The sequence below is a fragment of a genome, unplaced genomic scaffold (assembly GCF_019419815.1).
Source record: "Pyrus x bretschneideri cultivar Hongxiangsu unplaced genomic scaffold, Pyrus_bretschneideri_v1 Contig40, whole genome shotgun sequence".
NCBI classification, from domain to species: Eukaryota; Viridiplantae; Streptophyta; class Magnoliopsida; order Rosales; family Rosaceae; genus Pyrus; species Pyrus x bretschneideri.
This window is the reverse complement of record NW_025999724.1, coordinates 657,896-718,843: the sequence shown is the minus strand read 5'-3', so window position 1 is coordinate 718,843 and position 60,948 is coordinate 657,896. Positions and strand designations below refer to the sequence as shown.

The window sequence follows — 60,948 nt, the reverse complement described above, 5'->3', positions numbered from 1 at the left end:
ATAAATAGCTTATGAGCTATCTGTTGTAACTAAGAATAATTCAATCATTCTAGAAAAGCACGTTCATTCTTCTTTATTTTGCTCTTCTATTTTTTCTTTCTAGTTCATCATCTTTGTCAATTCTTCATTGTTCTTTGATTTTTCTCAATATAGTTAATATGGTATTAGAGCTTAATTAATACTAACATATTCCAAACATACTACTGAACAACTTCAATCTATATTAACAACCCAATCCACCATATGATGTCACATGTAGCTGAATCAAACACATCACATAACGAGGCTGAGACATGTCACTTAGGCCTCGTTTGGCACCTCGGACTATATTGACTATTTCTGTCGGATAGGATAAATAGCCACCGGATAGTAATGACTAAATTAATCGGACGTTTGGTGCAATATTAGATTAATAACCGTATTATTTATATTATGTTTGATATTATACCGGATAAAAGGAATTCAAAATATTAATATTTTAACATAAAAATTGATACTTTTATGTTTATTTTTCTTTTTCTAGGGTGTGGTTTCTTCACTTTGCAGAAAAGAAGCACTTTGCTTCTCCCATTCCCGAAGCAAAATGAAAGGTACTCTACAAAGGCCATCAACACCGAAGCCTCTCAAATCTCCACCTCTCTGTCATTTGAAGCACTTTGCTTCTCCCATTCGAGTTTTGTCAGTCCATCGTGATTGTCCTCTTTCCTCCGCTTACGCCGTTCGCGGTGATCAGAGAAGGAGGAGGAGGAGAAGTTGTAGGAGGGTAGAATTGAGGAGGAGGAGGAGGAGAAGTTGCAGGAAGGTGGAACGGAGAAGTTGCAGGAGGGTGGAACAGAGGAGGAGGAGGAGGAGGAGAAGTTGTAGGAGGCAGGAGGGCGGAACAGAGGAGGAGGAGGAGGAGGATGAGGAGAAGTTGCAGGAGGGCGGAACAGAGAAAGAGGAGGAGGAGGAGAAGAGCCTAGGATTTAGATTAGAGAGCAAGCGATGTGGGATGGAGAGAGCGAGAGAGGAGTGTTTCCATCCGACTAAATAATACCAAGGTTTTGGGTGGTATAACTAAGCAGGTATCAGCTGGATAAAGGAGGTGGGGTCAGATTATTTAATCCAAACGGACACCAAATATCGTACTCCATATTATTAGTACTATTCAGTGTCTTATCCGGTGTGCCAAAAAGTGCCTTAATAGACAAGCATTGGTTTACTTAAGGAATTCCATAACCCAACAAAACATCATAATTGATGCAACTAAATTGACGCACTTCGACAAGGATATTCAAATGGACATCGAAATTGAAGTATGTTGTCCGATACCTAGAGGTTGATGAAGCCATAACATGGAAGTAGTGTGTAAAAAGTACGAATAAATTAAAACCAAAGTCTAGACTTCAATTAAACTAAAAGTGAGAATACGCAATACGGGATAACCCTTATTACAAAAGCATGCAGTGTCAGATCATTGACAGAAGTGCAGTAATAGTAAGAATATTTCCATCTTGGGTAGGATGGATATTACACGACTAGTAGGAATTAAGTTCATACTTTGTCAGAAGTGGAGGTCATAATCTGCTATAATCCCTCGCTCGCCACAGAATCCAATTACTAAGTCTTAGAGCTTCCGTGAGAATGGTGGTGGACAGAATCCAATTACTAAGTTTTAGAGCCCCCGTGAGAAAGGCGGTGGACGAAGAGAGCTTGGCACCTCGACCCGCTTTCGCGATGATGTCGAAAACGCCAAGCTCGATTGCTGATTGAATAGACATTGGCAGCACAGATGAACCTACCAGCTGTATGGCAGCGCAGAAGCTTTCTTCTTCTTGCTTTCTATTATTTTCATCATCGTTAACAACAACAATTCTACCATGGCTTTCTTCTAGATCTAGTTCTCTATCCACTGAAGACTCCATCACCTGATGATCTGAAATACGTACCCCCGTCTATTCTCTTTAGTTTTTACCAGCAAAGGTGCCCGCGCAATGCTGTGGGGCGTATAAAACTTGCAAAAAGTTCCAAATATATGTACTTACAATCCAATTTACAAAAGGAACGAAATAAGTGACCAGGGATTGGCTTTACAGCACTATTTGTACACACATATACATACATACACACACACACACACACACACTAATCAATAATTCTGAACTTCCTTATTTACAACTATATTTACAACCTTACATACGTATGTGTGCGTGTGTGTGTGTGTGTGTGTATTCAGCACTTCCGAACTTCTTTAATCAACACTTCCGAGCTTTTTTTCTTTTCTTTCTCCTTGTATGTATTGCTTGTTTGTTACAAATTGAGAATGAAAAGTTATTAATGTAAATAAATGACAGTTTTAATGAAGATGAGAAAATGAAACTAGAATTATTGAAGGGAGAGCGATTTTTCTAATTGTCAAAAAAAGTCGAGTACTTTTTTCAATCCATTCTCAAGTGCATTTAATAAGATACTTTAAAAACAAACATTTGCATATAGGTTGCTGAGTGAAAGATAAAGGAAAAAAAAAAAGAGTAGGAATGTAATCATTCACGGAGGCTGCTAATCTCCACTCACCAAATCATCGCCAAATCATCAAATCATCTTTTTTAATTATCCACGTACGCAATAGAAGAACCATGTAAAATAGAAGAGAAAGAAAAACATTAGTGTCATTGTTGTATCAAAGTATGTTGATTGGATTATATTAAGAGAACTTTAACGAAAAGCTCCCGGTACTGTTTACTTTAATGAAAAAACATATTTTTACATTCAAAAGTCAATCATGGTACTATTCATTTTACTCTTTATTTTGTCCTTATCGTTAAAACTCAAAGTTTTCAAACCATTTTTATTAATTTTTCTTTAAATATTAAAGATTAATATAATTAAGAAACAAATTTAATCATCATGACTGAATCTATTGCCTCAAATAAAGCTCACTTCTTAGACATTTCAATGTTGAATCATTTTCACAGAAAAGAGAACTTTGGATCTTACTCAAAAAAATCTTCATATATGAATGCAAGTTGCGCAAACAATGAAACTTAAACCTCAAAACTTTTAAGCCAAAAACAGATCCACTCTATTTCCAGGGACCCCAAAAAAGAAAAAAAAGAAAAGAAAGTGCAAGCACAAATCTTGTGACAGTATACAAAAAATCACTGAAACCTGAAATCCCCAATACATACACAAAAAATTTCACCAATTCTTTGACTTTACATACAAATCAAAGCAAAGAAAACAAACTCATTTGAAGAAATGACCAAAAAAAAAATCCCAGATTTTAAAAATTATAAAAATAATCAAATAATCAAAATCCAAGAGGCAGCATTAATCAAGGATAATAAAAAGGTAGATTATTTATTATATGGGATTTCCGGGGATTGACGTACCGGAAGTGCCATGTGGAGCCTGCGGTTGGTTTGCCGCCATGAATCTCAAGTAAAGGTCTTCAAATAGTGCTAAACCAATGCAAATAATAATCCAGAAATATAAGATAAAAACGATATTGCAAGGAGCTGAAAGATCATCATACCTCAGAGAAGCAAAGAATGCGTTTTGAACGAAAGATTTACAACTAAAAGAAAGGTTTCAAAGCAACAAAATTCAATAGAGACCTTAACCAGGATGCGGGGAAACAATTTAGGTGCTCATACGAACTGGCTCGAACTACGGAAAAAAGCTACAAAGTTCATTTTTGCAGTAAATTATAGAATCTAAAATCAATTGATAAAAAAATAATTTAGCTTTGCAGTAAATTACGAAATCTGAAAACACAAACCAATTTAATAGAGTTCAAAGTTTCAGTAAATCATAAAATATAAACGGAAAACCAACTAAAAAGGTTCAGCTTTGCAGTAAATTATGGATTCTAATACAAAAACCAAGAAAATTCAAGACCAATTAACCATTCATCTTACAGAAAACTATGGATTGCCGCGAACAAAACCCAATTAAAAAAAAATAAAATAAAATCACTTTTGCAGTACTCTTCGAATCAAACAAAACCCATTAGAAAAAAAAAAAAAATCACTTATGCATTGATTATTAATCAAATTCTAATTTAAGCAAAATTAAGCATTGCAATAAATGAATCATCTAAAACAAAAAACCAAAAAAAAAAAAAAAAAAAAAAAAAAACCTAATTGTCAAATTACCTGACAGAGGCAAAGAAGGCAGAGATTGGCATCGAGACTTTAGGTTTGGAAAAAAACCTAAAACAACCAAATCACCTAGTCATTCAATCGAAATTAATCAAATCCCAAGTGTCGGTTCCATCAATAAAGAGACAGAGATACAGATAATGATAGAACCATAATACCATATCATGACTCATTGTGTTAGGACTTAGGACCATATCATAGTATGGGCCCTGCTACTTTATATTTATTGGAAAATGATCATCGCTGTCGGATTTTTTTTTTGGGAATTCTAAAGATTTCGCAATTATGGTCGTTCACTATATATCATGCAATCAATTTTCGTTAGATACTATTTATATTTAATTTTAAAATTTAAAATAATTTCTAACCGCATGATTTACCATAAATAATTACGATCATGGAGTCTTTAGGATCTCCAAGAAAAAGATCCGACAAGGATCCTTTTTCATATTTATCATCCTTTATGATATTTGTAATGGTTGTTGGTTAGTGCCTCAGCACTTGCGCTCTTTTGCCTGTTTTTGGCTAATGGAGATATAAGTCTGCAGTGTATCTCATTTTGGGTTATGAAATGAATTAGAGTAAATTACAATTTATCCTCCTCAAGTTTGGAAGCAATTGCAACCTCATATAATTAGAGATGAGCAAAATTCCCGCGCTTATAGGTAACCACGGTTAACTGCTCATTTAAACTTCACGGTTACGATTATGGGTAACCGTTTAGATAAATAAACAATTACGGGTATAACCGTTTACTCGTGAAATTTAAATAGGTGATTATGGGTATTAATTGCGGTTGTAAACAGATAACCGTTCACCCGTTTATTTTATTTATGTAAAATTAACACAAACCATGTTCTCTATCGGACAAAATTTAGATCAATGCTATTGACTATAGTGCATGGTTTCTGTAGCTAATTATAATATAATGTAGCTCATTATATATATTATGTTAATACTTTATATTCTGGGTTAAATAACCCAAAAATATTGTCTTCTAAACAAGTTTCGTAACCCAAGAATACTTAACAAATATTATATTACCTTCATTGGTAATAGTTAAAAATATCTTCCGTAAACTATTATTTCAATTATTGGAATGGTATAAGGACTTAAAAAATTAAAATACGGAAATGTATGAAGAATGTACCTATACCGATGTTTAATTGTCAAAAAAAAAAATTATGACAATTTTTTTTAAAATTTTCAAGTTGTTAAAAAACATGTAGACTGGTGAAAAAGGGGGTAAATGGTAAAAAAAAAAAAAAAAAAAAGAAGATACAAGGTTTAAAAAAGGGTAAATGGGTAAATGAGTATTAAACGGTTACGATTAAATGAGTACATGGTTATGAGTATGGTTAATCATTTATAAACGGTTATGGGTATATGTATCATCATTTAGGCAATTACCCAACAGGTAAACGGTTATGTGGGTATGAGCATAAACAACTATGGGTAAATAACTGCGGTTACCTGCCTGCCATAATCGTTGCCTATTCCTATATACAACATTTGTAAAACATTTCAATCTTATACATTTATTTATCATTTGTTTAAATTTCATACATTTGTTATAAAATTTGTTAGTTTGACCGTTAAGTGATGATGTGTCAAATATGAAATTTTTAATGATGTGGCAAATAAAAAAAACTAATTATTAAAGAAAATTAATTTAAAAAGTAAAAAAGGGTTACCCTTCATCTCCGTGGACCTCCACCACGTCCCTCCGCTTCCTTCCTTTATCCGACTCAGCTGCAGGAATTGATTATACATCCAGCACCCCCATTTCTGTACATATCAACCCAGCAAATCAACTAAACAAATCCAATGAACATTCTTTCTTCAATTTCAAGTCAAAAACAAAAGCCGTAGTAATTGAAATCAAAAGCAAATCAAGATAGATTATACAATGTCATTGACCCTGATCTAGCACAATAGAAAAAAATTGCAGGGAGAGAGAGGGAGAGAGATGAGAGAGAAAGGAGGAGGGAGGGAGAGTTTGGGTCCTGGGTCGCGGAGGGCACGAGGCCCTTGATCTGGTCCTTCTCGGAAAACGAACCCACGGTGAAAAACGACAAAATCCACGGATTAGAACAATGGATAAACCACACTAAATAAGGAGAAGTATAAGAGATGAAGAACCGATAAACAAACAATAACAAACAAAAGCGGATTGAACCTAGAGGCATTGAACTCAATTTAATACCATGTTACAAAATGAAGGACGAGGAAAGAAGAAAACAGATTCCAAACTATAATTATTATTACAGTGACTAAAATAAAAAAGAAGACTACAAATTGCGAAATGATTACATCTTTCAAACTTAATTCTTTTACTAAGTTATAAGGTGTATTCATATAAAAACACCTAATTCCTATTGCATCAGATACATATGTACCACAATGTGTGACCCTCCCTACGCTTCCTCCACCACCGGTTCAGTCTCAAAACCGTGCAGGGAAGACCACTGCATATTGTGAGCCATTCATATATTATATCCCTAGTATTAGTTTGCATTATACTCAGTACTTTAGTAGTTATAAAGTACTAATATCTGTATCGGACCAATCCAGACAGTTGGTAATAAGGCGAAATCTTATTTGAGCACATGTGCATTTCAGACTGACAGTTTGGTAACATATACTAGAATCTGTAACAAGAACATTACTGTGTAGCTATATACTTAATAATTTTTATTTCAGGTAGTAAGATTGCGCGCAATGTCATGGCAATGGCGACAGGGGAAGCACCGGCATTAAAAATTACATGAAAGTTCAATCTTCATGTTTCGAATCACAGTGGCACAATATATCATGCAAACATATTCGAATCAGTCAGAAATCTCTCTTGCAAAAAATTAAGGTACGAGTCCATGACTAAAAACATTACAAAAAATTACACTAAAAATTACATGAAAGTTCAATCTTCATGTTTTAAGAAAAATATTTTGCCGATCATGCTCGCATGCATAGGTGTTTCGGAGATATGATTATGAGCTTGATTTATTTTTATCCCAACACACATCTAGACATAGTCCAACAAAATAATAATAAAGCATTGCACAATTCATAACATGAACATTGAATCACATTTCAAATAAAGTTCAATCTTCATGTTTCGAATCATAGTGGCACAATATATCATGCAAACATATTCGAAACAGTCAGAATTCTCTCTTGTCAAAAATTAAGGTGCGAGTCCAGGACTAAAAAAATTCATGTAGTCTCATCGCATATGATAGTCTTGAGGTAAAGATTAAGATGCATTGTCTCTTCGACCCAAATTAAAGGTTTTGACTGCTGAAACAATACATACAAAGTTTTCGCAGTTCATGGGGTTAAACCCCAAAGAAAACATATTCTGGCCACATTGAAGAGAGTAGAAGACTTTCGAATATTGAAGGGTGTGATGAGTGTAAAGACTTATCGTGTTTGCAGACAGAGGTTCCATTCAAGGTAAGTGTTTTTAGTTTATTATGAATTACATCAGTGCCTTTGTTATCGATGGGGCAAGAGGCCAGAATTACACTTCCATGAGGCAGTTGTTTACTTAAAGATCTCCATCACCCAAAAATTACAGACAAAACATTCATATTTAATGCCACTAAATCCTGCACCAGTTGCCAAAGCCATGAACTCTTCTCGGCTCCGCTCCTTTCCTCCCGGGTTTTGAGTCATCATAAGCACATCAATTTGGGAGGTGCTCTTCACGGCGGTGCTAGTCTCAGGCATCACTGGCAGAAGTGCTTCCACGATAATCACTTTCCCATCGTCTGGAATAGCATTGTAACAATTTTTCAACAGCTTTAGGCAATGTTGGTCACTCCAATCATGAAGTATCCACTACATATTTATCAAAAGATACATTATAACCATTGTTCGCATGACCTCAAACTGAAAAGGAAAAAAAAATAATGCTTGAGAAATTGAAAAATTACCTTCATAAAAATGGCATCCCCAGATGGAACACTTGCAAACATGTCTCCTCCAACATGTTTCACCCCTGCAAAATAAATTCACTCCTATTTTAAGTTGCACGGCTGGTATAAGATATAAAAAAAAACTAATTAAGAAGGAAAATGATTTTCGCACGCCTATTTTCTTCTTTTGTACACCGCTGTTTATTTAGAGTCTCTTGATTCTGTATGTTTTATTCAATATGAAGCCTAAACATAAGTGCATAGTGAGAGGCAAAGGGTCGGTGTGTAGAAATCACTTTCCAACTAAGTATTATGAATCAAATTAATTTACCAGGATATGAAGGAGCATGTTTTACGACATGAGGCAAGTCGTAATTGATACCCTTAATATGAGGATGTTTAGAAGTGATTAGACTAAGAGTGACTCCCAAACCACCACCAACGTCAACAAGTTGGGTAAGTTTCTCAAAACCCTTGTAGAGATGAAGAATCTTCTTCATGACAATAGTGGTGTGGTTAAACATTGCTGTGTTGAAAACTTGATTAAACCTGGCGTCTAAACCTGGATACTCAAAAGCATGCTTTCCATGGACCTTGTTAAATGGAATTCCTCCTTCAACAACTGCATCTTTCAGTTGGGACCTAGCAATGTCAATGTATACCACTCAAGTTAGAGTTAAAAAGATAAATTACTATTAATTAGGCTAATTAGAACAGAAAAAAGCTAGAGAGACACCAAAACTTTTTCACCAATGAGTCGTGACTGATGTGGAAATTTCTATAATTTGTTGTGAATAAATAAGTTACAAGTGATTTCAGATATGAAACAAACGAAAATTTGCCAAATGAGTTTAAACTACTCGATTTAACAAGAGTTGGATCATTAGCCGGCTAAAAATGAGTGATGGACTAGAAGAGAAGGCAAACCCCTGGATAGCTTGCCGGCATTATTTCTCGTATTTTTTTTTGCTGACAATTTATTTATTTATTATTACTTTGTATTAAGTAGTTAGATTTTTTTGTTACCCAATGTTGATGCACAAAATCGGCGAGGATTTTGGTACAACAGAAAGTGTCAAGTTTGTGACCTTCGCTAGATTGCTCTGGTCAGCAGTGTGGATAAGTATGTAAATGAATAGAGACAGGGAAGCAAATAACACAAGATGTACGTGGTTCACCCAGATTGGCTACGTCCACGGAGTAGAGAAGTTCTCATTAGTTGTGAAGGGTTTACACAAATACATAGGTTCAAGCTCTCTTTTAGTGAGTTCTAGTGAATGGTTTAGTACAAATGACATTAGAGATTATTGTGGGAGAATGATCCCCTTTTATAGAAGAGAGTTTCTAGCTTTGTTTTGACATTGACACGTGTCGTGTTGTGATTGGCCTCTGATATCGACACGTGTCGCGCTATGATTGGCCTCTGATACCGACATGTGTCGTGTTGTGATTGGCCTCCTGGTTGGAGGAAAAGTCTTGTGGATCCTTGACGTTATGCTGTTGACCGGTGCTTAGTAGTTTCTGGATTGGTCAAGTATGGTACAAACAGTGCTCCCCTAAGTTCCTGAGTGAGGGAAGCTCCTTGGTTGGGGACTTGCAAGATCCAAGCCATTGAGTAATCACGAAACTTCCAAGTGCCGAAGTGTGGTGTCGCCTTCACTTGCCTTCTCTGTCTTGTAAGTAGATGTGGCATCTTCTCTTGGAAGTACTTTTCCTTCATCCAGGAGTGGTATCTTTGGTTGGCATTGACGCACAAGGTAATGTATCATTTTCATTTGACGCTTACTTGTAGTTTCAGGTTTGGTCAAGTGTGATACAAACCATATAGTAGGAGTCCCCCAAGTCTCTAAGCGAGGAGATTTGCCGAATGAGGTGACAGACAAGGTAAGCAATCAAGGTTCCAAGCAATCAGTCTCAAATCGGTAGGTTGATCTTGGGTTCCAGCTGATTGTACTCATTCTCCCTGTCTCTTATTCAGCAATAAGGATAAAGAGAAGAAACATGGAGAAGAGATGATATGAGGTACTCTTGTTTTTGGAGAAGACGGAAAAATCAGCACGTGCTTTGTTGTACTTGACTTTCCACAGGTGTATTCTTGAACTAGGCTGGAGGGTTTTCTGGTTTCCTCCAAAGGAGTGAGCCGACTCCAGAATTTGAGGGTCAAAACAAGTCCGTCAGACCTGGATTATGTTCGATCCTGATGATATGGGATACTTTTGCTGTTTGACAAAGTAGTAGATGTGGTATGGTGAAGCTTTGTTCTTCGACGACGGTGCTAGCAAAAGGCTGTTGAGGCTTCTCGATCTCTTCAATTAGAGCAGTGATGCCGAGATTGGATTTGACTTAGACTTTTCCGTCTGGATTGTGCGGTTCCACAAGAAAGGGCGTCGTGCTGTAGTGATATGTTCTAGCTCGCCGTTGAACCTTCTGCTTCAATCTTTTGTATAGTATAAATGGTACGCAACCTTTGCATTTAAATGGTCATTCAGAGCACTACTTCTCAATGACTCATCAATGCTTGGCAGTTTCAGTGTAAAGAGCCAATATTGTACCAACTGTTCTGAGGTATTTGCCAAAGGAATTCATGACCTTGACAACAGTTGAGGATGAGTACTCGAGAACAATGTTAGGCAAGCGACCAGGCAAAGGTTCCGGGCAATCAGTTCTAGATCGGAAGTTTGATTTCAGATTCCGACTGATTGCATTATTTCTCCTTGTCCTGCAGGTAAGAGCAAGGGCAAAGGAAAAGACAGGGAAAAAGCATGATATGAGATACTCTTGCTTTCAACCCTGATGATATGAGATATTCTTGCTCTGATGTGGCTGGTTGGCATGTGTATTATCGAAGGAGAAGAAAACATAGTATTTCGAGAGGCTAGATTGGGAGTGCCATTTCGGATGTGAGGAAGGGTTGAGCATTTTTTTTTTTGTTTGGCAGGTCTGCGTGGCTGTGGAGGATGAAGGCCATAGCCAGAAAGGTCGACATATATAGGAATTGTCCCAACAGCGAGTGGTAATGCTGTTCCTTTACCCTTCTCGGTCAAAACAATGTAGTGGTCACTGCAAGGTTCACGTGTTTTAACTTTGTCAGAGCACTTTGAAAAAGTGGTCTGTGGTATCCAGAAAGTTGATGTTGTGTGTGAGAATTGTGGACAAATTTTATCCAATGAAATCCGACTTCTCGAATGTCGGGGAGCGGTGCCTCTTCGATTTCTGAGCAGGCAATCTTGTTGGGGATATGGTTCTCGAGATTCGGAGAGTGGTGCCTCTTTGATTTCTGGGCAAGCAATCCTGTTGGGAGTGTTTTCTCAGATGTGAAGAAAGGTTGGGCATTTTCTGGAAGTCTTCTTTGCCACGGAGCACAGAGGTTGACACACATAAGGATTTTCCAATAATTAAGCAGTGGTGCTATTCCTTTATCCTTGTGGGTAATAGTAGGGTAACTGGGCCTTCAACATTTACTTGTCTTAACTTTGTCAGAGTTCTTTGGCAAAGTTGTCCTTGGTATCCGAGGAACTGATGTCGCGTGTAGAGATTGTTAATAAATTTTAACCCAGGAAATCCGCTTCTCGAAATTTGGAGAATGGTGCCTCTTCGATTTTTGAACTAGCAGCCCTATTGAAGATCTAACTCTTTCTTTTATAGGAGCACCAATTAAGTTCAAGGAGTTCATTCTGAAAGTTATTGCTTGTAGGAATTTTTTCCTTATCTTCGTACTTCTGAGACTTACTGTACTTCATTTTTTTCTTCATCTTTTCTGAGAATGTCTGGCCCATCCGACCGTCGTTTGGACTTGAATGCTGTAAAAGAGGTAACCATGTCTCCTCAAGATAACATATAGCGCCCATCCTTCTTATCTCCTACTGGTCCCCTTACTATTGGGGACTCTGTGATGAAGAATGATATGACCGCTGTGGTGGTGGCCAAAAATCTTCTTACTCCCAAAGACAACAGACTATTTTCCAAACGATCCGATGAGTTGGCTGTTAAGGATTCTCTGGCTTTCAGTGTTTAATGTGCAGGTTCTGTGTCTAATATGGCCCAACGCCTATTTGTTCGAACCCGCCAAGTTGAATCATTGGCGGCTGAAGTGATAAGTCTCAAACAGGAGATCAGAGGGCTTAAGCACGAGAATAGACAGTTGCACATGCTCGCACATAGCTATGCTACAACCATGAAGAGAAAGCTTGACCAGTTATAGGAATCCGAGGGTCAGATTTTAAATGATCATCAGAGGTTTGTAAGTTTGTTCGAAAGACATTTGTTGCCTTTGTCCTCTGGGGCTGTACCATATACTGAAGCTCCAAATGATTAACCTCTGGTGCCTCCTCTTTCTGGGGTTCTGCCCAGTACTGAGGCTCCAAATAATCACCCTCCGGTGCCTCCTATTTCTAGGACTTTGCCGAGTGTTGAGACTTCTTCTGAGCAGCCTTTGTGAAGGTGCCCTCCTGTTTGTTTGTTTTGATTCATGTGTATGCATGTATTTGTAATTTATCGAAGATATCAATAAATAAGCTTTACTTCATTTGCCGTGTTGTGTTAAATACATTAAGGTATCCTTCACTAAGTTTTTTGAATTTTTTATTTTGTTGAAGTTTATATGTTGAAACTTCGTGGGTGGACCCTATAGATTGGAGTAGTGCTCCCTTAATTTCTTGAGTGAGGAAAACTTCTCGGTTGGGGACTTGAAAAATCCAAGGTACTGAGTAGTTGTGAAATTTCTGAGTACCAAGGTGTAGTGGTATATGGTAGGAGTCCCCCAAGTCTCCGGTCAAGGGAGTTAATGAGGGAGGTGTCTTGCTAGTAGGCAATTTTCCAAACAAAACTTCACCATTTTCCTTTCTAGGTGGTTGCCTAGAACTCCTCATTCATATATATTTGGTATGAAAGTTGTTAGGCCCAAAGAAGAGGAGGCCTAGGCTTTTTTTTTTTTTTTTTTTTGATTTTTTGATTTTGTTTTTTAATTTTCAAAATTTTTATTTTTTAATTTTTAATTTTTATTTCTTATTTTTTGAATTTTCAAAATTTATTTATTTATTTATTATTATTTTTATTTTTTGATGGGTGAAGTTTTGTAGGTGAAGTTTTGGTGTTGAAGCTTTGTAGGTGAAGTTTTTGTGTTGAAGCTTTTGTGTTGAAGCTTTATAAGTGAAGCTTTTGTGTTGAAGCCTTGTGTTGAAGCTTTGTAGTTGAGAGTTGAACCTTTGTAGGTGAAACTTTGGTATTGAAGCTTTTGTGTTGAAGCCTTGTAGTTGAGAGTTGAACCTTTGTAGTGAAGTTTTGGTGTTGAAGCTTTGTAGTTGAGAGTTGAAGCTTTGGTGTTGAAGATTTTGTGTTGAAGCTTTGTAGTTGAAGCTTTTGTAGCTTTGGTGTTGAAGTTTTGTAGTTGAGAGTTGAAGCTTTGGTGTTGAAGCTTTTGTGTTGAAGCTTTGTAGTTGAAGCTTTTGTATTGAAGCTTTGTAGGTGAAGCTCTTGTGTTGAAACTTTGTAGGTGAAGCTTTTGTGTTGAAGCTTTGTTGGGCACCATAAATTGATTTTGCTTCACACTATCTTGATCAAAAGTGTGAAGCTTTTGAGAATTGTAGTTGCTCTCCATTTATGAAGCTTTGTTTGATGTTTAAACTTTGTAGGTGAAACTTTTGTGTTAAAGCTTTGTTGGGCACTATAAATTGATTTTGCTTCACACTATCTTGATTAAGAGTGTGTGAAGCTTTTGAGAATTGTAGTTGCTCTACATTGATGAAGCTTTGTTTGATGTTGAAACTTTGTAGGTGAAGCTTTTGTGTTAAAACTTTGTTGGACACCATAAATTGATTTTGCTTCACACTATCTTGATCAAGAGTGTGTGAAGCTTTTGAGAATTGTAGTTGCTCTCCATTGATGAAGCTTTGTTTGATGTTGAAACTTTGTAGGTGAAGCTTTTGTGTTAAAGCTTTGTTGGGCACCATAAATTGATTTTGCTTCACACTATCTTGATCAAGAGTGTGAAGCTTTTGAGATTGTAGTTGCCCTTCACTTGTTGAAGCTTTTGTTGATACCATAAGTTGGTTTTGCTTCACACTATCTTGATCAAGAGTGTGTGAGGAGTTGAAGCTTTGGTGTTGAAGCTTTTGTGTTGAAGCTTTGTAGTTGAAGCTTTTGTATTGAAGCTTTGTAGGTGAAGCTCTTGTGTTGAAACTTTGTAGGTGAAGCTTTTGTGTTGAAGCTTTGTTGGGCACCATAAATTGATTTTGCTTCAGATTATCTTGATCAAAAGTGTGAAGCTTTTGAGAATTGTAGTTGCTCTCCATTTATGAAGCTTTGTTTGATGTTTAAACTTTGTAGGTGAAACTTTTGTGTTAAAGCTTTGTTGGGCACTATAAATTGATTTTGCTTCACATTATCTTGATTAAGAGTGTGTGAAGCTTTTGAGAATTGTAGTTGCTCTCCATTGATGAAGCTTTGTTTGATGTTGAAACTTTGTAGGTGAAGCTTTTGTGTTAAAGCTTTGTTGGACACCATAAATTGATTTTGCTTCACACTATCTTGATCAAGAGTGTGTGAAGCTTTTGAGAATTGTAGTTGCTCTCCATTGATGAAGCTTTGTTTGATGTTGAAACTTTGTAGGTGAAGCTTTTGTGTTAAAGCTTTGTTGGGCACCATAAATTGATTTTGCTTCACACTATCTTGATCAAGAGTGTGAAGCTTTTGAGATTGTAGTTGCCCTTCACTTGTTGAAGCTTTTGTTGATACCATAAGTTGGTTTTGCTTCACACTATCTTGATCAAGAGTGTGTGAGGAGTTGAAGCTTTGGTGTTGAAGCTTTTGTGTTGAAGCTTTGTAGGTGAAGCTCGTGTTGAAACTTTGTAGGTGAAGCTCTTGTGTTGAAACTTTGTAGGTGAAACTTTTGTGTTGAAGCTTTGTTGGGCACCATAAATTGATTTTGCTTCACACTATTGATAGGAGCATATTTATGCGCCTTAGTTTGTTTGTTTTCTTGCATTTACGTTGCTAGTACTTAGTAATTTTAGTACTTTAAGCTATTTTCGTGTGTTTGTAGGTCCAAAGGGCTAAAGGAGCAAGAAAGTGCATTTTGGAGTAGTTTTGGGCATTAAATGGATTGCACATGCTTGAAGCCAAGTAGATGGACGAAATTGAAGAACAAAGGAGGCTAGGAATGAATAAAGAGATGAAGAAATGAAAATGAAGAACAATTACCTAATTTCAGCTTTAAAAACACATTCCTATTCCATTCACTCTTCAATCATTCACCCTAGTTGGCAACCACATGTTTTCCCATTTCAATATCATTCTCCCATAAACCATTAGCCCATTCTAATCCCTTGCCGTGCATAACCACCCATTCCAGCTTTCCCCCCATGCATTTATTATTCAATCTTCATCATTAAGCCACATACACACCTTCCACCATTTCAGCCGCACCTTTGTCCTAACACTAGAGCACTAATCATTCACTTTTCATTATATAATTCATGCACCATCATGCATATATTCCCTCTCCCTAGCTGTCTCTCCCATGGATTAATCACCCAAGCCATATTCAATCCTTGAACCCGTGCATTCACCCTCCATTCCAGCCATCTTCCACAACTTTCCAACCTAGCCGCACCCTTTAATCATCCCCCCCTTTAATTTATGATTTTATGTCCTAACCCTACATGCATTATTTATTCACTCTTCATCATTGCATCCACCATCAAAAACTCCCCTTAACATCCCTAACCCGTGCATCATTCCCATTACCATCCCTTAGAGCCGTGACTCCCATCCCATTTCCAGCATTTTCCCCATCCTGGCAGCAGCACTCCAACACTTCCACACACCATTCCACCACCTTCCAACCATCAAACACTCATCCACACCCAACCTACAACCCTTGCCGTGCCTCTACACCCCCCCAAACCTATCCTTAGACATTGTGCCACAACAAAGAAGAGGAGGAGAAGAGTGCTTAAACGTTCATACAATTCAAGTTTGAGTTGTTGGAATTTTTAGGTGTTTCTTTTCCTCGATTTCAATGTTTAATTTCAATTCTCTTTGTCTTGTACGTATGAGGAACTAAACCCCCCCTTGGCTAGGGGGGATTCGAAACCATGTTTATGCTTGCAATATGATTTGATTACTTCCAATTGCGTTTCATAAGTTGTGGATTCAATTTGTTTAACTATTTGATTGATAACCTATTTATGTATGTTTATTGAGAGTGCACGCTTAATTTTCATGCATGAATATGACGCTAGAATATAAGTAAGTTTCACCTAATAGTTATGAACTTATATTCACAAGTAGTGGAGGTTGCTTATAAACAATCGCGTTAAATAAATTCTTGGCATAAGTTTCATGCAATTCATAGTAACGAATGCCTCGTCAACACTTATGGTTTTCAAAGAACTTAATGATTCTTGCTTGTATCTCTATTATGCAATTCATGTAAGGAACTTGTGGGGAATGCTTTGGGTTGTCGTATGCAATCATCCAATTCATTAACTTAAGGAAAACTTGACGGTTAATTTAAGCGGACCTAATTAACCCGGGGTGTTGAGAATTCATGGTTTATTAAAAAGCAATTAGAAATCATTTTGTGTGCAAGTATAACATGTGTGGAGATGAACCCTTTAGCTAGCTTCCCATCCATTCAATTCCATCAAATTTGTATTTACAATTTGTTTTCTTTACAATCTATCCATTTTAGTTTGGATTCGTCCAAATCCAGTCCCCCTTTACTTTGTTGAGTCATAGTAGTTAGAAATCAATTTAGTTTGTGTTTTTAGAATATGGTTTAGTTTGGTGTCTTATATTGTGTTTTTACGTTTTTGAGTCAAATCCAAGTGATTTTGCAATCCCTCCTAATCCCCGGCCTAGAACGATCCCTACTTACATACTTACTACAAATGATAAAAAGAGGGTTAATTTGTGTGCGTATAAATCTCGCATCAACTATCTTGATCAAGAGTGTGTGAATCTTTTGAGAATTGTAGTTGCTCTCCATTGATGAAGCTTTGTTTGATGTTGAAACTTTGTAGGTGAAGCTTTTGTGTTAAAGCTTTGTTGGGTACCATAAATTGATTTTGCTTCACACTATCTTGATCAAGAGTGTGTGAAGCTTTTGAGATTGTAGTTGCCCTTCACTTGTTGAAGCTTTTGTTGGCACCATAAGTTGGTTTTGCTTCACACTATCTTGATCAAGAGTGTGTGAGGTTTTTTTTTTTTTTTTTTTTTTTTTTTTTGTTTTTTTTAAGAATGGGGGGAACAGAAAATTTGAAGTTTGAAATTCCCTAGCTTGTGGAAGTTTGAAGACTTTTCATGTGGGACTTTCTCATGGGTTGAATTTGAATTTTGAATTTGTTTGGTCTTGTTGAACTTATATAAGAAGGATAAGTCTTCACTCTTGAACTTGCCTTCATTTGCTTGTTTTGTAGTAATTTTGGAAGATAGAGTGTTCTCTAGTTGAGAGGGATTCCGGCATTGCTTTGCATCATCTTCAGGTTGGTAATCTTCTCCACTCGATCGCATGCTTTCATTCTGGTTGAATTGTTTAAGTGTTCATGTATTTGTTTAAGAACATGATGAATTGGTTGAGCTTTTTCTTCATGCCCTAGGAACTTCCTTATGTTTTGATCTTTCATGTAGTGATAAAGTTTGTTTTTGTTTGTTGTAGATGTCAGAGTCTGGAAGTTCTAGTGATGAGGGCTCCCCTAGCTCTAGCTCTAGGTTTGAGCTTGCAATGTTGGAGTCTTCAGGGCCTTTGTTGGAGTCTTGTACCAAAGAAACGTTGGATGATTTTCGCAATTGTCAAACTTTATCCAATATTGGTTCTTCCTCCTTCATGTTAGTGGGTGAGGGGTTTTTTTTTACGCCATACCTATATTTCGCTCTGAGTTCACAGCGGACCTTTTAGAGAAAAACTTGTTAGATAGCGAAAGAGAGCTTGAAGCTCTAAGGCAGTCATGTAGTATCCCTTGCAGTGTAGGAATGCGTTTGGTACATCATGAAGAATTGCCCTTTGAACCGCCCAAGGGTCATGTCATGTTCTATACTCAAATATTATTGACCTTAGGGGTGAAGTTGCCTTTGCACCCTTGGTTGCAACGGATGCTATCTTTCATTAGATATGCGCCTGGGCAACTCAATCCTGGTTTTTGGGATACCTTGATCGGGTTTTATATTATTTGGATGGAATGTGGGTTAGGTGAGCCTTCCTTCCATCAGTGGCGTTACTGCTATAAGATGCGCCTAATGAAAGCATGCCCAGGATATGCCGAGTGTGCATGTCGGAGTGAGAGAGAGCGTATTGTCTTTGGTAAGAAAAAGGCGTACTGCACTTGGAAAAATCGTTGGTGCTTTCTTTATGATGATTGGGAGTATGTTAGGGGTGTCACGCCTGAACAACGTGTTCTTACTCACTTCCAGACTGTAGGTTGTAATGTATCCATTGTTCGCATTGTTTGCTATTTGTTGTAGTTTCTTCTTGCATCTAACATTTTCCTTCATGCAGTAACTCGAGGCAACATCAAATTGTTTGGACAAGAATTGGCTGATGTAGAGAAGGTGTTAAGGGTGCCTAAGGAGGATAGACATTTGGGCAAGCTACGACCTTTGTTTTGAAAGTACGGTTTCTAACCCCTAGTGTCAGAGTGCCAGAGACGAGCAAGTAAGTTGTATCCTTCATTTTGCCCCCTCTTTCTTTTACAAAGTTGCATTCTTTACTTTGATTTTTCTTGTTCAGTGGAGAAAGTGAGCAAGAAAGGGGGGACTAGCACCAATAAAGAGAAAGCACCCATGTTAGTTCCTGTAGATGACATTTTGTTTCACAAGGGAGCTCGTAAACACCGGGTGAGGCCAACCCTTAGACCTAAGTCGCAAGAGGAGGTCCTCAAAATCACTGCCTCAAAAAGAGCTGAAGCTGAGGCTATCGGGTGTGCTGCTGCCATAGTTGCAGGGGAGGAAAGACGACTGTTGCCTCCTCTTCCTACCATCGAGCCCATCTTTCCTTCAACCATGAAGTCCACTGACCAAGAAGATGACCCTAGCTCCAACCGTAAGAGGAAGTATAAGGAAGAGGTTGGCAGCATCCATTGGAAGGATTTGAAGGTTGCCATGCAGCTAAGTAGTTTTAGGTATGTCAATAATTGCTTGGCAGGACTTCGATCCATTGTTGACGAGCTTGGCGAGCCACTCGATGAGAATGAATAAGATCGTGACCGGATGATGAGGCTATCTTCTTATGTAAGTGTTATTCTGTCATTTCTTTATTTTCTTCCCTCTTTTTCTTGGTAGTGACGATCATCTTGTCATGTAGGTCATGACTGAGTACGACGACAGATTACGAGAGGTCGAGCGGTACAAGGCAAAGTTTAAAGAGAATAACCAGCTTGTGAATGATGCTAGAAAAACGAGCAAAGCTTTGGCTGAGGCCATCCACCTCAAAGATCAACACTTTGAGAGTTTGAAGAGGCAAAATGGTGAGAATGTGAGGCTCAAGAAAGAATTGGAGGGGACTAAGAAACAGTTGGAGACTACTATCCTCGAAGTTTCCAAGGTGAAATGGGAGTTAGATAATGCCTTGGTTGAAGTTTCTAAGCTAAAGAGGAGTATCCCAACTGAGAGGGACGCTGCCCTGCAGGAGTTCTTAGGTTCCCAGGCCTTTCAAGATGCTTTTAAACCTCACTGCATCTGGGCGGCTAATTTTGAGAAAAGGAAATGGATGGCCGTCCTTGAGCGTTACGATAATGGAAGCATTATCCAAAAGTACCGTGATGAGATGGATGAGTACTGACAAAGAGGTGAAGCCTTCGTCCTCGCAGTTGATCCTAGTAGTGAGGATGACTTTGATAATGAGGCTAGTGTTGGTGAGCAGTCTCAGGAGAGTGAGGATGGTTCTGGAGATACCGAGGATGGTGGCGATGGTGATGTGGTTGAAACGCAGAGTGATATTGTCAGGGGTTCGGCCTCAGACGAGGGTGATTCATAGTGCCTTTTTTTTTGCATGTATTTTGAATGTACTAGTTTGTTGTTTGTGTGGCATGTGCCATGTACTCTGGATGTACTAGTTTATTGTTTGTCTGGCATGTGCCATGTGATAAGGCTAAGGGTTTTTTGTTTGTGTATGTTTGCAACCTTGTACTGTGCGTTTTGCTGTTATTTGCCAAGTATTTGTATTATCATTGATGAATGTTTGGTTATGTTTGAATAGATCTCTTGTTTGAATATAAGTCATGTTGACATATATATAGACTTTATTTCATGTTGTAAGTATTCGTGTTGAAGCTTCAAACCTGAGCGTTTCAGTGATAGGGATGTAAGGGAGTTAGGACCAGGTTGTCTAAATAACCTCTTTATTGAATTGATGCCAAATGTCCTTCATTACATAGGATGCCGAATGGCCGTAGCTCAACACTTCTACAGTGTGAGTCTACTTGTAATAGTACTTCAAGTGATCAGCGTTCCATGGATGGCTAAGGGTCTTGTCATCGGAGCTCCTGAGCTTGTAAGAACCAGGGCGACTGATGCCAATAACTTCAAACGGTCCATCCCAATTTGGGCTAAGCGTGCCTTCACTCGGGACTCTGTCGCAGAGTAGCCTTTTCTTCAATACCCAGTCCCCCACTTTGAAAGAGCGAGGTTTGACTCTTGAGTCATAGTAGTTGGAGATGCGCTGCTTGTAGGCGACATTCCTCAAGTGAGCTTGGTTTCTGTGTTCCTCGACTAGATCCAAGTTGAGGGTGAGTTGTTTGTCATTTTCACTTTGCATGTAGTTCTGGACTCGGAACGTTGCTTGCTCAAGTTCAACTGGGACAACAGCAAAGGCAAGTGAGAATGAAGTTTCTCCTGTTGAAGTCCGATATGAAGTGCGGTATGACCAAAGAACTTAGGGTACAAATTCTGGCCAACAACCTTTAGCCTTGTCCAAGTTGGTTTTCAAAGTGCGTTTGATTATTTTGTTGATGGCCTCAACTTGTCCGTTAGACTGGGGATGAGCTGGGAAGGCAAAACATAAGTTGATGTTGAACTTAGAACAGAACATCCTGAACTTCTTATTGTCAAACTGTCGCCCATTGTCCATGACTATCGCATTAGGAATGCCAAATCTGCAAAGGATGTTCTTCCATATGAAGTCTTCTATTTTTGCCTCAGTAATGGTTGCCAAGGGTTCTACTTTGGCCCACTTTGTGAAGTAGTCAACTGCAACGATTGCATAGCGGACCTTGCCCTTTCCTGCAGGCATTGGGCCAATCAAATCAAGTCCCCATTGGGCGAAGGGCCAAGGGCTGATTATAGGAGTAAGAGGCTCGGGAGGGGAGTGATGAATAGTTGCGTAGCGTTGACACTTATCACATGAGCGGGATATTCTGATGGCATCTTGGTGGAGTGTTGGCCAGTAATATCCTTGGCGAAAAGCCTTGTGTGCTAGGGATCGAGATCCAGCGTGATCTCCGCAGACTCCTTCATGTATTTCTCGAAGGATAATTTCCGCTTCAGCAGGTGTGAGGCACCGTAAGTATGGTAGGTTGAAACCTCGCTTGTAGAGTTGGTCATTAATGATCAGGTAGCGGGTAGACTTGTATCAAATCTGTTTAGCTTGGACTTTATCATTTGAGAGAGTGCCATGAACAAGGAATTTGTAAATTGGGGTGATCCAACTATCCCTCTGTTGCAAGTTGCACACTTCTGTGACCATGGTGCTTGGTGTTGCCAACAATTCGACATGAATTTTTCTCCTAATCTTGTCTTCCACTGCTGAGGCGAGGCGAGCCAAAGCGTCTGCATGACTGTTTGCCACTCGAGGGACTTGGGTGATCTGGTAGTGGAAGTGCTTGAGCAAAAGCTGCGTTTGCGCAAGATACGCTGCCATGGAGTTATCCTTAGCATCAAAATTGTTTATGACTTGGTTAACAACCAATTGGGAGTCATTGAAGATATTAATTTGTTTAACTCCAAGGTGTTTGGCCAAACGTAAGCCTGCTAAAAGGGCCTCAACTCGGCTTTATTGTTTGACGCCTTGAATTTGAAGCAGAGAACATACTCCATTGCCACTTTGTCGGGGGTAGTCAGGACTAGTCTTGCTTCACAACCCTGTTGGTTGGATGAGCCATCAACATATAGAGTCCATACTGGGAGTGTTGGTTCTAACTTCCGGGTTTCCAGGGGTGATGAAGCCGCTGCCTCAGGTGTAGGAGAAATGTCAACAGGATAAGTGAATTCGGCAATGAAATCTGCAACTGCTTGGCCCTTTTCAGCTAGCTTTGGGTGGTAGGAGATGTCAAACTCTCCCAGTGCTATGACCCATTTGATCATTCGCCTCGAAGTGTCAGGACTCTGAAGTATGTGTCGAAGGGGGTGATTGGTAAGCACGATGATGGAGTGCGCTTGGAAGTAGTGGCGAAGTTTTCGAGCAAACATGACTAATGCTAGAGCTAATTTCTCAATGTTGGAGTATCGTGTCTCCGCATCTTGTAGAGCTTTGCTAGCGTAGTAGACAGGTCGTTCGATACTACTATCTCTATGAATGAGGACTGAACTAACTGCTAAAGCTGAGACAGATAGATAGACAATTAGGGTGTCGCCAACTTCAGGTTTGGAAAGCAGAAGGGGCTTTACTCATGTACTCCTTGAGGTTCTTAAATGCTTCGGCACATTCATCGGTCCACGTAATGTACTTCTTACTTCCCTTAAGTGCTTTGAAAAAAGGAACACATTTGTCTGTGGCCTTAGAAATGAACCTGGTCAAGGCTGCCACCTTGCCAGTAAGGCTCTGGATGTCTTTTGAGGTTACTAGTTCTTTCATGTCCATGATTACTTTGATTTTCTCGGGGTTAGCTTCAATGCCTCATTGGCTAATCATGAAGCCCAAGAATTTTCCAGAGCCCATACCGAAAGCGCATTTGTTGGGGTTCAACCTCATTCGATACTTCTTTAGGATGAAGAAGGTTTTAGACAAGTTGGCAATGTGTTGGTCAGCATGTTTGCTTTTGACTAACATATCATCAACATAAAGTTCCATGCTTTTCCCAATCTGTTCAGCGAACATTGAATTGACTAATCTTTGATAAGTCGCCCTTGCATTCTTTAGGCCGAATGACATGACTTTATAGCAATATAGCCCTCTATCAGTGGTGAAGGCCGTGTGTTCTTGGTCCGAAGGGTTCATGAGGATTTGATTGTACCCTGAGTAAGCATCCATGAAGCTCAAGAGTTCACACCCTGCTGTAGAGTTTACAAGTATATCAATGAGAGGAAGGGGAAAGCTATCATTCGGGCATCTTTTGTTTAAGTCGGTGTAGTCGACACACATTCTCCATAAGATCTTTTGAAGCAAGAGACTTTCTTTGGTCGGATTTTTCTTAACAAGGACCACATTTGCTACCCACGTTGGATAATTGACTTCACGGATGAAGCCTATGCTTTCAAGTTTTTCAACTTCTGCCTTCATTGCTTCATATCGTTTAGCATCATAAGATCTTCGCTTCTGTCTCATCGGCTTGGTTTTGGGATCAATACTCAAGCGATGACAGATGATATCGAGGGAGATGCCTGGTATGTCCTCGTATGACCAGGCGAAGACTTCAGTGTTCTTTTGCAAAAAAGAGATCAATGCCAACCGAATGGGTAGTGACAAAGTGGTGCCAATCTTCACTATGCAATCTGGATAATCTTTTGAGATAGAGACCTTCTCCAACTCTTCAGCAGGTTGTGCTTGCTGGGTGAAAGAGTCATCTCGAGGATCGTCGGGTTGGTTGTTACCACCGTGAATATTTAAGTTGGCTTTGTTCGAGCTGGTCTTGATAACTTGGTCATGTATAGAGAGTGTCTCTTTGGGTACATGCAAGTGTTGTTGCTTGACTGAGGTGTTGTAACATGATCGTGCACTAAGTTGATCTCCTATGATGTAACCATTGCCATAGGGGGTTGGAAATTTCATCAACAACATATGCGTGGATACCATGGCCTTGAGATCATTAATGCCTGTGCGCCTAAAGATGACATTGTATGTCGTTGGGCAGTGGACCACCAAGAAGTTAGTGGTGATGGTGGCTGTGTACGGGCCTGTACCGATGGTGAAGGGTAAATGTACGCTCCCTAAAGGTTGCACGACATCACCAGAGAAGCTTATCAGAGGAGAAACCGAGTGATCGAGCAAGTGTTCAGCTACATCAAGTGTTTTGAAAGCTTCAACAAACATGATTTTGACCGACGCCCCCGTGTTTACCAGGATTCGTCGTACATCAAAGTTGGCTATGTGAGCCTCCACAATTAGTGCGTTGTTGTGAGGATAGATGATACCTCTTTCTTCTTCAGGGTAGAAACATATTGGATCCTAGTTAGGCATTTGATACTTGCCTCCCCTGATGTCTTCCACGTGAAACACTTGGTGGCCAGGCTTCAACGTTCGTTCATTGTTTTTCATGGCCCTGTTGGAAGATTCAGATATGGGTATGCCACCGCTTATGGAATATATCACATTCACTTGGCGTTGGTTGTGGTTATCACTTGGAGGGTGAATGAGGAACTGGTCAATTTTTCCTTCACGTGCCAAAACTTCAATATGATCACAAAGGGTGATACAGTTCTTGTCGTCATGGCCATTATACTCGTGGTAACCACAAAACATGCCTGTGTTCTTCGTGGACTTGAAATCTGGCTCCCTCAGCCTTGGCTTTGGTATCAAGTGAGCTATATTGGGGTAAATGGCCATGCATGTGGTGTTCAAAGGTGTGTATGTCTCATACCTCAGGGTAGGACCATTCTTGACACGTGTTTGGCCTACCGCATTGATCGCCTGGGGGCGCGTATTATCGTGGTAATACCTTTGGTTATCGCGATAGTGCCCCTTACACTTTTTATTAAAGTGAGACTGGTGAGGATGAAAGTCTTTCCTCTTGCCCTGAGAATGATACGGCTGTTGACTTAGCGAGGTATTAGGTAGGGCAGAGGGAAGTGTCGCTGTTGTTTGGAAGGTTGAGGTATTCTCATTCGGTTGGATTTAGCTTCCACTCCCCATTTGCTGATAAGGGATGGCTATAGGGGGTTTCCCTTGATATGCCTTTGCCTCGGCGGATGCATGGTTATAAGCCTGTGCCATTACCTCAGAGTAAGTATTCCAAGTGTTAGCATTGATCATGTACTTGAAGAAACAGTCGCATAGGCCTGCTGTGAAGGCTTTAAGCGCGGTCTTGTCATCTGCCTCAGCGCAGCGAGAATATTCATGGCTGAAGCGGCCAACATACTTTCATAGTGACTCATCCGGTTTCTGGCGAATAGTGTACAAGTCATCTGCGTAATGCAAGCGATCTGTCTGGAAAATGTGTTGAGAGACAAATAGTTTCCTCAGTTCCTCAATTGAGTCTACTGTCTCAGGTGGAAGACGACAATACCAATTTAGAGCTCCGCCAGAGAGGGTAGAGGGGAAGAGAAGACCTCGTTCTTCGTCAGTGTGCATCTGGTATGCCATGGTGGACTCAAAGAGGTTAAGGTGTTTAATCGGGTCCTCCCTTCCAATGTACAGTTGTAAGCCAAGCTTCTGCTTTGTCTTTGCTTGGAGGGGGTGTCGAGGATCCTCCTTGTAAGAGGGCCAGGCCTAGGTTGGTTCCAGTCAGGTATTTCGGCCTGACGTTCGGCCTTCAACTTGTTTACTTCCTCAAGGAGTTGTAGGACAAGGGGGTCCTGAGTGGAGTCAGGTACTGCTGGATCCTTCTTCCGTAAGTTTCCATCTCCTCTTAGAAGTAGGAAAGCTTGGTCAATGGCATGGGATTTTTCTTTGGACTCACCGTACTGACTTCCAAGGCAAGCCTGTTGAAACGCCCCCGAGTCCCCCGTACCTTCATATTCCTCTAGGACATGTCGCTCATTCCCTAGATTGGCAATTGGCTTGGGGCATAGAAGAGGACCGAACCTTTCAGAAACCCTTGGATCATTGACCTTTGAGCTTATATGGATGGGGTTCTCTCGACGTTGCCTCAGGAAATCCCGACAGTCGCGATAAACGGCTTTTGATCCTTCTACTCCTTCTGCAAGAAGGTGCCTTCCTCCACTTCTCCTGCTTTGGGTTGAAGCAGCTGGGTCGAGAGAGGTCTCCTGTTGATCAACAACTTGATGAGTAACTCATTCCCCATTAAGGATATCCATGTTGAAGACAGGTGATCCCCTGTGTTGGGGGGCACCCAGGTGGTGGTTGACTTCCCCGGGGGCGATGAGTTTGTGTGTTTAAGTATGCCTAGCTTCATGGAGCATTCCGAAGAGCTTCTCATACTGCTCCTGGAGGATCTCATTCTTTATCGCTATCTTGTTGTTCTGAGCCTCTAGCTCATCGACTTTAGCCTGAACAGTGATAAGCTCATATTTATATATATTTTATATCAAATTCACTTGTCTTTTCTTAGTTAGTTCCTTATATTTTTGAGTTATTTACCTTGTTTTTGTGTTTTGTAGGATTTGTCAAGTAAAGAAAAGAAAAATAACACAAGTAGAATTTTAAGTAATAAATTCGTCAAAACTGCCTATGCAGGTCAGCTGACTTTGGAAGCAAGTTGTGGACATCTCATAATGAATTAGAGAATGATTCTTATATGCCTGGAAAGCTACGGATGTCTATTTTCTGGAGCATTTTGCGGATTGTTAATATCATTTTTCTAGAAAAAGTTATGGCCGTTCAAACACTGAAAGGTTCCCAGGAGGCTGAGCACTTTGTAACTGACAAGAAAGCATTGAAAGCAATAAATCCCATAAAACTAACAGCCAAAACTGATGCAGCCAAGAACAAGCCAGCTAACACCTATTCAAATATCAGAGGAAATGAAAAATTAAGTGAGAGTAATGGGCATAAAGGCTGCCCAAAGAGTTACAATTGTTTTAGCATTTCCTCCCACTTATTGTCATCACTAAATGGCTGTTAGTGGGGTGAGTTATGGAGAAAAAACTGTGGCAGCAGAAAAGAAGAAAAGATCTACAAGTTGCAACAACAAAGGGGGAGAAAAAGTGTGAAAAAAAGATAGAAAAAAAAAAAGCAAAGCAAGGGAAAAAGGCAAGGCTGCTGCGTTGGGGAAGGAAGGAAAGGAAGGAGGAAATGTTGGCATTCTCTTCTCTCGGTTTTATCTTCTCAAACTCATGTCTTTCTTTTGGTTTAATTTGAGAATTATGTGTAACTAATTTTTAGTAGTTAGGGGCTGTTTTGAAGCCCCTAATATGATTGCAAGTTTGTTATGACATTTCGTTTGAATTACTTTTACGAATGGATGAAAATTGGTTCACTACTTGTCTCATTGATGAATTCTTTATGTGTTTTCTATGGATGCATACTTAGTAAGCATATCTAGGATTCTAATGCTATGAATATGTATGTGCCTGCCCTTCTCGAATGAGGACCTACATATGTTCTAGAGTAGTACTTGTTAATTGCAATTAACATGTGAATCAATTTCTAGGATAAGTAAGACAACGTTAGTACTTACGATGCCTTGTGATGACTCAAACTCTTTTCGTTCTTAATGATTTCTACTTGTTAAATCTATGAACACACCATTCGAGATTGCATGTTAGGGACTAAGTTAAGTTGAAAACGCCATTCTCTTAACATACTACATAAGAAAGAGTAATAGGTTGAGTTCTAACATTGAGCCAACTTGAGCATCTTCATCCAACAATGAAAGGAATTTGAATGAAACATAACATGTTTGCATGATTATTTGGTGGTGGATAGCAATTCCCCTAACTTGTTTTTCTTAATTTGTGAACTACTTAAAAATCTATCTCTGTCTTGTTTTTGTTCGATTTAATTTAAATATCAAATCAACTCCAAAAATCCCAAAAATTTGTGTGAGTGTAGCTCTGTGTGTCTAGTATCTGCATCTAAAATTTCGTAGACTTTAGATAAGTGTAAGTCGGTCTAATAATTATTTTTCGGTGGCTGGTTAGTAGGGACAGCAGCCCAGTTTTTGTGACATTTTAAGTAGTTAGATAAAACAATCTTCTGCGGGAAAGACCCTTATTTTCATATGCTATAATTGACAAATATTATTGTTAATAAGGAAAATTAATAGGACATTTGTGTGCTACTTTGTCGTGTGCTTTTAATCCTATCAAAGAGCAAACCTCTTTCGTTGCTTTGCACTAAGTGCGAAAGGGGTGTCGTTCTGCGTGCTGTGGCTCCCTTCACTCCCCATGTTGGAGAGGGGTGCCTGGTCGAAGGAAAGTGTGTGAATGGTGGAAACTAGGTTGACAAAGCTGGAGAGAGTAGGAATAAGTGCGATTCCCACAGACGGCGCCAAATGTTGATGCACAAAATCGGCGAGGACTTTGGTACAACAGAAAGTGTCAAGTTTGTGACCTTTACTAGATTGCTCTGGTCATTAGTGTGGATAAGTATGTAAATGAATAGAGACAGGGAAGCAAATAGCACAAGATGTACGTGGTTCACCCAGATTGGCTACGTCCACGGAGTAGAGGAGTTCTCATTAGTTGTGAAGGGTTTACACAAATACATAGGTTCAAACTCTCTTTTAATGAGTTTTAGTGAATGGTTTAGTATAAATGACATTAGGGATTATTGTGGGAGAATGATCCCCTTTTATAGAAGAGAGTTTCTAGCTTTGTTTTGACATTGACACGTGTCGTGTTGTGATTGGCCTCCTGGTTGGAGGAAAAGTCTTGTGGATCCTTGACGGTATGCTGTTGACCGGTGCTTAGTAGTTTCGGGATTGGTCAAGTATGGTACAAACACCCAAAAAAGGAACGAAGTTCTAATAGAGTTATTCAAAATAATAATTGATTTTCACTCTAAAATGGTCAGAGACCAACACTCACATATATTTAATTAAAGACCAAATTCTAATTAAACTAAATTTCGGAACCATTGCTCAAATTATTTCTAATAATTTTACTAAAACAAAATATAAATGAACATAAAGAGTGATGCGAGAATTATACGCGCACAAATTAAACCCTCTTTTTGACAATTGTAGTATAAGTATAAGTAGGGATCGTTCTGGACCGGGGATTAGGAGGGATTGTTAATCTCTTGGAAACTGACTGAAAAACGTAAAAACAATATAAAACACTAAACTAGACTCAAAGAATGTGAAACTAAACGTTAAAACACTAAGACAAACCAAAAACTCAAAATGCTTTAAGAACACAAACTAAATTGATTTCTAACTAAATTGAATAATAAAGTAAAGGGGGATTGAGTTTTGGACGGAATTAAACTAAATGGACAAATTGTAATTAAAGGCAAAACGTAAATATGAATGAGATGAAAATATGGATGATGGAATAGCCAAGGGGTTCTTCTCCACACATGTTACACTTGCATACAAGATTGATTCTCAGTTGGTCTTTCGATAAATTATGATTTCTCAACACCCCGGGTTAATTAGGTCCGCTTAAATTAACCGTCAAGTTTTCCTTAAGTTAATGAATTGGATGACATCATACGACAACCCAAAGCATTCTTCAAAAGTTCCTTACATGACATCATAATAAAGATACAATCAAAGATCATTACGTTCAATGAAAACTATAAGTGTTGACGAGGCATTCGTTACTATGATTGCATGAAACTTATGCCAAGAATTTATTTAACGCGATTGTTTATAAGCAACCTCCACTACTTGTGAATATAAGTTCATAACGATTAGGTGAAACTCACTTATATTCTAGCGTCATATTCATGCATGAAAATTAAGCGCGCATTCTCAATAAACATACATAAATAAGTTATCAATCAAACGGTTAAACAAATTGAATCCACAACTTATGAAATTCCAACGAAAGTTAATCAATTCATATTGCAAACATAAACATAGTTTCGAATCACCCCCTAGCTAAAGGGGGTTTAGTTCCTCATAACTTTGAAATCAAAGAAACACCTAAACATTCCAACAACTCAACTTGAATTGTATGAACGTTTAGGCACTCTTTTCTTCTGTACAAAACAAAGAGAATTGAATTTAAACATTGAAATCAAAGAAACACCTAAACATTCCAACAACTCAAACTTGAATTGTATGAACGTTTAGGCCCTCTTATCTTCCTCTTTATTGTAGCATAAGGTCTAGGGATAGTTGGTTGGGGGGATGGAAGTGTGGAATGGAGTGGGGAGTGATGGAAATGGAAGATGGTTTTTGGATTCTAAGGGAGAGAAACTCACGGCTAGAGAGAAAGAATGGATGTGTTTGTGTATGAAATGAGATGATCCTTGAATGAATGAATGCAAGGGTATTTATAGGAGGAGTGGAGATGTATATGGCTATTTGTTTAAGGTGTTTGTGGTTGCAATGATGAAGAATTGCATGTGGAAATAAAAGGGAAAATGTGGTGAAATGATGAAGTAGGAAGGTGGAAATGCATGTGAGATGTTGGAAGGGAAATGGGAATATGAGTAGGCCATGGCATGGGAGTTGTTTTGTTGGTGTAAATGTGCCATGGTTGCAATGATGAAGAATAAAGGGTGCATGTGGGGTGGAATTGAATGAATGCAAAGTGAATGAATAATGAAATGAGTTAAAGAGGGAGAATGTGGTGAAATGATGAAGTAGGAAGGTGGAAATGCATGTGACTTGTTTGTGGAATAAAGAATGAATGGTGGAATGATGAAGAGTTGCATAAAGAATGCATGTAGGGTTAGCTAGGTTGGCTTTGTTTGGGTGCATGTGTGTTAATGGTGGTTTTGCATGTGAATTGATGGATTGTTTTTGATGGAATGGATGGTTCTTTGCATGGCTTTTGAAGTGATTGTGGGCTTTGGAATTGGAAGGAAATGCATGGCCTTGGGGTTGGTTTAAGAGAGAATGGGCTAGGCCCTTTGTTTTATGTCCAAAATGAATACAAGGCCTTCAAATTCGTCCAACACTTTGGCTCCAATCATATGCTATCCATTCCAAGCCCAATTTTGCTCCAAAATGCTCCAAAATGCATCTTTTTGCTTCCTTAGCCATATGAACCTAAAAACACACGAAAATGGCTTAAACTACTAAAACAACTATGAATTAACAACATAGATGCACGAAAACAAGCTAAGTAAGTCGCCTAAATATGCTCCTATCAAACTCCCCCACACTTATCTTTTGCTAGTCCTCGAGCAAAACAGAATAAAAACAAATAAACAAAACGACACTAAACACGTAAAACACAACCTACACCTTCCAACAATCGTTTCAGGGATTTCCAATGCACATGACAAGTTAAAAATTATTATTCCCACAGAATTTAGCCATCTTTACCCTTAAGTACATTCTTAATCATAGTCACCACATACTAGTTCACAATTAAGCATTTAAAACCATGTTTTGAATGTAGTAACATGCCTTAGAGAATTTGCTCAATTCCTTACAAGATATGCACTCAATTTTCACTCAGATTTTCTAACTACACACCCTAATCTAGTCATATGTGAGAAGATTGATGTAAACATGAAACGAACACTCACATATATGTATCGCAAAGAACGCAATTTTTGGAGTTAATAAGCATGTTTAGATTATGATCTCATGAATGGAATGCTACTACTTAGACGCGAGAACCAGTGACACCATATGCTCATACCAAGTTCAAACTCCACAAATTGAAACACATAACACTCAAGATTGAAGTCACGGGTTGTAATGGGGCTTGGGGCGTGTGGATAACAAAGAAGGGATATGGAAAACAAAGGTTCTTAAAGAAATAGTGAGCAAGGCAATTGAATCAACTTAGAATTCACTTTTGAATGAAAACTCAACTTTGGAACAAAAAGGGAGACAATTTAGGGCCAGAATTGGTGTTTTGAGCCCTTTCTTCAATCACTCATTCTTTCATTTTTTTTTAAGCTCTTTTTTCTTTCTTTCTTTCTTTTCTTTTCTGTTTTTCTTTTCTTTTGAAACTCCAAACATACTTAAGAACAAGCATTCCTTCCCCCACACTCATTTTCTTGCATAATGTAACTCAAAAGGAATTCATTTAAGTTATGCTCACTATCTTTTAAGAACAAGGGTGTGGATTGTCCTAAACTAGGCTAGGTGAGGATAATGTGGGTTGACAAAGAATAAAGGCTAAACAAAGCTCAACGGGGGTAAAACTTACAACGTATACGAAATATGGGAAGTGAGGTTATTTGGCTATGGTGGCAACTACACAACTTCATCTTGATATATGTTATGTAAATCAATAACATGCTTTGAATGAAATGGGCATGAGTTCTAGCATTTGGAACTATATGATGAAACGCCTTCTAAGTAGTAACCAAGCAAAGAATAATGAGATCATGCAACGACTTTAGAAAACAAGAAATCACAGATTATACTCTCCAAAGAACGTTATAGGCTCAAGTCTCTCAGGGTTGTAGCGTTTATTTGAGTTCCTTCCTTCAAGCATGTTACAAAAACGAAATTTTTTATGATTGCATGTGAAGTCATACATTATAACCATAACCAAGCATAAACCAAGAGTAAATCAAACTTTTCTCTATGTTTATAACTCTTTTTAACAGTCATGCAATTAGAAACCAAATCCTTATCATTGTGTTGGAAGGTGACCTACGACACAAAAACGACTTAAAACACTCTTTTTAGGCTTTTCAAAACATGTTTTTCAAATTTTTATGTGATTTTCGAATTTTTAAGTCAAAACACACTAAACACACTTAAAAACAACAAGAAACAACATTTGAAGTTATGGTGGATAAAACCCTACGAATTTGCATTAAACACTTTAGTAACTAATACCCCCACACTTAAATCAAACATTGTCCTCAATGTTAAAAACCACACTAAACACAAACAAACATATAAACAGCAATTAAACATACTAAACATGGCAGAATGTATCTAACAAAGAGAAGAGTTTAGAGATGCAAATCTGGTTATGAAATGTTCGTTCCATCTTCTCCTTGGTGATTGCAGTGAGGCTTGGATCTTTTGTGATTCCACAGGCTTACTCTTGAACTGCGCTGCTCCCATCGTTGATTTTCCTTTGTGCTACTCTTGAACTGGGCAGCAGGCTTCCTTTGGTCTCCCCCGAAGGTCTGAGCTTCCTCCTCTTATCTGTTTCTTTGTTCAATCTCTCCAATTCGTATTGAAGAGGGTTAGAGGATAGCTCAGCAAAGCTAGGTAAGCAACCAGGGAATAGAGTCCAGATAGACTCCAAGTGCCGGCTGATTGCTTATTTAACTTTGTCATGCAAGTAATATCAAGGACAAAGGAAAAGACAGGGAAAGAGCATGATATGAGATACCTTTGCTTTTGCCTTTGATGATATGAGATACCTTTGCTTTTGAAGAAGCGGTGAATGAATCAGCACATGTATTTGTGGTGCTGTTTCCTCCTGGGTCATCTGTACTCCAGGCATCTGGTATCATCTTTGGGGAAGAAGAAAGAATGGAGTATTTCGAAAGGCTTTGCTGGGAGTGCGCCCTCAGAGGTGAGAAAGAGTTGGGCATTTTCTTCAGTTCTGTCTTGCCAAAAAAAAATGAAGGTTGACATATATAAGGAATTCAATAGCAAGTGGTGATACTGTTCTTTTACCGTTGTCGACAAACATTTTGATCCCGCAAATCCGGCATTTTGGAATAGTGACGACTCTTCGATCTTTGAAGACGCCTCTTCGATAAAGCTGCACGCGTTTTCTGAAAAGCAGATAAAGCGTCGCCGAACTTTGCGCTTGTCGGCTAAAGACGTGTAGTTGCGATGATGGCCTCCACGTGTTGAACGCGTTTTCTGAAAAGCCGAGGCTTTTTGAATCGGTGGACGCGTTGCCTTGGCTTTTTATAGAGCTATCGATCACCGCCAACTTACACACTCTGAAGATTTTCCATTCTTGAAACTCGTCTCCGGCCCTTTGAAAATCTACTCCGTCCACCCCTTCTCTTTTAACTTCGTGAACAATGGCTAGCTCATCCAACCCATCGAACCTTTGCTTAGATTTGAGTCTAAGCAGTGATCCGGTTGCGTCTCGTCAGGGTAAGGTATGGTGCCCGTCTTTCTTATCTTCCCATGGCCCTCTTACAGATGAGGACTCTGTGATGACGGATCCCACAACGGCTACGATAGTGGCTCGGAACCTCCTCACTCCCAAAGACAGTCAGCTGCTTTCAGGACGGTCCGATGAGTTGGCCGTTCAAGAATCCCTGGCTCTGAGTGTTCAGTGCGCTGGCTCTGTGTCCAACATGGGCCAACGCCTTCTTGCTCGCTCCCGACAGGTTGAATCCTTGATGGCGGAGGTGGAGAACCTGAAACAAGAGATCAAACAACTTAAGTACGAGAATAGAACTTTGCATGTGCTTGCCAATAACTATTCGTCGGGCATGAAGAGGAAGCTTGATGAGATGCAAGAATCTCAAGGTCGGATGCAAAGTGACCGTCAACGGCTTGCGTCTTTCTTCCAGGGGCACCTCTTTCCTGGGTCATCCAGCGTTCCGCCAAGTATTGGGGCCTGGAATGCTCTATATCCTATGCCTCCCGCTCCTATGCCTCTTGCTCCGATGCCTCTTGCTCCGATGCCTCCTGCTTCGATGCCTTCTGCTTCTAGAGTTTTGCCTCGTGGTGGGTCTTCACGCAAACAAAAACAAAAACAACCTTTGTGAAGCTCCATTTGTTAGATACATTTGTAATTTCTCGAAAATTAATGAAAAAGCTTTGTTTTATTCACTGTATTGGGTTGCCTCCCAAGTAGCGCTTTCTTTTACGTCTTGTAGCCGGACGAAGAACACAATCATGCCTTAATGGAACCCACGGCATGGAGTTGATCATTGAATGGATGATGATACTTGAAATGTTCCGGCAATGGTTGAATTTCAAGAGTGGGTGCCCTAATCATTGACATCAACAACATATTAGTCAAAAACGACTTTGGATTTTGAGTTGGTGGCTTACCTACATGCTCCAATAAGAATTTAAGTACATCCTCCACGAAATGCTTCTCAAAACATTCAAGAATTGGATCTTTGTATGGAGTGGAATAGAGATCTGTCCTAAGATCCATGTAAACTCTTTCACCAAATTAGATTTGAGTAGGTGCCTGCAATGAAGAATGTAACACACGATTAATTGAAGTGGGAATTGGAATTTGAGTTGGTGGCTTACCTATGGGCTGCAATATTGGCTCTAAAGTCGCAGCACATTCAACAAATGCACAAGGGATGTTTTCATTCAGATTGGACATTCTGAAGGTTGTGGCTGTGTGATCCACTCCAATTTCCTCCTTGATGAATTCAAGATGCTCCTCAACCACTTTTTCCTCGTGAATTGTTGGAAAGGTGTCCAAGATGTCTTTCTTCCCCTCATCTTTCATGGATTGCATGAACCTGCCAGGGAAGGGTGCATTTGGGGGAACAAAGTTAGAAATAATTAAATTTGGAACAACCTTACTTGAATGGGGTGGTGTAGGAATATTGGGAGGTTGCGGCAAGGGTTGTTCTTCCCTTGCCGTGCCTTGTGTATCCTCCTCCTCTTCGAGCAGTAGCAATTCATCCATGGGCTCATCTTCAACCATTTGTTCTTGAATTTGTTCCATGCATTCTGCATTCTGCCTAAATTGACTGTTCCACTCAGCCAACTTTTTTGCTTGATAGAAATCCTCAATTGGTCGCCAAAATGCGTCTTGTTGAAATGGTTGAGCTTCCCTGCCCTGCTCCACAGAATTCAGTTGTTGAATAACTTCCTTATAATAATTTGATATACCTGAATTTGGATGTGAAGATTGAGGGGAAGGCTGTGGTGGTGCATATGAATCCTCATATGGTTGCCAATATGTTTCTTGGTGAGTCTCCTTAGCTTGATTTTGTGAACCCTGCACCAAAGAGTTTAATTCATTAAGAATTTGATTATAATCTATTGACGAACCTGAGTTTGGTTGGGCATATTGAATATGAGGTTGTGGTGGATGCATAGACGTTGAATAGAACTCCTTATAAGGCTGCCAATATCCTTCTTGTTGAATATGTTGAGGTTCCCACCATATAGAGTTTGAATGATCACTCCAATCGGAATTGTAAGTATTGGAAAACACGTCGTTCCTTGATTGATTATGATCAAATGTACCAACTCTTTGCGTTTGGTACTCTTCCATAAGCTGTGACAAAAGAGAAGCACTATCAAGTGCCATGTCTTGCTTCTAAAATCAATAAAACTAAAAATATATACACACAAACGAAAAATAAAACAATCCAAGAGATTAGCAAAGTTGCTAATCCCCGGCAACGGCGCCAAAATTTGATGCGAGAATTATACGCGCACAAATTAAACCCTCTTTTTGACAATTGTAGTATAAGTATAAGTAGGGATCGTTCTGGACCGGGGATTAGGAGGGATTGTTAATCTCTTGGAAACTGACTGAAAAACGTAAAAACAATATAAAACACTAAACTAGACTCAAAGAATGTGAAACTAAACGTTAAAACACTAAGACAAACCAAAAACTCAAAATGCTTTAAGAACACAAACTAAATTGATTTCTAACTAAATTGAATAATAAAGTAAAGGGGGATTGAGTTTTGGACGGAATTAAACTAAATGGACAAATTGTAATTAAAGGCAAAACGTAAATATGAATGAGATGAAAATATGGATGATGGAATAGCCAAGGGGTTCTTCTCCACACATGTTACACTTGCATACAAGATTGATTCTCAGTTGGTCTTTCGATAAATTATGATTTCTCAACACCCCGGGTTAATTAGGTCCGCTTAAATTAACCGTCAAGTTTTCCTTAAGTTAATGAATTGGATGACATCATACGACAACCCAAAGCATTCTTCAAAAGTTCCTTACATGACATCATAATAAAGATACAATCAAAGATCATTACGTTCAATGAAAACTATAAGTGTTGACGAGGCATTCGTTACTATGATTGCATGAAACTTATGCCAAGAATTTATTTAACGCGATTGTTTATAAGCAACCTCCACTACTTGTGAATATAAGTTCATAACGATTAGGTGAAACTCACTTATATTCTAGCGTCATATTCATGCATGAAAATTAAGCGCGCATTCTCAATAAACATACATAAATAAGTTATCAATCAAACGGTTAAACAAATTGAATCCACAACTTATGAAATTCCAACGAAAGTTAATCAATTCATATTGCAAACATAAACATAGTTTCGAATCACCCCCTAGCTAAAGGGGGTTTAGTTCCTCATAACTTTGAAATCAAAGAAACACCTAAACATTCCAACAACTCAACTTGAATTGTATGAACGTTTAGGCACTCTTTTCTTCTGTACAAAACAAAGAGAATTGAATTTAAACATTGAAATCAAAGAAACACCTAAACATTCCAACAACTCAAACTTGAATTGTATGAACGTTTAGGCCCTCTTATCTTCCTCTTTATTGTAGCATAAGGTCTAGGGATAGTTGGTTGGGGGGATGGAAGTGTGGAATGGAGTGGGGAGTGATGGAAATGGAAGATGGTTTTTGGATTCTAAGGGAGAGAAACTCACGGCTAGAGAGAAAGAATGGATGTGTTTGTGTATGAAATGAGATGATCCTTGAATGAATGAATGCAAGGGTATTTATAGGAGGAGTGGAGATGTATATGGCTATTTGTTTAAGGTGTTTGTGGTTGCAATGATGAAGAATTGCATGTGGAAATAAAAGGGAAAATGTGGTGAAATGATGAAGTAGGAAGGTGGAAATGCATGTGAGATGTTGGAAGGGAAATGGGAATATGAGTAGGCCATGGCATGGGAGTTGTTTTGTTGGTGTAAATGTGCCATGGTTGCAATGATGAAGAATAAAGGGTGCATGTGGGGTGGAATTGAATGAATGCAAAGTGAATGAATAATGAAATGAGTTAAAGAGGGAGAATGTGGTGAAATGATGAAGTAGGAAGGTGGAAATGCATGTGACTTGTTTGTGGAATAAAGAATGAATGGTGGAATGATGAAGAGTTGCATAAAGAATGCATGTAGGGTTAGCTAGGTTGGCTTTGTTTGGGTGCATGTGTGTTAATGGTGGTTTTGCATGTGAATTGATGGATTGTTTTTGATGGAATGGATGGTTCTTTGCATGGCTTTTGAAGTGATTGTGGGCTTTGGAATTGGAAGGAAATGCATGGCCTTGGGGTTGGTTTAAGAGAGAATGGGCTAGGCCCTTTGTTTTATGTCCAAAATGAATACAAGGCCTTCAAATTCGTCCAACACTTTGGCTCCAATCATATGCTATCCATTCCAAGCCCAATTTTGCTCCAAAATGCTCCAAAATGCATCTTTTTGCTTCCTTAGCCATATGAACCTAAAAACACACGAAAATGGCTTAAACTACTAAAACAACTATGAATTAACAACATAGATGCACGAAAACAAGCTAAGTAAGTCGCCTAAATATGCTCCTATCAAAGAGAAGGGTTAAGACAGTGTTTAATTAGTAAGCGCAAGAGAGTACGTAGTAGTAAAAATACCAGCTGTCTAGGAAGACCTTGTCTTGAATCAATGCCATCAAGGGACCTAAAGAAACACCATCTTCATTAGTCACAAAGTAGTTGGACACAGGGCCAAGGCTGTAGAGCCGCTGAGGATCAGACCCATCTTCTTCATTAGCAGCAGCAGAGCAGCTGAGAATAGAGTGGCTGGCAAGGAGCCTTAGAATACGATCCAACATCATCGGTGCCTCTGAGTTCCTGGTGCCTTTGCCGATATGAGCTGCAATCTCTGATGAAGAGAGTTTGGCACCAGGACCGGCTTTCGCTATGATGTCGAAAACGCCTAGCTCGATTGCTGATTGCATAGACATGGACAAAACAGAAGAAAACACCAGCTGAGTGGCATAGCAGAAGTTTTCCTCTTCTTCCAGCTGCAGGGCCATTGGAATATTTGTATTGTGATAATGTCACTTGAATGTGTTTATTTATCTTCTCAGTATATAAAGCTACAACTTTATCCTTGTTCTTGAGTTTGTAATTTTGGAGGGATTTCATTTGCAATGGAAGGTGGAGATTCTGCTCTCTCAAAGTTTTGGAGATGGACAACCATTCATTACTCTTTCATTTGGATAGTGTGAAGGATAGGCATTTTGTGGTGTTTGATGGGTAGGAGGCTCCAGGTTGGACCACTGTTGTGCAAAGAAAAGTCTTCATTGTATGATCTTCCTCCAAGGGGCCATATGTCCCAAATTAGGTAATGTAGGGAGACCAAATTTTTTAAACTAAATTGTAAATCAAATTATGTGTCACTAATGAAATAAACACGTTAATCTATACTTAAGTAATAATCCAATCATTTACAACCACATCATTTTGGTTTGCAAATTTGGTTTAAAAAATTTGGTCTCCCTAGTATTATCCTTTCAGACTATCTTCCTTTTACACAGTACACACTTAGAAAATCCGTTCTTGTAAAATTTTGGAAAATAAACAAGTGTTTCTCACACATCCATACTAAATTGTTCATTATTTTTATTTGATTTATTTAATTCTGACCAAAAATACGAGAGTGTGATAACCTCCCTTTGCACTGCTAGGGAAGAAGGGAGTAAATTATCCTAAACATCTCCATCATGCTTTATAAGGGGCAAGTTCTAACAGAGTAAAGTATCTTCCTTTGCATATGTGATAGAATGTTCACCATCACCACTCAAATTACTTTTTTTAATAATAAGATTTTCAGTTTTTTCATCTGATTTTTATACTATCCCTTTTTATTTTAGGGAATTGTTATTAGCACTCCAAAATTCTCATTTGGCACCAGGACCGGCTTTCGCTATGATGTCGAAAACGCCTAGCTCGATTGCTGATTGCATAGACATGGACAGAACAGAAGAAAACACCAGCTGAGTGGCATAGCAGAAGTTTTCCTCTTCTTCCAGCTGCAGGGCCATTGGAATATTTGTATTGTGATAATGTCACTTGAATGTGTTTATTTATCTTCTCAGTATATAAAGCTACAACTTTATCCTTATTCTTGAGTTTGTAATTTTGGAGGGATTTGATTTGCAATGGAAGGTGGAGATTCTGCTTTCTCAAAGTTTTGGAGATGGACAACCATTCATTACTCTTTCATTTGGATAGTGTGAAGGATAGGCATTTTGTGGTGTTTGATGGGTAGGAGGCTCCAGGTTGGACCACTGTTGTGCAAAGAAAAGTCTTCATTGTATGATCTTCCTCAAAGGGCCATATGTCCCAAATTAGGTAATGTAGGGAGACCAAATTTTTTAAACTAAATTGTAAATCAAATTATGTGTCACTAATGAAATAAACACGTTAATCTATATTTAAGTAATAATCCAATCATTTACAACCACATCATTTTGGTTTGCAAATTTGGTTTAAAAAATTTGATCTCCCTAGTATTATCCTTTCAGACTATCTTCCTTTTACACAATACACACTTAGAAAATCCGTTCTTGTAAAATTTTGGAAAATAAACAAGTGTTTCTCACACATCCATACTAAATTGTTCATTATTTTGATTTGATTTATTTAATTCTGACCAAAAATACGAGAGTGTGATAACCTCCCTTTGCACTGCTAGGGAAGAAGGGAGTAAATTATCCTAAACATCTCCATCATGCTTTATAAGGGGCAAGTTCTAACAGAGTAAAGTATCTTCCTTTGCATATGTGATAGAATGTTCACCATCACCACTCAAATTACTTTTTTTTAATAATAAGATTTTCAGTTTTTTCATCTGATTTTTATACTATCCCCTTTTATTTTAGGGAATTGTTATTAGCACTCCAAAATTCTCATTTGGCACTCCAAACTTTCTATAATTAGAAAGAAAAATACACTTGTGAGGAGTGTAGAATGAGATTTGGAATGCTAATAACAGTTCCCTTATTGGATTTTGCCTGCAATGTAAGTTGGTGCACATTAAGACTGTTTTGGTGACATGTTAGATTATACTAAATAACCCACTATATTAAATATTTCATTTTTACCATATGGTAATTTTGGAAGAGATAAGTTTCTTTTAAATCTAAATGCTTATGATCCTTTGAAACTGAAAAATTATTCACCTTACCTTCAACATACAAACTTTATATACTATCCAGATTAATCTAATTTTTTTTATACCAAACAATAAGAGTGGCTTATGACAAGCGACTTAAATTTCAAAAAAACACTTATGTATGAACTAAATATATGTTGCATATTCAAAAATAGGATAGTATTTTCAGACACAACAGAAACTTCACACAAATTTATTAAATTGCTTTATAACTCCACAAGATGAGAACAAGACACCAAACGACTCCTTTTTATCTTGCAATGACTAAAAATGACAAATGATAACAACACATCTTTTTTACTTTTTCTATGTTGGAAATTTTTGAGTAGAAATATCACTCAACATTGTCCCATATTGGTCACTACCAAAAAGTTATCTCACTTTATAAGGTTTTATCACTATTAGAAAATAATTAAAGTGATGAACCTTAGAGGGTAAAATTGGGCTTAAGGTTTTGGGCTTTTGGGGTATGCTAATTAATATATATTTAATATATAATTGATTATCAAAGGATGAGTTTTGGGCTTTGAGGCTCTAATAATTAAAGTCCTTAATTAATTATCTTTAATTAATTTTAGATTTAATTAATTAATTAATTTTTATATCAACAGATTCATCTTTTCAGATGAAGTCTGAAGCGATGAAAGAACGCCAAAGAGCAAAGCACAACTTTGAGAAGATGTCTCCCAAAAGACACATTTCATATTCATACCTGTTGCGAACAGGCATAAATCAATTATATATACATCCATCTGCATGGAATTTAGAACACAGAAAAAACAAATTCTCCTTATAGAATCCCAAGCCTTCTTACTAAGAGAACCACCAGAGCCAGTCTTGAGATTTTTGAGGCTCGGGGCAATACCAAAATTAGTGCCTTAGTATAACTCCACGTCAGAAAAAAAAAAAATCAATTGTTTTAGTGTTCATATTTGTGCATGCTGATGTAACTTTTCTTTGATAAAACGATAGCAGGATGTGAGGGATTATGCTAAGCAACAAGATGGGTTGGCCATAATTTGGTATCTAACTTGTCATTTAAAAGACTCAAACCTAAGATCTCTCACTTATAAGTGAAGAAAAAATAGATTTCACATCTAAGCCATAATATTAGTTTGTATTTAGATAAGGGTACACAAATATTTCACAAGCAAAAATCAACTAAAGTATGAAATGTATTTTTGTATAAAACTTATAGTTATCGGATAATTTTCTAATTTATTGTCCCTTGGGGCTTCATAAGAATTGTCATATTTTTCTCTCTCTAATTTTTATATATAATGTTATAAACAATGAATGAACCAAAAAAAAATTATTGAAAAACCAAATACCACATATATGTCATTAAAAATATAACTCATTTTTCTTGGATAAGAAAGAAAAGTAACCCTAAACCTTAACATTATATTTGACACACCCCGACCGAGATCAGGGCATGCTGGCCGTCACGTGGAAGTGACGTAACCATGTGCACAGTGCGGAAGCTAATAAAATAATAATAAAAGTACGAATAAATAAAAACCAGCTTTACACAAAGTAATAACATACATGTGCAAGCGTAAGTGTGAAAACAAAGTTCAGAGCACGAAGACCTAATGCAGTCCAGGAGACACAACAATACGTAAACACACCCAAATGTGGTCCTACATTGGTGATAATCTGTCAGATATACCAGGGAAATCCTCTGGGAAGCCACCAAGAATGCTAGCTAACTAGAACCTGGAGGGGCGCAAAACAAAAGCGTGAGTGGGCAAAAACAAAGCTTTTCAAAAACCATTTCAAAAACAGATTCTAACCCCTCGCCGTAAAACCTGTATACTTCCCAGAAACATAATATTCATATATATATATATATATATATATAATCATGCTCGGAAAAATATGCCATGCCAAATGTCTCTAAATAGAATGTAAGTGCTCAGGAAATGTCAAAACAATGTCATGTAATCTGTCAGCTGGAGTCACCTAACGTGACCTGTACGGCTGAATCTAGAGCTTAAATCTCCATCTCACTAGTTGTACCTGCACACGAGTCGGAACCACCTAAAGTGGTCTGTACGACAGGACTGGGTGTAATATAAGTATGCTCAAGTGCTACGATCACGTGAAGGCTGGGCGAATAATCGCAGGTCACCTACGACTCGGAACGACCTAAAGTGGTCTGTACGACAGGACTGTGCACCTAACTTGGATCCAAGATGAGCGTGTGGTGCGGGAGGTGAACATCACGTGAAGGACTGTGCCCAACTCTGGGCGGGAGCACTAACAGGGGGGGTGCAGGTTATGAGCTCTCTGTGCATCTCAAACCACTACTAAACATAACATAAATCATAACTCACCTGGTACTTACCTGTGCGTCCGCAGCACCAAACATATATATACATATGCGACTAATAATGTATAAATAAATGGCAAACAATAAGCATGGCATAAAAACGTATAAACGTTTCAATTCATTTTCTGGGAAAAACATAAGTATATAGGTATATACGGAAAACCAAAAGCCCACTCACTGGTATGTGGAAGGGTCGTAGCCCCCCTGCCTCGAGTGACCGCGCTCGTCCTCGGGATAGGTCTCAGCTATATGCGAAACAACTATAAAAACGTTAATTTTAAAGCACATAACCAACCTTATGAAATAACTTCTCATACAATGCTCAAATGGGGTGTATGAATACACCAATGTGATCTACTCAACCTCAGGAACATCCCCATATTTTTAGAAAAAATTTCCACCGCCGCACGCGCCCCTACGCGCTGGCCACGTGCAGGCACGTGCCTGGCACACTGACGGCGTCAGTGTGCTGTCATGAATATTCCGTTAACTTTTATGGATTCCGTTAACACCGTTAGGAATATTCCATCCAAACTGACGGAATATTCCGTCGTCTTCTCCGACGAAGCTCCGGCGCCGTCACGGTGCCGGAAAATCGTGAAAACTTCAAAACCTTATATCTCACTCGTTTTTCGAACCAAATTTCACAAAATTGGTACCAAAATGAAGTTTACAACGAGAGGAACAGATCCATACCACTTTCAAGCACTAAAATCCACGAAATCTCGCCGTGAAAACACCACCAACTCCGGCCAACCTTGTAACTCACAATCCCGACGTCCAAAACCTTCAAACAAACCACCCCGAGCCTCCTAAGGACCTCACCAAGCTTCCTACAAGCTTGAAATTCCTAAAAACACAAGAATTAACGTATGCATATACAGTGACAAAATCGGGGTATCCCGAGTTCGACGTGAAAACGAAGGTATCCTTACCTGAAATGGGTATGGTCGAACTCCTACGGACCTCACGAGCATGAATATGTACTTTGTTTCCTCGATCTGTGGAGGTGTGGAGGGTTTTGGGGTGTGTTCGTACAAATGGGGATGGAAATGGGAGAGAGAAAGGCTCGGGATAGGGGTGCAGGGCAGGGAAAGGGTGAGGAAGGTGTGGGGGAGTGTGTGTGTGGTCCAAAACTTGCCAACAAAAATCCCAAAAACAACCACACAATGAAATAACCATGCTAAGGGCAAAATCGTCATTTCACCCCTACGGTTCGAAAATCTGGAACGAGCTGTCACAACCTACCCACCTTAAAAGAATTTTGTCCCGAAATTCAAAACAACCACGCAAAGCAAACCCTTAGCGATCAAAGAATAACCGAGGATACAAATCCCTCATCTGATCTTCAGTTTTCCACGTAGCTTCCTCCACGGAATGATTCCTCCACAAAACTTTCACCAAATTCACGGTCTTGTTCCTCATCATAAGTCAAATCAGGATTGATTTCCAAGGGTTGAGGAGGTATCACATGAGACGGATCAGCAACATAATGTCGAAGCATGGACACGTGAAAAACGTTACGTACTTTAGCTAACTCAGGAGGCAACTCCAGCCTGTAAGCTACCTCGCCAACTCGCTCTGTGATCATGTACGGTCCGATATACCTGGGACTTAGCTTACCTTTCTTTCCAAACCGTACCACGCCTCTCCACGGTGAAAGCTTCAGAAACACCCAATCGCCAACCTCATACACCCTGTCAGTAGCGTGCCGATCTGCTAAACTCTTTTGCCTATCCTGGGCCGCATTCAGGTTAGACTTGATTACTTGAACATTTTGAGTAGTCTCCTCAACAATCTCCGGGCCCATCAAGACTCTTTCTCCGACCTCGGACCAACACAAGGGTGTGCGACAAGATCTACCATACAACGCCCCAAGTGGTGCCATGCTAATACTCGAATGAAAGCTGTTGTTGTAGGCAAATTCCATTAAATCCAACCGCTTGTGCCAAGCATCACCAAACTGTAATACCGAAGCTCGCAACATATCCTCCAAAGTCTGAATGGTTCTCTCTGACTGTCCGTCCGTTTGAGGATGATACGCCGTACTATAAAGTAGTCTCGTACCCAAAGCTTCTTGAAATGCCATCCAAAATTTAGATGTAAATCTTGGATCACGATCCGAGACAATACTCACAGGAACACCATGGTACTTCACGATCTTCGAGATGAACAACTCAGCTAATCGGCCCAAAGAATACTTCTTCCTTACTGGAATGAAATGTGCTGACTTAGTAAGCCGATCAACAATCACCCAAATGCCGTCAAAACCATTATGTGTACGCAGAAGCTTGTACACAAAATCCATGGTAATATTTTCCCATTTCCACTCTGGAACGGGAAGCGGCTGCAACAACCCAAACGGCTTCTTCCTTTCAGCCTTAACTTGCTGACAAATAGCACACCTACTCACATACTCAGCTATCTCCCTCTTCATACCCGGCCAATAATAAAATGGTCGAATGGTATGATACATTTTAGTAGCTCCTGGATGCACAGCATAAGCCGAGATATGCGCTTCATCGAGAATTGCTTTCTTTAAATCCAAATTATTAGGCACAAACATCCTACCCTCCTGCATCAGCATGCCATCTGAATCACGAACTCTGAGGTCTTTCCTCCTCCCTCGATCTTGAGCTTGGATCAATTCTTGAGTTTCTCTATCAACTACCTGAGCTTCAAGCACCCGATCAACTAAAATTGGTCTAACTTGAAAATTAGCAAGTAAAGCCACCTCTCGATCTTCTGCCTCCAACCTCACTCCTGTAGATCTTAAGTCTGCCAAAAGAGGAATGCGACTACCGTACAACGCATTGATACGGCCCTGAGACTTCCTGCTAAGTGCATCAGCCACTACATTCGCACGACCGGGGTGATAATCAATCGTGCAGTCATAATCACTGAGCATCTCCATCCACCTCCGCTGATGAAGATTAAGATCCTTCTGCGTAAAAAGATACTGAAGACTCTTATGATCTGTAAAGATCTTACATTTCTCTCCATAAAGGTAATGTTTCCACAACTTCAACGCAAAAATAATGGCGGCTAACTCCAAATCATGTGTAGGGTAATTCAATTCATGAGGTTTCAGTTGTCGTGAAGCATAAGCAATTACCCTACCATGCTGCATCAACACACAACCCAGACCATTCAAAGATGCATCACTATAGACCTCGAAATCACCACTATCGTCCGGGAGCGCCAAAACAGGTGCATGAGTGAGACAATACTTCAACTGCTGGAAACTCTGCTCACACTTATCATCCCACTCAAATTTAACGTCTTTCCTCGTTAGTCACGTCAGTGGTAAAGCAATCACAGAAAAATCCTTAACAAACCGTTGATAATACCCTGCTAAACCAAGGAAACTCCTCACCTCAGTGACGGTTCGCGGTTGCTCCCATTTCTCCACAGCTGCCACCTTTTGAGGATCCACCAAAATACCTTGTGCTGAAATGACGTGCCCCAAAAATGCAACTTGGTCTAACCAAAACTGGCACTTGCTAAACTTAGCATACAATTGGTGTTCCCTCAACCTTTTCAACACCAAAGTAAGATGTCGAACATGCTCTGCTTTAGACTTAGAGTACACCAGAATGTCGTTGACGAAAACAATAACAAACCTATCCAAATATGGCTGGAATACTCGGTTCATTAAATCCATAAAAGCAGCTGGTGCATTCGTCAATCCAAATGGCATAACCAGAAACTCGTAATGACCATAACGAGTACTGAACGCCGTCTTAGGAACATCATCCCTACTAATCTTCAGCTGATAATATCCAGACCTCAAGTCAATCTTGGAATACACAAGCACCTCGAAGCTGATCAAATAAATCATCAATACGTGGCAATGGATAACGGTTTTTAATCGTCACCCGATTTAATTGCCTATAATCAATACATAGCCTCAGAGTTTTATATTTCTTCCTCACAAACAACACTAGAGCTCCCCAAGGTGAAGTACTAGGCTGAATAAAACCCTTATCCGCTAATTCCTGCAACTGAACTTTCAATTCCCTTAACTCAGCGGGAGCCATACGATAGGGAGTCAAGGAAATAGGGTTAGTACCTGGAAGCAACTCAATGGTGAACTCCATGTCTCGGTCTGGCGGTAAGCCAGGTAAATCCTCAGGGAAAACATCAGGAAAATGTCTAACTACCCTTACATCCTCCACTCTACTAGGAACAGCCTCATCCAACACCACATGAGCTAAGTACCCCTGGCAACCTTTAGATAACAACCTTTTCGCTCGCACGGCTGAAATAAACCCATGTCTCACCCCACTCTGCTCACCCACGAAAGTAACTACAGGTAATCCAGGACGATGGAATGTAACTATTTTCCCGTAACAATCAATATTGGCATGATTGAAATGCAACCAATCCGTGCCCAGAATCACATCAAAGTCAACAATATCCAACAGGATAAGATCAACTGGCATAACAACATCCTCCACTATCACTGGACATCCTGGGTACACACGATCTACAATACATCTTTCCCCTCTAGGCATAGCAAACTCTAAATCATACCCTAGAGGTGTGGGGCAAGGTTGCGTCACTTGAGCAAATGTATGAGAAATCACAGAATGTGTAGCACCACAATCAATTAATACTCTAGCAAAATAACCAAGGATGTTTAACGTACCCATGATCAAGTCTGGATTGTTTTGAGCGTCCTGCAGAGAAATGTTATGAATATGCCCCTAGGCCTGCTGTCGTCCACCTTGACCTCTGCTCGTCTGGCCACTACGACTCTGAGTGCCACACCCCTGACTGGGCTGACCAGACTGCCTCGAAGACCCCGCACTACTCGTAGCAATCTCCCCCTACTGAGTCTGTCCTCCATGAAACCACTGAGACCCACCTGCTGGAACTGGAGGATACAACATATAGCCACCAGAATACGGGGGATAACCACCCTGAGAATATGGATCCTGGGGATATTGATACTGTCCCGGGGCATAAGGAACAGCATCGCCCTGATAGTAATAGGCACCACCTCGACCGTCTGCCTATAACTACCAGGACCAGGAATCTGCTGGATCGGTGCAGGTGGTGGCAAGAAAGTCTACTTAGGCTTCTGCTGACTTTGGGGACAATTTGCAACCTGATGTCCCATCTGCCCACAAGTAAAGCAACCACTGCTGCCCCGCCTACACTCGCCAAAATGTCGATCATTACACCTGCGGCAAACTGGGGCCCTACCTCTACCAGCATCACCCTGTCTCTGGCCTCTACCACCACCAGCAAACCTACCACCACGACCCTGACCAGTGGCGCTAAAGCCGCCACTAGAAGAGCTAGAACTAGTGCCACCCCTCTTGAAGTTCTGGGTCCTATGAGGTCCGAGCGACACCTGACCCTTGCCCTTATCGTCCTTCCTCTGATTACCGTCTTTCTCTTCCTTCTCACTCTCGCTCGGCATGTTCTCTGAATCCTCAATTCTCAACAGAATCTCATAAAACTCCTGATAGGTGTCACAAGGGGTAGTGGTCGCCATCGAACGCCACTTCTTCTTAGTGCCTAAACGGAAACGACGAAGCATCTCTGCTGGATTGCCAGCAACATCTGGATGATAGCGAGACAGATCAGTCAACCTTCGGTAGTACTCGTTTGCTGTCAGCTTCCCTTGTCTCAACTTAGTGAATTCCTGTTTTTTGCGGTCAATATACTCAGGAGGCATAAACCTTCTCCTGAACAACTTTCTGAATACATCCCAATCAGTCTTCTCTGCTGGAGTCAAACGGCGAAGTTCCTGCTCCCATCAGGATGCAGAATCCTTACCCAAAAACCACGATGTCGTCTCTACCCACTTCTCAACAGGGAGATTCCCCTCATTATGCAAAACACGAAAGGTCTTCTCAATATGTTCTAGCCACCGCTCCGCACCCTCAAAACCCTCGTTGCCTTCGAACTTATCCAACTTCAGATTATACATAGTCTCCAGAGGAGTCCTCTAGGGAGGGCGGAGCGCCGAATGAATAATTGTAGCGATAGCTTCCCCCAGCTGAGCTACATCGGGGAAACTAGGCTCAGCAGAGCGATGTAGTTCCCGACGAGGCGACATAATTCTGACAGAAGACACCAAAACCATTAGAATACTCACAAAAATACAGGACTGCGAAACCTAGGCTCTGATACCAAGCTGACACACCCCGACCGAGATCAGGGCATGCTGGCCGTCACGTGGAAGTGACGTAACCATGTGCACAGTGCGGAAGCTAATAAAATAATAATAAAAGTACGAATAAATAAAAACCAGCTTTACACAAAGTAATAACATACATGTGCAAGCGTAAGTGTGAAAACAAAGTTCAAAGCACGAAGACCTAATGCAGTCCAGGAGACACAACAATACGTAAACACACCCAAATGTGGTCCTACATTGGTGATAATCTGTCAGATATAACGGGGAAATCCTCTGGGGAGCCACCAAGAATGCTAGCTAACTAGAACCTGGAGGGGCGCAAAACAAAAGCGTGAGTGGGCAAAAACAAAGCTTTTCAAAAACCATTTCAAAAACAGATTCTAACCCCTCGCCGTAAAACCTGTATACTTCCCAGAAACATAATATACATATATATATATATATATAATCATGCTCGGAAAAATATGCCATGCCAAATGTCTCTAAATAGAATGTAAGTGCTCAGGAAATGTCAAAACAATGTCATGTAATCTGTCAGCCGGAGTCACCTAACGTGACCTGTACGGCTGAATCTAGAGCTTAAATCTCCATCTCACTAGCTGTACCTGCACACGAGTCGGAACCACCTAAAGTGGTATGTACGACAGGACTGGGTGTAATATAAGTACGCTCAAGTGCTACGATCACGTGAAGGCTGGGCGAATAATCGCGGGTCACCTACAAGTCGGAACGACCTAAAGTGGTCTGTACGACAGGACTGTGCACCTAACTTGGATCCAAGATGAGCGTGTGGTGCGGGAGGTGAACATCACATGAAGGACTGTGCCCAACTCTGGGCGGGAGCACTAACACCGGGGGTGCAGGTTATGAGCTCTCTATGCATCTCAAACCACTACTAAACATAACATAAATCATAACTCACCTAGCACTAACCTGTGCGTCCGCAGCACCAAACATATATATACATATGCGACTAATAATATATATACATATGCGACTAATAATGTATAAATAAATGGCAAACAATAAGCATGGCATAAAAACGTATAAACGTTTCAATTCATTTTCTGGGAAAAACATAAGTATATAGGTATATACGGAAAACCAAAAGCCCACTCACTGGTATGTGGAAGGGTCGTAGCCCCCCTGCCTCGAGTGACCGCGCTCGTCCTCGGGATAAGTCTCACCTATATGCGAAACAACTATAACAACGTTAATTTTAAAGCACATAACCAACCTTATGAAATAACTTCTCATACAATGCTTAAATGGGGTGTATGAATACACCAACGTGATCTACTCAACCTGAGGAACATCCCCATATTTTTAGAAAAATTTTCCACAGCCGCACGCGCCCCCACACGCCGGCCACGCGCAGGCGCGTGCCTGGCACACTGACGGTGTCAGTGTGCCGTCAGGAATATTTCGTTAACGCCGTTAGGAATATTCCGTCCAAACTAACGGAATATTCCGTCGTCTTCTCCGGCGAAGCTCCGGCGCCGTCGCCGGTGCCGGAAAATCGTGAAAACTTCAAAACCTTATATCTCACTCGTTTTTCAAACCAAATTTCACAAAATTGGTACCAAAATGAAGCTTACAACGAGAGGAACAGATCCATACCACTTTCAAGCACTAAAATCCACTGAATCTTGCCGGGAAAACACCACCAACTCCGGCCAACCTTGTAACTCACGATCCCGACGTCCAAAACCTTCAAACGAACTACCCCGAGCCTCCTAAGGACCTCACCAAGCTTCCTACAAGCTTGAAATTTCCAAAAACACAAGAATTAACGTGTGCATGAACAGTGACAAAATCGGGGTATCCCGAGTTCGACGTGAAAATGAAGGCATCCTTACCTGAAATGGGTATGGTCGAACTCCTACGGACCTCACAAGCATGAATATGTACTTTGTTTCCTCGATCTGTGGAGGTTTGGAGGGTTTTGGGGTGTGTCCGTACAAATGGGGATGGAAATGGGAGAAAGAAAGGCTTGGGACAGGGGTGCAGGGCAGGGAAAGGGTGAGAGAGGTGTGGGGGAGTGTGTGTGTGGTCCAAAACTTGCCAACAAAAATCCCAAAAACAACCACACAACGAAATAACCATGCTAGGGGCAAAATTGTCATTTCACCCCTATTGCTCGAAAATCTGGAACAAGCTGTCACAATATTGAAATAGAACATCATTGCTAAAGAAAAAGGAAAATTAATGAAAAGAGCTTGAAAACTTTGAGTTTTAACGAAATGGTAAAGTAAATAGTACTAAGATTGACTTTTTAGTGTAAAAATGTGGTTTTTCATTAAAGTGAACAGTACTGGGAGCTTTTAGTTAAAGTTCTCAAAAGAAAAAGGTCCTCATTTTGAACTTGGGTGACTACTGTTATTATTATTATTTGCCAAAGGGTGGTAATTAATTGAAATTGAATTTGTACAAACCACTTTCGTCAAAGGCACGTATGGAAATATAGCTACTTATTTAAACCAAAGATGAAATAAATGCATAAAAAAAAAAAAAAAAGAATGGAGTGATAATACTACTTCAAGTTAGGCTGGTTATTTATCCAAATCTCTATCAGTACGGAATCTTTGGATTTCTTGTTCGAAGAGGTCATCTCATTAGCTTTTCGGGAAATGTGGTGGGAGCCATCTTCTTCATTAGCAACAGCATAGCAGCTGAGAATTGAGTGACTGGCAAGGAGCCTTAGAATACGATCCAACATCATCGGTGCCTCAGAGTTCCTGGTGCCTCTGCCGATATGGGCTGGAATCTCTGATGAAGAGAGCTTGGCACTAGGATCGGCTTTCGCTATGATGTCGAAAACGCCAAGCTCAATTTCTTTCTTCCTTTCTTTTTCCCTCCACCTACTTCATTTTCACTACTCCACACCCTACATTTTCCACGTGGCTCACTCCAATGCTCTCGTCCTCTAGATCGGCTTTCACTAATCCATACTGTGAACATGAATCTTCACGATTCCCGTTTAGGAGGGAGATGTGTAGAACTTCAGATTTTTTTGATGCTCAGGTGTTCTCATCACCTTCTTGCCTCGACTTGGCCTTGTTGCCACTATTGCTCGTGGGTTGTTTCTTGCGAGCTTCCTTCGATTTGTGGTGCCGATCTTCGATGTGCTATTTGGCGGTTGTTGAAGCCTTCTTTTATCGACTTTGGGAGCTCGATGTGGCTAGCTTTCTAGCAATTGGTTCGAGTTTGGAGGTCCTTCGGATGGCAGCAGCGGTGGAGGTGCTGTGGCAGAGAATGCAAGCTGTTCGGTTTTTTTTTTTCTGTTTTTTGTTGGGTAGCTTGGGCTTGATTTTGTTGTACTTTGGAGGTCCATACTTTTATTGTTGTGTTTGTGTTGTATGTAGGCCTCTCTCTTGTAAGGTGTGTTGTTGGTAATACAACAAGCAGCCTAATTTCCAAAAAAAAGAAGTTAAGAACCACCATTGTGTGTGCACGTGCCTGCAAAAAATCCACACTCCGTGCACTGATGCACCCCATATTCCTGCATGCAATGGAGCTACATCAGGTGGGAGCCACCACTGATAGCTTAATTGATCACCCAAACCAAGGCCAGCATCTAGTTTTTCATCCGACGGTATTTGTTGGCCACCCAAACCTAAGCCAACTGCTAATTTTCATCCAATGGCCCATATGATTGGACGGTCGGTTGATTCAACGATGCAAATTGGAACTTTATTTTTTAAGTCTAATTTATGAATACATTAAATCTTACGGTTGAGATCAAATATGATCAAATCTAACAGTAAAAAAAAAAATCTAAATAGCCAAAATTAAAATCAACGGCTAAATCAATTAAAAAATTATTTAAATAAAAATTAACCTAAAAACTCTATAAATATCTATGTACTTTGTTCCACACAAAATTAACCTTTCTCATACAATTCTTCCATTTTTTTTCCTCCTACCCCTTCCAAAACTATTTTTTACCCTTTTCAAAATTTTCAAGACGTAAAAGATCATATATATATATATATATATATATATATATATATATATTAGGGGACGTAATTGGTCAAACAATGAAGATGGTGGTGGAGGCTTCAATGGGTTTGTTAGAAATGCCATTTATATGTGTTCCATACTTTCATAGTTTCCATGACTTTCGTATGTGTAGAAAGGGTTCTCATGTTTATATAAAAGATAAGGGTTAATCTCAGTTTACTACCTTGAAGTTTATTGGTTTTCAACATTTGGCACATGAAGTTTTTTTCATCCCAGAGTGGGTACCTAAAGTCATAATTTTGGGACACTTTCATACATCCGTTAAGGTTGTTGTTAATTGGTGACGTGACATCCACGTGGATAATGACTAAGCGCCATGTGGATTAAAAAAAAGCTGGGCTTCTCTATCTCGCCCTTCACCCACCCCACATTCCCATTCCGCTTCCCTGAGAGCAGTTCCACCGTGGGAAAGGCTCCCCAGGCAATACACTATGCTATCCACCCAATGAACAGTAATTGCACTTAATGAACAGTAACCGCCTTTTGCATCTCCACCGTTGCACTTCAATAACCCTGGCAATAAGCAATAAAATATTAGTATTTTTTTATTTATAAAATAATACAAAATATTTTACTTTCTTCATTTTCCTGGAAAATATTTTAATATCCTTCAATCCTTGCATCCCTACAAAAATCCCACTTCTGGGTTTTCTATCCCATTCACTTAATTCCCCCACCGAGCTCTCAGAGCTCAGTCATCTGTTTCCCGTAAAAAAACCCATATCTTTTAACCCGAGCTTCATCTCCAGTCAAACCCTCTCATTCTCGCCATCAAGATCCTTCTCCAAGCTCTATTCCCCCACTTCCTCGCCCTCCAAGCCCCTATTCTCCCCTCTTTATCCTCAATCGCCGCTACCGCAACTTGCCGAGTCAAATCAGTCTCTGACTCGACCGACCCAGTCCTAAACCCTCTACGAGATGATGTCCGATGACCAGAACCCAGACTCCAGGCTCACTCCCTCTCTTTCCACTCATCTTTCTCACTTCTCTCCATTTTTCTAAAGTTCCTCTCTCTCTGCACTTTCACTCTATCTAGAGCTCCGAGAGCTCTCACCCACTTTCCTTTTCGAAAATTAAACAAATCAAACTCCAAAACCATGAAACCTTAATCTTTGGGACTAAAGGATCCTAGCAATACCGTTGCATGCATCATTGGACCATCACGGTGTAAACCACCATTGAAGCCGAGAGCTACAAGATCTAAAACTCAAACCCAGGTGAGGTTCTCTATGCAAATCTTGTTTCATTATGTCTTAATGTTGCTTGGGACAAGATTTATGGTTTTTTTTCCAGTTCAAAACCAGAGGTATAACCCCCTGCAATTTCTCTGAAACCTTGCCCAGTTTTTGGTCACCTCTTCTTAGTAAACTCCGGCAAATTTGTGGGTTGAGATCCAACGGAGGCCGAGGCAAAATAGAAGAAAAAATGTGGTTGATGTCAGGGTGACGTCAGCCTTGCATCAATTCCACTCCGGGATCTCGGGCTGGTAACTCTCCACGGGCTTCTCGCTTGGGCTTGCTCGAGCTCCCTTGCCAGCACACGCTGGGCTTGATTGCTCGAGCTCTCTGGCCCTATTCACTCACCTATCTCTCGGGCTCCAACATACGCTGGAGCTGCTTTGATACCCATCCCCGCCACCAAGCCTATTCCCCATCCCCAAAACCTAGCCCATTCCCCTTCCCCAAAACCCCCAAAATTCCATCCCTCTTGCCCACCCAACCTTCCCTTCCTTCTCTCTCCACAGCTGCCACTTAGAACGCAAACCCGGATTGAAAAATCCAATCTGGGCAAGCTCTTGTTCGAGCTATCCCTTATGCCGCTGGTTTCTCCTGAGAAGATGACAGTGTTTCTCGAACTGGATGACACCTTGTTGCACACACATACCGATCTGTTTCCGAAGAAATTCGACTTCATATTGCAGCCGAGGATCGACAGAAGTTAGGGGTGAAGAGTGGGTGCAAAGGACAGAAGAAAGGCAGGGAATTTTAGGGGTTTTGGGAAGGGGAAAAGGCTTAGGGCGGGGTGGGTGTCAGGAAGGGGAAGGTGGGTGGGTTAATCACATTCAAAGGCAACAGTAAAGCAGCAGAAGCACACAAACCTTCGTACCCAAGACCAAGACGCACCTTCAAACCCAAGACCAAGAGATGTGATGCAGGAACACTTCACCATCAGGGTGGGAAGAGGGTTGGTGGGAACATGGGTGGGTGAAGGGCGGGATAGAGAGGCCATATTTATTTATTTTTTAATTTTTAATATTCGTGTGGGTCCCATGTTGACAAATGGCGTTAAGTTATTATCCATGTGGGTGCCACATCACAAGTTAACGGTTGATTTAACAGCAATCTTAATGGATGTATGAAAGTGTCCCAAAATTATAACTTTAGGTATCATTCTGGGATGAAAAAAACTTCATATACTAAATGTTGAAAACTAAGAAACTTCAGAGTAGTAAATTGAGATTAACCCAAAAGATAAAGTAGATAGTTTCTTATCTTACCTGCTAGAAAATTTGTAACATGATATATATAAGATCTCATTAAATAGAAAAGAAGATTTATATCATGGTGTTAGGGCCAATGCCAGTTCCACTTTGTCTAGGTAGGTCATTAAAACATTTCCACGAGAAGAATTATGGCGCTTTAAGAGCAACTCCACCATTGTGGATAGCCTGGTGGACCGAGGAGGTTTTCAATCCAATTGCCTCCCCTCCTTGCTCCAGCCCATGCGGGCAATTGGGCTGAAGGGGGCCCGAGTGAGAGGGCGGACTCAAATCGCAGGCCCGAGTACCTTAGGGCAAGCTGATCTTGACTTCAGCCACAATATACAATTAATAAAAAATGTAAAAAGGCAATAAAAAATGTAAAAAATAAAAAATAAATAAATAAAATGTAAACAATTAATAAAAAATCTGAAAAAAAAAAAAAAAAGATTTAATTTTTTTTATAAATATCTTATCATCATCTTCCACCTTACACCACAATTTTATATTTTCTCAAATACTTTGGGTTGTGATTTCTTATTTAATGAAATGTGGTACAACCAGACAGATTAAAAATCATATCCAAAATTTGAAATAAAAGTATTTTTTATTATTTTATAAAATAAAAAATACTAATATTTTATTGCATATTGCCATGGGTATTCAGTTTAGGGGTGGAGATGCAAAAGACAATTATTGTTCATTAAAGGCAGGTATTGTTCACTGGAGGGGATTCAATATGCAGTTGCCGTGGGGTTGCTCTAAACAACACTGGAGTTGCTCTAAACAACATTAGATTGGAATCAACAAATTGAAAAGATGATCGCTTCTATAATATATAATTATAATTGATAAGAGTTCAAAGCTTGAATTAAAAGGCATCCAACACAAAAATTTGATGAGTAACTGTTGATCTTAAAAATTATTAAGCCTGCATGGTGTACATGCCAAGAAACTAATGAGCTAATTATACTCTTTTGGTGAGGCGTGCCAACTCACGACCTAGACCCATCATCTAATCTGATCCCACAAATGAAGGTGTAAAGTTCGTAACTCTAATCTCCGAGGATGTCAAGCTATTTTGTTCATTTCGTTCTTGTTGGATCTTCAAGTGGCAAGCTCGTCAGTGAGGAGAATAAATGTGGTGGTGGTGTCGATTGTGCTACTAACTTTTGTATTCAAGTGATCATGGTCGATGAAGGAACACGTCTCGGCCTTGGGTTCTAGAACTTGAAGACAAGGTCTATAGTCATTGCAAGGTCCTGGATCTTCTGCACTAGGTTCAACTGCCTCAACTATATTGTTGAAAATATAGGTGCGCCGAATTGTGATCAAATTGTAAGGACACAAATACTCAAAAGAAATAAGTGTCTTGACTGTAGATGTTGTTCAGTTGTTAGAATGCCAAAATCCGAAATACACCTAGGAATAACCAATCATAGACAAGCTTGACTTTCAATGTACCAAACACTATGTAACCTGGCAACACCACACTTCCCAAAAAGCTAATGAGATGACCTCTTCGAACAAGGAATCCAAGGATTCCGTACTGACAGAGATTTGGATAAATAACCATCCTAACTTGAAGTAGTATTATTACTCCAAACTGAAGATGCTCATTGATCGCTTGATTTTATAGCTTTAGCGCTGTTAATCATTACTGAAGATGTCGTTGGTTGTCAATACACTGATGTTAGTCCAAACTGAAGGTTTGTTGACGAAGTTAAGGAAGTCAGCGGTTTCTCAGAGTATGAGAGATGTTCGCGTATAGCAATATTTTGTGTGGGGCATTTGTGTGTTGAGTTGAAGGTCTTTTTCACATTGTCGACTCAATTCTATTTTATAGGGGCAAGTTTCGTGATGACTAAGTATGCCGCAATAAAGTCCCACTAGACCTATACTTCCTTAACATCTCTATGGATATCTCAACGTTTTCCGATCACTAGCCAAAACTAATCTACATGCGGCTTCAGCCAGTTTGACAAGAACTAGGACTCTAAACCTTTAGATACATTCCTTATCTTAATTAGCAACGAACTTTGATCCTTATAATGATTTGAATCTTATCAAACCCATCCTGATCCTATATAGTTTTACTTTAATTAGGACTAGGCCGAACCATTACTTCACCTAACATGCCTTTTAAGAATCCTACTCTTGTTAGGAGTTGGTCAAATCCATCATGGGCTGGATACCATCTGGCCTCAAGGAATATCATTGGGCCGAGAATTAAATCCCATTGTGAATTATCCATCTTCGGTCCAAATCTAATATTTAGACCCATGCAGTACCACATAGGTATCAAATTGTCACTTTGAAGAAAATAGTTGACAATATTAAGTGACGTGTGTCATTATGTGATGTGTTTGATTCAGTTATATGTGGCCTCATCTGATGCATTAAGTTGTTACTATAGCTAGAAACCGTTAAGTAGTCTGTTAATAGTTTGTTCATAATGGTCCAGTGTATTGGGTTATTAGTATAACTAGAAGATATTAAGTAGTATGTTAGTATTACCTCAGCTATGTTTTGTATAAATAGCTTATGAGCTATCTGTTCTAACTAAGAATCATTCAATCAATCTAGAAAAGCGCGTTCATTCTTCTTTATTTTCCTCTTCTGTTTTTTCTTTCTAATTCTTCATCTTTGTCAATTCTTCATCGTTCTTCGATTTTTCTCAATGTAGTTAATATGGTATTAGAGCTTAATTAATACTAACATATTCCAAACATACTACTGACTAACTTCTATTTGTAACAACCCAATCCACCATATGATTTCATATGTAGCTGAATCAAACACATCACATAACGAGGTTGACACATGTCACTTAATAGACAAGAGCATTGGTTTACTTAAGGAATTTCATAACCCAACAAAACATCATAATTGATGCAACCATATTGATGATCTCCGCCACGGATATTCAGATGGACACTGAAATTGAGGTATGTTGACCAGCACCCAGAGGTTGACGAAACCATAACATGGAAGTGATGTGTAAAAAGTACGAATAAATTAAAACCAAAGTCTAGACTTAAATTAAACTAAAAGTGAAAGTGTACAGTACGAGATAACCCTTATTACAAAAACATACAGTGTGAGATCATTGAGAGAAATGCAGTATTAGTATGAATATTTCCATCTTGGGTAGGATGGATATTACATGACTAACAGGAATTAAATTCATACTTTGTCAGAAGTGGAGGTCCTAATCTGCCAATAATTCCTCGCTTGCCATAGAATCCAATTACTAAGTCTTAGAGCCTTCATGAAAAAGGCGGTGGACAGAAATGGCCTTGTTGTACCTCACTCTCGTCTTCAATGGGCTAGGTTGGTGCGCAAAATAGAAAATGTGACTGGGCAAAAATAAAGCTTCACTAAAACTTTTATTTTTCGTAACTTAAAAACCTCTCACTATTAAACCCGTACAGTTTCCAAAATCATACCACATATAATTATGAAAACCAAATAACTGTATAAAACAATTATTTGAAGGATATGGTCAACCGAAATATCTCAACATATGCTATCTATGCTCATCAAAATATGCAAACACACAAGCCCATTTAGAAAGTAGCTACATGAACATGTTGAGTATAATAATCTACGCTCTAGTACTACATGCAAGTGAAGTTGGCGCTAAACATGTCACATACAAGTCCTAAAAGAAAAGTGCAACTAGTACATGCTAACACCTACAATGGATCCAATATGATATTAAAGGTGCAATATGAACATACATGAGAAATAGGTCCTGACCCGGACGAATACTATAATCACCAGTGTAAGCATGCATGATGAGTGGATAAATTATGTATGATCAAGCAGTCATAATTTTATAAATCTCAACAATATTATATTTCTAAATAAAAATGCGGAATGATACAAAACATTCGTTAAAGCGAATATGGAAACTATATATACATAAAATATACGTTTGAAAACCAACCCCATTCACTGATACATAGTTGGTTCGTAGTTGCCTTGCTTGCTTGGCCTGTAACATCCTTGGAATAAGTCTCTCCTACATGGGAACCCACTATACTAAACAATAAACTATGAGTAATGCTAGGAAGACTAAATTTGTAGATTAAAATTGCAAACTAAATGATGTTCACCAGTAAGACATGCGCACATTTATCAACGTTTAAGTAATAATCCAATCATTAACTCTCATGTCATTTAGTTTACAAAACTTAATCTATAAATTTAGTCTCCCCAATATTACTCATAAACTATCTAAGGCTCAAAATTACTGAGGAAAAGACTTGAAATTCCCTTTGTTTGCACAAAATAAGGGATGAAAGTACTTAAAACTGGACGAGCCGCCACGTGCGGGCCGGCCGACGAGCGCCTGCATGCCTTGACATGCTCTTGGGTTGAACATGTTGTCACCGTTGGCCGAAATCTAGATTCCAGTCACCAGACATAATATTTTGTCGGCATTAACGAATATTCAATAAAAGAATGTACCTGCCGTTACGTAATATGCTGACACCGTTAGAGAATATTCCATCACCGTGATTGAAGAAAACATGCTCGGAATTGATGTTAGAGTATCTATAAATTGAGCTAACCTCGAAACACTTCATAATTATAGAAGTACGTGCTTTCAGGAAGAAAACAAGAAAACACCCCCACAATCGTCTAACCAACCGTGTGCTGCTCGCAAATTTCAAATCACTGTAGAATTGTACAAGTTTTTTTTTAGGAAAAAAAATCCTAAACCCAGTTGTATAACCAACTGAGTATTGCTTGCTTACCTTTAAACACTTTCGAACTGTACAATTACTTATTTTTAGTAAGAAAAAACTTGCACAATTGTATAATCAACTGTGTGCTACTTACGAACTTCCAAACACTTTAGAACTGTACAAGTACTTGCTTTAAAACAAATCCGCATACTTATGTAAATAAACGTAATCGGAAAGCTTAAAGTTAAGCATGTATGTCAAAGACAATGTAGAAAC

The 60,948-nt window shown here is 39.5% G+C and overlaps 3 protein-coding genes across 3 annotated transcripts; 1 reads left to right on the top strand and 2 right to left on the bottom strand.

The window, feature by feature from the left end:
• Positions 1 to 1,365: 1,365 nt before the first annotated feature.
• Positions 1,366 to 4,292, bottom strand: LOC125469032. The gene is made up of 3 exons (XM_048565904.1): positions 4,137 to 4,292; positions 3,372 to 3,440; positions 1,366 to 1,915 (listed from the first exon to the last, which is right to left on the bottom strand). Exons 2-3 carry the CDS (start codon positions 3,409 to 3,411, stop codon positions 1,557 to 1,559), a joined length of 399 nt encoding a protein of 132 aa, XP_048421861.1. The 5' UTR covers positions 3,412 to 3,440; positions 4,137 to 4,292; the 3' UTR covers positions 1,366 to 1,556.
• Positions 4,293 to 7,587: 3,295 nt separating this feature from the next.
• LOC125469028 (caffeic acid 3-O-methyltransferase 1-like) lies at positions 7,588 to 39,014 on the bottom strand. The gene is made up of 4 exons (XM_048565900.1): positions 38,437 to 39,014; positions 8,394 to 8,704; positions 8,081 to 8,145; positions 7,588 to 7,985 (listed from the first exon to the last, which is right to left on the bottom strand). Exons 1-4 carry the CDS (start codon positions 38,838 to 38,840, stop codon positions 7,689 to 7,691), a joined length of 1,077 nt encoding a protein of 358 aa, XP_048421857.1. The 5' UTR covers positions 38,841 to 39,014; the 3' UTR covers positions 7,588 to 7,688.
• LOC125469031 lies at positions 17,352 to 20,858 on the top strand. The gene is made up of 2 exons (XM_048565903.1): positions 17,352 to 19,288; positions 19,362 to 20,858. The coding sequence occupies exons 1-2, from the start codon at positions 19,268 to 19,270 to the stop codon at positions 19,836 to 19,838; spliced, it is 498 nt and encodes a 165-aa protein (XP_048421860.1). The 5' UTR covers positions 17,352 to 19,267; the 3' UTR covers positions 19,839 to 20,858.
• Positions 39,015 to 60,948: the final 21,934 nt, after the last annotated feature.

What these genes read in the sequence shown, in the direction of transcription:
- LOC125469028 (XM_048565900.1), bottom strand. Translation starts at nt 38,840, where the DNA reads ATGGCCCTGCAGCTGGAAGAAGAGGAAAACTTCTGCTATGCCACTCAG. An exon ending in AAGGTCTTCCTAGACAGCTG is followed by an intron (nt 8,705 to 38,436) that starts GTATTTTTACTA and finishes TGACATTGCTAG; the next exon opens with GTCCCAACTGAAAGATGCAG. An exon ending in GGGATGCCATTTTTATGAAG is followed by an intron (nt 7,986 to 8,080) that starts GTAATTTTTCAA and finishes ATAAATATGTAG; the next exon opens with TGGATACTTCATGATTGGAG.
- LOC125469031 (XM_048565903.1), top strand. Translation starts at nt 19,268, where the DNA reads ATGATGAGGCTATCTTCTTAT. An exon ending in TGATGAGGCTATCTTCTTAT is followed by an intron (nt 19,289 to 19,361) that starts GTAAGTGTTATT and finishes CTTGTCATGTAG; the next exon opens with GTCATGACTGAGTACGACGA.
- LOC125469032 (XM_048565904.1), bottom strand. Translation starts at nt 3,411, where the DNA reads ATGGCGGCAAACCAACCGCAGGCTCCACATGGCACTTCCG. An exon ending in GGCTCCACATGGCACTTCCG is followed by an intron (nt 1,916 to 3,371) that starts GTACGTCAATCC and finishes TACGTATTTCAG; the next exon opens with ATCATCAGGTGATGGAGTCT.